The sequence below is a fragment of the Papaver somniferum genome, unplaced genomic scaffold (genome assembly GCF_003573695.1).
Source record: "Papaver somniferum cultivar HN1 unplaced genomic scaffold, ASM357369v1 unplaced-scaffold_7, whole genome shotgun sequence".
Taxonomy (NCBI): Eukaryota; Viridiplantae; Streptophyta; class Magnoliopsida; order Ranunculales; family Papaveraceae; genus Papaver; species Papaver somniferum.
The window spans coordinates 769,365-841,453 of NW_020649859.1; the positions used below are offsets into that span (position 1 = coordinate 769,365).

Here is a 72,089-nt window from a genome sequence, read left to right on the forward strand (position 1 = left end):
TTGATTGACTAACATTTGTTAACTCTTGATTGCACCTAGTTTGATTATTTTTGAGAGCCTTCTCTTCTGACATAAGGTCACTCAAACTAGATCAAGAGATTACGGGTAGCTCAGATCTATCTTTAGATATGACATTGACTTGTGATCATCCATTGTTAACAGACTCGGTTCTGTGCGTGATCGATCATAATTTCGAATCAAATTTGGTTGTTAAGGTACAAAACAAGATTGAAGATTTGAAGACAACAATATTTTCTTATTGGTTTCGTATTTTTTGTGATTTTCTTCGTGCACAAACTTGATCGGTTGGGATCCGACTAGATCTGGTTTATCTGTGACATACTTGTTATTGCTAGTCATATTAGATCGACAAACTATCATTTTGTGGTATTCTTAAGTATCCAAATTTGATAGTTTGTATACCTATATATGATTAACTTGTTAATCTATATTGGTAGATCTTACTTGACAAGGGAGTTTACTAGATTAAACACAAGAGCATTTGTGAACTCAACTAGAATATCTCTGATTTAATTCTTGAGACAAGAAGAGCAATTACCAAATAAATTAGTCCTTTACTGTTTGGAAGACAATCAATAGGAGTTGAGTGCTTAAAGTCTTCACAGTGGCTGAAGAAACTTAAGATACTGGACTCTATCTTAGGATTCACGTGTGTTGTCCAGATTGGTTGTAGGCGCAGGGATACTGAGGAAACTAGGTAACTAGGGGTAGTTTACTTGGTCTCAACTATACGAAGTTGGTAGTGTTTCTCTGTATAGCGGCTTAATTCCGAGAGTAAAATTGGACTAGGTCTCGGGGTTTTTCTGCATTTGCGGTTCTCTCGTTAAAAAAATATTGTTGAAAAACTCAGGGGTCTAACAACCACACCCAATATTTCGTTTAGGCAATCTGTATAGACTAACTCCAATATATTTCCAAAAGAATCAATTAGATAGTCAAACTCATATCTCAATTTATCAAATCAATCTGCAGTCGAACAGATAAAAATCTGTGAGCCGGATTAATATGAGAAATAACTTGGATGGTACCAAAGACCAATATCCAAGTGTCAATCAATTTATATCAACAACCAAAGGTTGGATTATCAAATTGATTGAACTACGCTCAACCTGTGATATTTCGATTATATAAAAATATAATGCAAAAAAGAAATAACACAGACACCAGAAACTTTGTTAACGAGGAAACCGCAAATGCAAAAAAACCCCGGGACCTAGTCCAGATTTGAAAACCACATTGTATTAAGCCGCTACAGACTCTAACCTACTACAAGATAAGTTCGGATTGGAATGTAGTTGAGCCCTAACCAATCTCACACTGATTAAGGTACGGTCGTGTTTCTTATGCCTCTTGAACCACGCCAAATTCTGCGCACTTGAATCCCTTAGATGATCTCACCAACAACTAAGAGTTTCTACGACCTAAAGTCGAAGACTTGATAAGCAAATCTGTCTCGCACAAAAAAGTCTATTGAATTGATAAATCTGTCTCCCACAGAAATACCTACGAGTTTTGTTCTATCTTTTGATAAATCAAGGTGAACATGAGCCAATTGATATACCAGACTTATATTCCCGAAGAAAAACTTAGTAATATCAATCACCTCACAATAATCTTAATCGTATGGAAGCGAAACAAGATATTGTGGAATCACAAACGATGAGATGAAGATGTTTATGACTACTTTTTATCTTACCTATCGGAGATTAAATCTCGAGAAAATCTTAGAGAAGTGTTGATGGTGGTTTTTAGCTTAGGTTTAAAATCGTAAAATCATACATCTGACGTGACGTCACTATGACTATTAGCGCATTTATTGAAACAATCAGCATGCCTACGTAAGAATTACCAGGATACCTTTTTTTTATACATGTGTCATGTTCCACGGCAGAACCCTTAGTATTGACCGACATCATCTTCGTACATACCAAACCCTAATTCTCACGCCACCGTGCCAATGACAAACCATGCCAGCCACATCTTCGCTCCAAGACATGCCGACCATGCCAGCCGTACCACCGTGCCAATGGAAAACCATGCCAGCCACATCTTCGCGCCAAGGCATGACGACCATGCCAGCCGCACCACCGTGTCAATGGTAAACCATGTCAGCCACATCTTCGCGCCAAGGCATGCCGACCATGCCAGCCGCACCACCGTGCCAATGACAAACCATGCCAGCCACATATTCGCGCCAAGGCATGCCGACCATGCCATCCACACCACCGTGCCAATGGCAAACCATCACTACAAGAAAACCTGGCTTAAGCGACCAAAATCCCAGCGAGAGCCCATAATTTTAGTCACTTTAAGGGTTTAAGCATCCAAAGTTGCAACTGCCGTAAAGTTTGGCGGCTACAAACCTGTGTCATCTAATATATAGCCACGATCGAATGTGTTTGCTCGCTACATCACTCTTTCAAGTCATCTATAGCAGCTTGAAAAGTGCTCAGGTAGCTATTCACTTTGAGGCACCGACTCCTAGCAACTAAAAAATGAATCGGTTGGTACAACCTCTCTGAGCAACCAAGTTTAAGGCGTTTGAAACCGATAATGATCTCATTTTAATTTCTTATTGGTTAGATTAGTGTCATACGGATCATGGTTGTTATCTTAGGTTACTATTAGGGGTGCACAATGGCCTGTCGGTCCGGTTTTTAGGCAAAACCATTGATCAAACCGTATACATCTCGGTTTTTGATTTAAAAACTGCCACTGAACTGTTGATGGATCGGTTGCGTCTGAAACCGATCCCAGTCCGCTCGGTCATTTTTCTGGCTACTACTGTTTTAACTGGTTCCAAATGAGAAAAAAAACAAACAAAAGAAACCAAAAAACTATCCTACAACATGAAATAGATCTCGGAGCTTTACTGAAACCTTGAAAATTTAAAACTATATCGATAATTCCTCCGGTCAAAAAATCTGTGGAACTTGGTCAATTATGCCGATTAACGCATCAGTTCTCATCTCGGTGAAAAATAGAAATCAGCTTGGCCAAGGTGAAAATTTTTGGTCTCGGATAAATTAAGTGAACTAAATGGATATCTGAGTTGACTTAATAGTCAACCATATAAACGCATGGAATCCAAGAAAAATCGAGTAACTATTGAATAAAATTGATTAATAACGGGTGAAATTCGTTTGAAATTAATAGGCAAATAATAAAATTATACCCATGGAATCCAAGGAAAATCGTGTGGAGCGAGCAATGTTGGATAAGGTTAATATATAACAGGTGAAATTGACTAAATAGTATGGACATTCGGCTAAAATTATCAATAACATGAGAAGCCGATATAATCCAAGAGAAAGTGGGTGAGGCCGACCTACATAAAGTAAAACTGACAGATAAAATAAATAAATTAAGTGTATTAAATGAAAATTCGATTTAATTTAATAGTTAACCATATAAACCCATTGACTCCAGGAGCAATCGAGTGATGTCGAGTGATATTGAATAAAATTGATTGATAACATGTGAAATTGACTATAGTCAATCGGCGCATACGGTTAAAATGATGAATAATTAGAAGAAAATCGATATATCTGATTGAAAATGAATGCGGCAACCAAATTTGGTAAGATTGCACGTACACACACAGGTATGTACACTTTTTGATATGATTTCACAACTGCCAAAGGTACCCATACTCGGTACGCATACCTGGTTGACCTGACATAGTTCGGAAGCGTAAGTGCAAAGGCAAAAGTACATGAAGTACCTAAGGTTAAGCATACTTGTTGTGAAAACCTTGACCATGGCTATAGTTCACTTTTGCTATATTTCTCACACACACTTCTAAGAAAAATTGCAAGTTCAAGCTTGTCTTGTTTAAACTCAGGAAATATTTTTCGAAGGAATCTTATCTGTAAATGGATGAATTCATCGTTCGTACGAAGTAGATGGACTTATAGTAGTCCACTCACGTCCAGGTTACGATCTCGGAGCCAAGGCATGTGTACAATATGCCAGAACATGGTTTGTTTAACGTTTCAGGGTATCTTCCGAAGGAATCCTATCTGTAAATGGATGAATTCATCGTTCGTACGAAGGAGATGCACTTACAGTAGTCCATTCATGGCAAGGTTACGATCTCGGATCCAAGGTATGCGTACAATATGCCAGAACATGGTTTATTTAACGTTTCAGGTATATTCCGAAGGAATCTTACCTGTAAATGGATGAATTCATCGTTCGTACGAAGTAGATGGACTTATAGTAGTCCACTCACGGCCAGGTTACGGTCGTATGCATACAATATGCTAGAACCTTGCCAAAGCTTCTTGGTTCACATTTTGTATTCCGTTATACCACATTTGAAGTTCGAATCAACACCGAGCTTCATATTTATCGATTTAGATGATGTATCATGATAAGTTTGAAGTCAGAACCCTCCCAGAGCTTCTTGACTCATAGTTTGTATGTTGTTATACTACATTTGAAGTTTGAATCAAAACTGAAATTCATATGTATCGATTTCGATGATGTATCATGCTAAGTTTGAAGTCAGAAACCCTACCGGAGGTTCTTGGCTCAGAGTTTGTATGTTTTTATACCACATTTGGAGTTCGAATCAACACTAAACTTCATATTTATCGATTTCGATGATGTATCATGCTAAGTTTGAAGTCAGAAACCCTCCCATAGGTTCTTGGATCATAGTTTGTATGTTGTTATACCACATTTGGAGTTCGAATCAACACTGAGCTTCATATTTATCGATTTTGATGATGTATCCAGCTAAGTTTGAAGTCTGAACCATCATGAATTTCGTGGTCCATCTCTAGTAATCTTATAACCTGAGTTTACCAGTGTGAATTAAAGCTACTTCATGACCTGTATGACTTGTAAAAATTATTTCATGACTAGTCGAAATTCAAACCTGAAGCACAAAGAGAAAGCACAAAAACACAAAGAGAAAGCACAAAGAAACACACCAATTATCGAATTCATTTTTCATTTTCCCGATTCATTCTTATACATTTTTTGGATTTTTTTATATCAAAATGTCGAAAACAATGTTCTAAATTTATTTATATTTTTTTTGGATTTTTTTTCATGTTAAAGGTTGATAATTAAACCGAAAACATGAGTTCGTATTAACACAAAAGAAACACAATGCTTTTCAATCCGCATGAGCATCAAAAATATAATCTCAACCGTCAGATTCTTTTCTCAATCCGTATGGCTGGATCCAACGAACTTCGTCCATCATTTTCATTCACCCATCAAACCCTCCCAACCACTCGAACTCTATCTGTTTTACTTGAGAAAATCTAATTCACTCAACCCATCTTTACTCATCATTGCCATCTCCTCTCCCTCTCTTCACCTGATTCACCAAATCTCTTCAAAAACCCTAATTCTTTTACATAAAATCAGACCATTTACTTTCTATGGTTCTCCTAGGTTAGGTTAGGTCTTGGTCGGGAAGAACACAGACTCAGAGTAGACATGAATTGTGCTGCTACCAGTTGCTGGTTCGATGTGGGGTTCTGATTTTAACTTTGATGTCGTGAATTAAATGGCTATACATTTAAATCAGAGAAGAAGTGAATCGGAAGGAATTAGTGAGGATTTTGTGGAGTTACTCAGCGGAGAAGTGAATCGGAAGGAATTGGTTTACTTATGGGTAGGGTTCCTTTTTTTTCTTTCAATTTTTCTTAAAATCCTTAGATTTATGATCGAGATATCCTTTTTACTACTTAGGTTTTTGTTTTTTTATTTCAATTACGCCCTGCAATTCATTTGCTTGTTTTTTCTTATTTTTTCCCAAGATCTGGATTCGATTTGGTTGGATTGTGTGGTTTTCAAACTTTGATTTTGTTAATCTTTGTCTGTATATGTTGGATTTTGGGGATTTTTGATTGAATGTATTGGATTCGATTTGGGGTATTTTGATTTTTCACTCTTTCTTTCTTAATCCTTGTACTTGTTTTTGATGTTTTGATTCAGAATTTGATGGGGGTTTGATGTTATGAATGGCTGAGCAGTTAGTGAATATGACTTTTTCTGTTTGCATAATATGCTAGAGGTGATGGTCAAGTCTGATTTCCAGCTTGTGGTGCTCTTATGTTATCAAATTTGAATAAATGAGTAATTCATTTGGTATTTTATTTGAGCAGGTAATTTGCTGTCTGGAGGGAGCTAGAATTGGCATCCAGTATGAGACATCTTTTGTCATTAAAACCCATCATTTCTAATGTTTATAATTTTGGCACAAGCTTTAAACCATACCAATGGTACACAGAGCTTTGCCAGAAAAGCGTATGAAAGGGTAAATCCTAAGTTCTTCATCCCGCACATTGATTGGCGTTTATCTAAGCTTATCTTATACATGTGACCTACATAGTACGTACACTATTGAGGGTGATAAAAAGGTTCTACTGGTTTACAAATGTCACGTCCTTAGAGTTTTTGTATGCTTTTTTTTTCTTCTAAACTTGATGTTGTTTGCTAGTGATTATAATGGTTGTCCCCTGAACTACGTGAAAGTAAGAAATAACTTATTGAAGGTCTAATCAATCTGGATTGAGTGTTCTGCCAATCTTAAATGATGTGATAACATGATATGTATCAATTTGATCTTAATTATTTTTAGTTGTGGTACACTTACAAGTTCTCTTTCGTTAGGCGCGCAAAAATCTCCCAGTTAATCCACTCAGTATGTTCATGGTAACTCACAAGGCTAGTAAGCTGGGTAAACTGTGTGAAGATTGGCAGGTACAAATTTTTCCTTGATTCACTACTAATATATTAGAATAATGATTGAGGCTTACTGTAAGTCTAAATGCAAACTAAGCATCCAAACCTACAAGGTACAGATTTGTAGCATGTGTCATTTGTTACTGTTAGTAGTAATTTACTTACAGGCCATAAACTATCTATGTCCTGTACTACATTTTTCCATTTTGATAAGTTAAGTTCTTTGCTTCTTTTTTTTTTCTTTTTTTCTTTTTTTTTTTACCGTAACACATATTTAGAATTTAATCCATTTTCAATAGATAGTTTCTAGTTGTCTGTTTTTCTTTTATTAGAATTGGGTCTATAGTTAACACGTGTGTTAGTATAATGTTGTTAGTCAATTGACAGTAGCACAAAGTTGTTGACAATGAGTAGCCTACCAAGCTACTTATTTGTAGTTCATAGTTTATATATGTAAAAAAATAATAATTATATGATGATTTCGAGTAACACAGGAATATATGATGATTTCGAATAGTTTTCGGGATCCATTAATTTTTTGTTGGTTGATATCTTAAATGTCCGCATGTTTTTGTGTTGACAAAATATGATTTGTTGTAAACTTTTTTTTTTGCAATGAGTTCTTTGATCATACATAGAACCTTAGTTGTTTAAATGTAGTCTTAACATAGTATTTGATCCATCCGTCTTTTGATTTTTTATGCTAGTTACTACACTTTGAATGAAAATTCTGCTTATAAGACAAGGATATTTTTGTAACTGTTGTGTTGTTTTGTCTTATTTCATGATAGCTGCATGTGTTTGAACTCTAAATTAGTTGCATGTTTCTACTATGTGTGTATGCAAGCAGAGATGAAACGGATTAGTGAGAAGGTTCATCTAGGGAAGTCAGCTACACGCCTGAGGAAATATATGCAATGATTGTTGATCCTCGTCGTACTGGTGTTAAGCGTGCTCGTAAGTCAAAAGTTTCTACTCGCTTCAGTCTATATGAGAAAAATGAAGCACACATGTCTGCTCTCCAAGAACAGCTGGACTCTGAAAAGAAGAAAGTTGCAAAGCAAGACAAAGATATCTCAAAGCTTCAACGGAGGGAGCGTAATCTCAGAGAGTATTTGAATGAGGCTTTGAAGATTCTTGGTTGTGAACTCGTGCCAGATGATCTAGAAGATGAGTCTGAAGATGAACGTCAACAGGAGAATGAAGTTGAAGATGGATTTACTTGGGATGACTTGCGCGAAGATGATTTGCAGGATGATGGATGTGCTGATGTTAATCAGGAGAATGAACTATCTGGAGAGGAAGATGGTGAGGAAATTAATGAATGATGTGTGTGCAGTTGTGTTTTGATGAATATACAGGTCTCATGCCGTTCACTGGACCCTTTTTGGCCTTTTGTTCAGACCTTTTGTTCTTTTCGGGGATGGGTTGTAAACCAGTTATGTTTCTTTTTTTTTTTGGTAACAAGTTAACGTCTTTTACTGGGTGGGGAAACTGAAGTATATATCACTTGTAATAAAGCAACGGTTAATTAATGATATATAAGATGTTTTAGTTACTTTTAATCTCAATTAAAACTGGATAATTATAGAATCTTATTAGTAATTACTTCCATTAATTTGGCACCTTAAAAACTGAAGCAACCAACTTAAATTTGGCACCATAAAAACCGAAGCAACCAACTTCAGGCCGGTTGTTTCATAGCTTTCTAATTGCTCCTAGGATGGTTGGTCTAGCCTTGAAGTGATGCATATTTCATTTGCTCTAAGATGGTTGGTCTAGCTTTAAAACGATGCATTTTTTACTTGCTCTAAGATGGTTGGTATATCTTTAGAACGATGCATTTTTTACTTGCTTTAAGATGGTTGGTCTAGCTTTAAAGAGATGCATTTTTTACTTGCTCTAAGATGGTTGGTCTATCTTTAAAGCGATGCATTTTTTACTTGCTCTAAGATGGTCGGTTGATGACTAAAGCGATTGCCTAGCTGCTTTAGACCTTTACAAATCCCACCTTTTGCAACCACAGAGCAAGTGCCACTTTTTATCGCTATAAGAGTTAGAGCGACTTAATATGGGCTTCTGCAACTTAAACTACCTGGTCGCTCAAGACCATTTTTCTTGTAGTGCATGCCAGCCATATCTCCGCGCCAAGGCATGCCAAACATGCCAGCCGCACCACTGTGCCAATGGCAAACCATGCCAGCCACATCTTCGCGCCAAGGCATGCCGACCATGCCAGCCGCACCACCGTGCCAATGGCAAACCATGACATCCACATCTCCACGCCAAGGCATGCCAAACATGCCAGTCGCACCACTGTGCTAGTAGCGAACCATGACAGCCACGTCTACCGCGCCAAGGCATGCCAACCATGCTATCCGCACCATGCGCCAATGCCATGCCAAATCCTTGGGCCCACCATGCCAAACCAACCGCACCTTGCCTTGGCCCCATCCATGCTAGCCGCACCATATGCGCAAATGGCATGCCAAACCCTTGGCCCCACCATGCCGAGCCAACCACACCTTGCCTTTGCCCCACCATGCCAAGCCAAGCGCACCTTGCCTTGGCCCCACCATGCCGAGCCGTCCGTTCCAAACCCTTGGCCCCACTATGCCAAGTCGTCCGCGTCATTTGCCTTGGCCCCACCGTGCCGGCCTTCCCTATGCGACTACCAAAACGAAGGCGTGCGACGATCAACGACCACCCTTCAATCCTAGATGCAAATCCTAGTCGTCCAAGGTCGCCAAACAACGCATGGTAGCCTTTGGCCCAAAACCCTAGTTTTTGCCACGCCAAACCGCGCCAAGGTATGCCATGCCACATGTGCCAATGAAATTCCAACCACCTTGCCGCGCCATACCATGCCGGCCTTCCCTATGCGGCTACCAAAACGAAGGCGTGCGACGATCAACGACCACCCTTCCATCTTAGATGCAAATCTTAGCCGTCCAAGGTCGCCAACCAACGCATGGTAACCTTTGGCCCAACGCCAAAACCCTAGTTTTGGCCACGCCCAAACCGCGCCAAGGCATGCCGGCCATGCCACATGTGCCAATGGCATGCCATCCACCTTGTCGCGCCATACCATGCCGGCCTTCCCTATGCGGCTACCAAAACGAAGGCGTGCGATGATCAACGGCCACCCTTCCATCTTAGATGCAAATCTTAGCCGTCCAAGGTCGCCAACCAACGCATGGTAACCTTTGTCCCAATGCCAAAACCCTAGTTTTGGCCACGCCCAAACCGCGCCAAGGCATGCCGTCCATGCCACATGTGCCAATGGCATGACAGTCACCTTGCCGCACCATACCATGCCGGCCTCCCCTATGCGGCTACCAAAACGAAGGCGTGCGACGATCAACGACCACCCTTCAATCCTAAATGCAAATCCTATCCTTCCAAGGTCGCCAAACAACGCATGGTAACCTTTGACCCAAAACCCTAGTTTTGGCCACGCCAAACCGCGTCAAGGCATGCCATGCCAATGTGCCAATGGCATGCTAACCACCTTGCCGCACCATACCATTCCGGTCTTCCCTATGCGGCTACCAAAACTAAGGCCTGCAACAATCAACGACCACTCTTTCATCTAAGGTGCAGATCTTAGCCGTCGAAGGTTACCAGCTAACACATGGAAACCTTTGGCCCTAGTTTTGTCGCCCCTAAACAAAGCCAAAACCCGGCCTAAATTGTGGCCGCGCCTAAACTAGGCCATATTAAAGCCATACTGATCATGCTTTGATGTCACTAGCTAACAAACGAAGGGTTGCAATAATCAACGACTACCTTTCCTCTTAAGATGCAAAATCTCGACCGTTGAAGGTCACCACCGAGCCGGAAACTCTCCCAAGCTCAACTTTCCAGACAACAACAACGTGCTACATGTTTTCCATGAAAATACTCGATACATCAACGCATGCCACAAACTGGGCGATGCTCACTGGGTATTGGTTTGGAGGTTTACAGCGTGCGGCGTACACTACGCCCGTTATAAGAAAGTGTCATAAGGATGAGGCGGTTAGTAAATACAGGGAGTAATGGTGAAACTCTTTCTTTTATGGAACATCAATTCCAGGCGTTACCGGTTACCACCTCCTCCCATTTACTCACCCGTTTTCCATTTCTTAATGAGACCAGAGTACGTTTCACTTCGACTTGTATAAATAGGCATTACATATTCCCACCGAACAACAAGTTCAGGTCAGGAGCATACAACACTCAGAAAATATTTGCTAGCTTTCCATCTGTTAGCTTCCCACTTTCTGATACAAGTCGTAAAACAATTACTCTTCCAGAATCAACTATTCTGGTCTCAACACTCTCTTCGCTTCCCTCCCCAAAACCAACCCTTCTCCTTCATTTTGTGACCGAAGCATGTCCGGAATGACCATTTTTTGGTTTAGGCCGGATTTGTACAGATTGATATCTCGAATATAAAGTACTCCCTTGCAGTATATTGTTTAGGGTTTAAACTCCTTTCTCACTCACACACCCGAAATTACCAAAATCAGCAGAAATCGTTTTCACCCTCAAACAATTGGCGACCACAGTGGGAGATTGATCTTTCGGTTACAATGTAAATTTTCAATCCTCGATCCCATACTTCGACCTAGACGTCAGGACGGTAGAGGCAAACGATCCGCTCAGGGATCGACGACTTAGCTACCAGACGGCCCGATACGATCCGCTCAGGGATCGACGACTCAGTTACCAAACGACCCGATTACCAGTCATGACACCGCAAGGGGCGACTGGGGACTTTCCAGAGGTTAGAAGAAAACGATCCGCCCAGGGATCGACGACTCGATTATCAAGTGACTCAGGGACGACTGGGGACTTTTCACAATCGCGGTGCTTCCCACAAAACTCGGACTTGCACCTGACTCATTTTTCGTTATCATATCCAAAAAACCGAGTAAGTCTTGCCTAGACAAAATACATGGTTTATTATTTCAAGTTTTCACGGGAATGATAAAACCGATAGCCATGTTATGTTTCATCCCATGTCATCTACCGACACGCAACGTTCACGGTTCCATATCTTACCTGGGATGTTTGTGTCAGTTACAATCATAACCAAAAACGACATCATCCTAAAACAGTTCATCCCGAATAATAATCCAAAACCCTCATAGGTAACACTTGTCTATCAACCCAAAAATCCAGAAAATCAAACCATAAACCAGGTGCTTTGTTTGACTTACAAAAAAAAAAGGAAAACCCTAACGCCCGGTTCTTCGTGGAATCAGTCACCTACCTGTACGTACCCACTTTGCATAATAATGATTACCCGTCACTATTCATGAGGTAGCCGACGTTACTACCGTGATATTCGAAGATGAATTGTTTATGATGAATTATTTCTACAAGTTTATGAAAGGCATACCTACGGCTAGGGTTTACACCAATTTAGAAGAACAATATTTCTACAGATTTACGGAAGGCGTACCTATGGCTAGGGTTTACACCAACACAAGAAAAACAAGAAAAAAAAATTAAAAGAGAAACGCTGGAGTACATACCTGGAATATGCTTTCCCACTTTATTTCTACCGCGCCACGCCAAGCATGCGCCATGCCAAGTTAGCGCCTTGCCAAGCCAACGTCCACGCCAAGCCAGCGGCCACGCCAAGCCAGCGCCCATTCCAAGCCGATCTAGCGCTAACAACTTGCATCTATCCAGCACTAACAACTTTCATCTTTCCAGCGCCAGCAACTTGCATCTCTTCCAGCGCTGACAGCTTGCATCCTTCCAGCGCTAATAGCTTGCATTTTCCCAGCCCCAGCAGCTTGCATCCTTCCAGCGTTGCTCTTAGACGCTCAATAGAAGGGATTCAACAATCCAATTTCATCACACGTAGAGATCAGGAACGACTACTCCAAAATCGATGCAAGGAGATCAGCAACCCCCCTGAGTTCACAGAGACTCTCTTCCCGTCAGGAGGTGTATGATTTCGGGGGACTTCGCCCACAAAATTTTGCAGTCTATGATGGAACATTTATGAGAGATTTTATATTTTACCAAGGCGCAACGTCAAGACATATTTGCATCCCTCAACCGCGTTGTGTCAGGAAAACAACTATTTCCAGCCAAGAAGTTGTTCCCAAACCCCTACCTCTCTTGGAAAGCACGATAGATGGAACTTGGGACTCCTAACCACTGTTCGCTTGAAGGGTGTCCAGTTTGATATCACACTGATTGACGCAGCCTGTAACACCCCGTGTTTTTAGCATGACACATACTAAAAGATGCGTCATTGCTCGAGATGAAGCTTCATCCAAAGCTTCCGTTGCATGTGAGATGCATTTGGCCCAGGGCCAATATCCAGTGCCAAGTAAGGCACATCGCGTATGCATATTGGCTAAGGCCAATATGGCATTAGTTGGAGGCTACATTGTCCAAGAGCCAATCTTGCATCAAATGATGCATTAGGCCAGTTGGGTATATGGCCTTGAATATGTACAGCCAACATGGATGGACATCGGGTTGGGAATGTACATCCAACACTGCTGGGCATAGGAGTGGCCTACGGGATAAAGATATAATACAACCATCTTGGCTGAACATCGAGTTGACATTTGAATGGCCTATGGGACAAAGTAGGAAATACATCCATCACGACCCTTCATCGGGTTTGGCCCAAGAAGTGTTCAGCCATCCTGGCCGGGCATAGGAACTGGCATGTGAGCCAGAACTGAATGTACAACCATCTTGGCCGGTTATTCAGGAAAATACATGGCAACGACCATGAATAGTAAAAGTGGGGAGTTGATGAATGATTTTTCCTCCCCCAATTTGAGTTCTAAAAATGTCAAATTAACATATATAGGGAGGGATAGTTGGTTAAAGGTGCATAAGCGGACCATGTACCAAGTAAGCTTCATAGCTTAGCCGGAAGAGTATAAATGATGCCTGAGGCTCATTTATAGTTGCGTAGCCTCGTGAAGAGGGCATTTGATGCTTAGGCATCCTTATGCCATATTGCGGACCAAACATGCATCACTTGGATGCATTTTGGCGGAACGGCCTATACGGACTAGGTCATTACCTTTATTGATTGGCCACGGCCTCGCAAACGAGTTGGGTTAAGTTTCTGTACCTTCGATGATGAACTACAGTCTGTGCATCATTCCTTTAGAGTAGGGAAGGGTACGTAGGCAGCCGCAATGAGTTGCAGCATTGCCGGTCCAGCACGTTGGCCCCTCATATCATCTAAGCTCGGTAACTCGATGCGAGAGATGGTTGCGTCCAGACTTGATGATGAATGTTGCATGCCAACAAGTGGATGCTCATAATTCCTATCAATCTACGAAGAGTCGGTAAAGTGGTGTAAGAGAATGGCAATAGGCTTAGAGAGGCCTATACCTAAATCCACTGCTTATGCCTTAAGTCTGGATATGACTCAGATGCTGACGATTGCTCATCTAGATAGGAAATTCAGTGATGATTCCCTACATTGTGGCAGATCCAATGATGCGTGCAATACGCATTGGCCATAGCCTCTATGGATTGAACTCTTAGAAACGGCCTTATGGCCATATACCCTTTTGAGGACAAGGGTGACTTTGGAACGGTGTGGAAGCTAAGTTAGCTGGGAAGATGAACTTGCATTTGCCCAGCCTTAAGGCCCGGATCGTAGATTCATCATAGCGCACCGGGGGAGTTACGGCCTGCGGGGCAACGCGCCAAAGGCGTAATTTTCCGGTCGTCACACATCCTCTCCGCTTCAACGTCCTCCAGCAGCGGCTCTGCTTCAACGTTCACTTCAGCAGCCGCTCCGCTTCAGCATTCTCTCCATAAGCTGCTCCAGGATCAAAGCCGAAGCTTCAGCGTTTGGTCTTAAGTTTCAACATCCTCTCCAAGAGCCGAAGCCGCCTCAATGCCGCTTCCTCCTGCCAAGGAACGTACCGGGGCCGCTACTCCTTCCTACAAAAGGTCGTACCACCACGCTCCCCATGTCAAGGATCATGATCGCAACCAGCCAATCTTCGTAGTCATGGCTTCTTAAGTTTCAACATCCTCTCCAAGAGCCGAAGCCGCCTCAACGCCGCTTCCTCATGCCAAGGATCGTACCGGGGCCGCTACTCCTTCCTATAAAAGGTCGTACCACCACGCTCCCCATGTCAAGGATCATGATCGCAGCCAGCCAATCTTCGTAGTCATGACCGCCTTTTGATCCATCCCGCCAAAACTCATGATCATTGATAGTTTATTTGCTTACACATCCAGCCAATCCTTTTACTTCCATGGATTCCCATACAATTCCAGCCAACCTACTTTTTTACCACGACAATGTAGTCTCTTCTGATTACATCTTCTACCAAGAACTGTTACCACTCATTTACTGATACCAGCCAGAGCTTCACCACAACAGCAATCGCTAAAAAGATGAAAACATGTAAACCATACTTAGGGACTGAGGATATACATGGAATCCCTTCACTGTCAAAGCTCATAAGACACAGTCAACCAAAAGGCCATAGCCACAACAAGGTCATATACTCTTCAAGGGTGCAGCGCAAGAATATCATTACCTTTCTGTCTAGAAGACGCCTTCAACACTTTACGAGGCCGCGGAGGACCCCAAGCCTGCTTAGAGGAAAACAACTTCAGAAACTAAAGAAAAATGCGACTGGGGACTACTCATCGCACTCGACGACCATCAGAAAATCATGAGATAGCTCCAGAAATGCGGCTGAAACATTTTCTTGAAGAAATAGAAGAAGCCACGATAAACAACATAACTATCTCATTTCTACCTCTTCGCTATCCAGAATATTTCGTCCATGTGATATTCTGAGCATCCCAGCGTCGCATCCAAAAGAATACAATAAGATTGTATCAAACCCCGTGGACGTGGAGTCAAGACGATGCAATGAAAGTAGGATACACATGGGGACTACCAGCATGGGACACTTTCACTCCCCTCAACCAGGTTTTTTCTGATTTCAACATCATCATTGTCGAAGTTTTACTATCCACAGGAATTTCTCAACACAAAGCCGTACATGTGCATCGAAGACTCCAAAAGCACGCCACAGAGATACATTCACATGTTCGGCCGTGCCATCGGATCTAAAAGAAATATAACTGGGGACTGCTCACCGCATCTCATTCCATACGATAGTCTAAGATTCAGAAGATGGTTCGAAGGATGTCTCTTGGAACAAAGTCCTTGAAGACTTGATAGCACCACGTCGGTAACGAAACGTCTCCAAACTCATCTATTTCATCCAGTGGCTCCGGAAGATTTCAACCATACAAGCATTCACATCATACTGTCCTCGCGATCAGAAGGTCCAGGCACTGAACAACCTAAAATCAAGGATGGATGGACAACGCAACCACATCCATCCATCCCAAGAATGCAATGGAGTTTGGTAAATTTTGGAATCCATTGGAGAGACACTGCAGACGAAAGCACGGATCAGGACGAGCGACAGAAAAAAGAAGAAGGTCAATACCTCTTTTCATACGGAAAAAGTTTCTATAGTTTGCACAGAATAAAGTTTCCTTCTTGCTCCATGAACGGGAATAGATGACTCGGCGCGACTATGTTATCAAGGGCCCGCAACACCCCTCATGAATTCTTCCTGAGTTTCACTGTCGGCCGTTTTCACCTCCTAAACGAGCTCAAAACCTAAATATTCCCGCGTAAGGGGAGGACCGTCAAAATCCGAGTTCGTACGAGAATTCTACAACGATTCTAGTAAGGGGCGCTAATTAGGGTTTCGGCATGCCAAACCCTTATTTAGACAAAGTTGCCAGGTGACATCACTACCATTTGATAACCGAAGTTCCAGCGTCATCACCATCGTTTGGTAACCGAAGTTCCGAAACCAGTTTACACCATTCTGCGGACTGAAGACAATTTCCACCATTCCGCGGACCGAAGCTTGTTTCCTCCCATTCCAAGCCGACCAACTCATGCGACTCCCATTCCAAGCCGACCGACGCGTTCGGCTTCCATTCCAAGCCGACCGACGCATGCAGCTCCCATTCCAAGCCGACCGACGCCTGCGGCTTCTATTACAAGCCGACCGACGCCTGCGGATCCCATTCCAAGCCGACCGACGCCTGCGGCTCCCATTCCAAGCCGACCAACGCCTGTGGCTCCCATTCCAAGCCGACAATCTACAACTCACCACTTGACGGTCTAGCCAGCAACACCACATGTAAAATTTATGCAAGGCCTCCTACACGAGAATTACGAACTCTCCTTACCTCTCGAAAAAGGTTAGCCGGGTCTTCTTGACCATCTTTTCACGACTTGTCATTTCGATTTTGTCCTTGCCTGTCACCATCTTATGCTTACCTCGCAACAATGCTCTTGTTCCGAGCTAAGCAGGGGACTTAATATTGATGGTGGTTTTTAGCTTAGGGTTAAAATTGTAAACCCATACATCTGACGTGACGTCACTATGACCACTAGCGCATTTATTGAATCAATCAGCATGCCTACGTAAGAATTACCAGGGTACCTTTTTTTTTATACATGTGTCATGTTCCACGGCAGAACCTTTAGTATTGAACGACATCATTTTCGTACATACCAAACCCTAATTCTCATGCCACCATGCCAATGGAAAACCATGCCATCCACATCTTTGCGCCAAGGCATGCCGACCATGCCAGCCGCACCACCGTGCCAATGGCAAACCATGCCAGCCACATCTTCGCGCCAAGGCATGCCGACCATGCTAGGCGCACTACCGTGCCAATGGAAAACCATGTCAGCCACATATTCGCGCCAAGGCATTCCGACCATGCCAGCGGCACCACCGTGCCAATGGCAAACCATGCCAGCCACATCTCCGCTCCAAGGCTTGCCAAACATGCCAGACGCAACACTGTGCCAATGACAAACCATGTCAGCCACATCTTCGCGCCAAGGCCTGCCAACCATGCCAGCCGCACCACCGTGCCAATGGAAAACCATGCCAGCCACATCTCCGCGCTAAGGCATGCCAAACATGCCAGCCGCACCACTGTGCCAATAGCGAACCATGCCAGCCACGTCTACCGCGCCAAGTCATGCCAACCATGCTAGCCGCACCATGCGCCAATGACATGCCAAAACCTTGGCCCCACCATGCCAAGCCAACCGCACCTTTCCTTGTCCCCAACCATGCTAGACACACCATGCGCCAATGGCATGCCAAACCCTTGGCCCCACCATGCCAAGCCAATCGCACCTTTCCTTGGCCCAACCATGCCAAGCCAACCGCACCTTGTCTTGGCCCCACCAGGCCAAGCCGTCCATGCCAAACACTTGGCCCCACTATGCCAAGCCGTCCGCGCTATTTTCATTGGCCCCACCATGCCCGCCTTCCCTATGCGGCTACCAAAACGAAGGTGTGCGACGATTAATGGCCACCTTTCAATACTAGATGCGAATCCTAACCGTCCAAGGTCGCCAAACAACGGATGGTAACCTTTGGCCCAAAACCTAGTTTTGGCCACGCCAAACCGCGCCAAGGCATGCCATGCCACATGTGCCAATGGCATGCCAACCACCTTGCCGCGCCATACCATGCCGGCCTTCCCTATGCGGCTACCAAAACGAAGGCGTGCGACGATCAACGGCCACCCTTCCATCTTAGATGCAAATCTTAGCCGTCCAAGGTTGCCAACCAACGCATGGTAACCTTTGGCCCAATGCCAAAACCCTAGTTTTGGCCACGCCCAAAACGCGCCAAGGCATGCCGGCCATGCCACATGTGCCAATGGCATGACAGCCACCTTGCCGCGCCATACCATGCCGGCCTTCCCTATGCGGCTACCAAAACGAAGGCGTACGACGATCAACGACCACCCTTCCATCTTAAATGCAAACATTAGCCGTCCAAGGTCGTCAACCAACGCATGGTAACCTTTGGCCCAACGCCAAAACCCTAGTTTTAGCCACGCCCAAACCGCGCCAAGGCATGCCGGCCATGCCAGATGTGCCAATGGCATGCCAGCCACCTTGCCTCGCCATACCATGCCGGCCTCCCCTATGCGGCTACCAAAACGAAGGCGTGTGCCGATCAACGGCCACCCTTCAATCCTAGATGCAAATCCTAGCCGTCCAAGGTCGCCAAACAACACCTTGTAACCTTTGGCCCAAAACCCTAGTTTTGGCCACGCCAAACTGCGTCAAGGCATGCCATGCCACATATGCCAATGGCATGCCAACCACCTTGCCGCACCATACCATTCCTACCTTCCATATGCGGCTACCAAAAAGAAGGCCTGCAACAATCAACGACCACTCTTTCATCTAAGGTGCAGATCTTAGCCGTCCAAGGTTACCAGCTAGTTTGGTCGCGCTTAAACAAAGCCAAATCCCTAACTTTTGGCCGCGCTTAAACTAGGCCTTATTAAAGCCATACTGATCATGCTTTCATGTCACTGGCTACCAAACGAAGGGTTGCAATAATCAACGACTACCTTTCCTCTTAAGATGCAAAATCTCGACCGTCGAAGGTCACCACCGAGCCGGCAAGTCTCCCAAGCTCAACTTTCCAGAAAACAACAACGTGCTACATGTTTTCCATGAAAACACTCGAGACATCAACGCATGTCACAAACTGGGGGATGCTCATTGGGTATTGGTTTGGCGGTTTACAGCGTGCGGCGTACACTACGCCCGTTATAAGAAAGTGTCATAAGGATGAGGCGGTTAGTAAATACAGGGAGTAATGGTGAAACACTTTCTTTTATGGAACATCAATTCCATGCGTTACCGGTTACCACCTCCTCCCATTTACTCACCCGTTTTCCATTTCTTAATGAGACCAGAGTACGTTTCACTTTGACTTGTATAAATAGGCATTACCTATTCCCACCGAACAAAAAGTTCAGGTCAGGAGCATACAACACTCAGAAAATATTTGCTAGCTTTCCATCTGTTAGCTTCCCACTTTCTGATACAAGTCGTAAAACAACTACTCTTTCGGAATCAACTATTCTGGTCTCAACACTCTCTTCGCTTCCCTCCCCAAAACCAAACCTTCTCCTTCACTTTGTGACCGAAGCAAGTCTGGAATGGCCATTTTTTGGTTTAGGCCGGATTTGTACAGATTGATATCTCGAATATAAAGTACTCCCTTGCAGTACATTGTTTAGGGTTTAAACTCGTTTCTCACCCACACACCCGAAATTACCAAAATCAGCAGAAATCGGTTTCACCCTCAAACAAGAAGATAATACTCAACACGATAGATCAAAGTAAGATAAGAACACGCAACTACAGAGAAAATAGTTGGATCTGGCTTCAGAATCCCATTGAAGTATTCAAGTCGTCAACCTATAATGGTTTTAGGAAAAACCTAGGTTAAAGGAGAATCGACTCTAGTCGCAACTAGTATCACAAAGGACGTATGGGGATTAGGTTTCCCAGTTGCTAGATTTCTCCCTTATATAGTCTTCAAATCAGGTTTTGCAATCAATGTTACCTTGGTAACAAAGCATTCAATATTCACTGTTAGATGAAAACCTGATTAGAGTCAAGCTAATATCTTTCAACCGTTAGATCGAACTTAGCTTGTTATACACAAATTAAATGTGACTTCATTTAGGTATAAGTAACCGTACCCAAACATGTGCACATAGTTGGCTCAACAACAGTTAACCGAAGTTAGCCATTTGAACACTTTCATATCAACCTTGTTCATCTTAATCACAACTAGCTGAAATGACTCAAATAAAATTAGTTATGGAGTTGTTCAATTGTTTATATTCTCATAGAAGTATACAAGTTGAAGCAAAATCGATTTTGATTCACTTGAATCAATTCATGAACATTATAGCCACGGTTTGCAAAAGATTGCATTCTTTAATATATAAATATATTAGTTCATGAACAAACCGATTTTAGAACTTAACCCACTCAAGTATGCAAACGCGTATGCATACTTAGAATTCCGAACTTGCTCTGGTTTCGCTAGTATGCGAACGCGTACGCATACTATCGTGCATGACCAAACTCAGTTGAATTCCCGGACTTGAACTTCTCAACCGGTACGCATACGGGTATGCATACTAAGTTCCCGGACTTCAACTATCAAACCAGTACACATACGGGTATGCATACTATGGTTCCTAGACTTTGAATAACTTGCAACAGTTAGCATACAAGCACACATATTGTGCTATATCCAATCAATAGTTAATCGTCCTAAACTCTATCTTAATCATTGAAACATTTTTGGAAGACGAGAATAGCTGAGTCACACAAACTATTAGCTTCAAAGCAATTTTCAAGTAGATCAATAGATCAATACGAAACATTCCGAGACTTTATCAAATGACTGTCTCACACAAATCATGTAAGATGTTACCAGTCGATTTTCACATGATCATCTTTTGACTTTCGTCAAGAATAAAGATGAACTTGGTTAAAGCGAAAACTTACCAACACATATTTCGAGAAATATGTTAGCGAGTTAAACTCAACTCGAAATATCAAATATGTATAATGTAAAGTCTATATAGCTATACGACTTTTGTCTCAATAGGAGATAGAATAAAAATAGACTTCTGAGTGATAGATGAGTTCAAGTCTCCACATACCTTTTGTTGATGAAGTTTCACAAGCTCCACTTAGTAGTTTTTCGTCTTCAATCGATGAATGCTGTGAAGTCTAATGCTCAACGACACATTCTATCCTAATCCGAGACATAGATATAGGTAGACTAGAAATCAAGACTTATAGTTTTGGTAACTAAACTTGACAACAAGCTTGAGATAGCAACGCTTGCGAGTTCGACCGAGCAGTGCTCTAACAATTGTTGTGTGATTTTACTTAACTATCAATATTATAATTTGTTTAAGTTATGATTAAAGTAATTGCACTTGTACATTAATCGCAAACACTTGGGTTGATCCATAATTGTGTTCGCTTTAAAATTAATACTATATACAAGGTGTATACCTTGGGGGTTTGCTATCTTCTGGTCAGTCTCTGTTTATATTAGATCTTGCAAGGTATCAGACTTATAGGTTGATATCAAAAATATTATGGTGTACTTGGTACCCTCATCATTTCAACTGTCGCAGAAAGGTTCATGAGAAAAGACAACAGTCTTTCAAAACTGTGAACCGTGTAAAAGCTTGAAGGAAAAGGAAACATATAAGAATATAATTGCTGGGGAGTTCAAGTGAAATAAATTTTTGCAAAGAAAACCGTGGCCAAAAGTTTCAAACAAAAAAAAATAAAAAAAGTCGGCAGCCATGTCCAAGAGAAAAAAAAAATCCCGGTAGCAAAATCCGGCGGCTTGGTCCAGCATCCATGTTCAGCTGCTCAGTCAAGCCAAGACGCCCCTCCAAGTTGAGCCGTCAGAGCCGAGCCACCATCTTCGAGCCACATATACTAAGCCAAAAGGCTCAGACCGAGCTGAGTAGTTAGATGTTTCCACCCTACTCAGAAGCTCCTCTGAATTTTTCAGCACAAGCCGAGCTATGAGCCAAGCTGAACAAAGTTTCGATATTCCCACCCCACTCATTGTCACCTACGGATGTTTCTGCCCAATCTGGGTCGTGAGCCAAGCCAAACAAGCTTGGATGTTTCAGCCCTAATTGCACACGCCTTAGGATATTTATGCCCCAGGGCCACATCACCGCCACATCATCGCTATACAAGTTGACGCCATGTCAGCTAAATTAAATGCCACATCAGCAATCTGGTCACCCAAGATAGATCTAATTCGCCGATTCAACTCGCTCTCTTGTTTACTTGATATCTCTTTGTGTTTATATTGGAATTGAGTGTTTTTTTGGCTCATCACGATAGTCTTTCAATTCTCTACAACACGGAGATGAAATTTTTTGTATTTGAATTTTTTTATTTTTGAGGTTTGGAGCGGCATTGAAAACGTTCATCGACCATTATCAAGTAAAAGCTCCATATCATCTTCAAAGTTCATGAAATTTGTTGCATGGATATATGGTCCCCAAGATTATCAAGTTCAATATTCGTAAAAGTTTTTGTATTGATGTCTATCCATAACAAGTTCATGTTCAATATTCGCAAAAGATGTTGTGTTAATTTTTTCCACAAGATGCTCAAGTTTAATGTGTATGAAAACTTTTGTGTCGATTTTCTATCCAAAACATGCTCAAATATAAAGTTCGTAAACACTGTTGTGACGATTTTCTGTTTACAACATGTTCCTGTTCAAAGTTCGTAAATAATTTTGTGTCTATTTTTTATCCACAACATGTTCGTGTTCAATGTTCGTGAAAGCTGTTGTGTTGTACGTTCAAGATCATATTTCGTTTAAGCTTTTATAAATATGTTCGTGGAAATTGTTGTGTTAATTTTTTAGTCCACAACATGATCAGTCTCAAAGTTCGTCGAAACTTTTGGCCGACTTTCCCAATTTGATCGCATCCAAAGTTCGTGGAAACTGTTGTGTTGAATTTTTGTCCACAACATGTTTGAGATTACAATTCATCGAGATTGTTTCCTAGAGAGTTCGACGGTAGAAATATCAAGCTTGAGGTTTGTAATAACCGTTGTGTAGATTTTCTGTCCACAACATTATCAACTACAAAATCCGTGAAAGTTATTGCGTAAATTTTTTGTCCGCAGCGTGTTCAAGTTTAAAGTTCGTTAGCTTGTTTTCTGAGATACTCTCCAAAAACTTGACTGATTTTACAGTTCGGGGGAGCTATTAAATGAAAATTAAAGGCAACATTCTAGGAAAAAATGTTCAACAATCATCATTGTTGAGAAACATCAACGTGACTAGTGGACATCCTAATCACCATATTAGCAATATTGTAATAGCACTTCCCATAAGGTGCATAAATTATTTTTTTATTTTCGCATAACATCATGCATATTTTTATCATCTGAAAATATCTACAATGTGGCGAGGGTTTTCGCACGCTAAGGCATGTGAAGATGCACACATCTCAATTCTACGCGCATCTGGAATAGTGAGACTGGCCCCTGCACGAATTCCAGATAGCAAAAAACCTTCAACTTCATTCCATACGCGAACGAGATGCAACAAGAAAGTTCACCCGTTTGCGAGCATTAAGAAACATGACAATCACTGACTTCTGGGGTGAGTTGCATATCACTTCAATCGTGATAACGATTGCTTGTGGTAGAGATTTGTAACACTTATTTAACACATAAAGTAATTCTTTTGGGGCGAGCTGCATAACACTCTACATGCGTTGGGGAGAGTTACGCAACACCTAAATGTGATGCCGAACTCAGCTACCAGAAATCATAACAAAGGGGAACTCAAACTTCTTAATCCTACAACGATTTAGATGATTAAGAGCGGACGAGTATACACCCTAATATTTCAATGTAAATATTGCCAAACTGCAACGTTAAAAGAAACACGCATGTAACTGCTACAGTCTAGTTCAACATAAGCAGCTGCAGTCCAGCTGATCGTAGTTGCTGTTGTAGTCCAGCTTTGCTTGTAGCTGCTGCAATCCAGCTCATCGCAGCTACTATAGTTCAACTTTGCTTGTAGCTGCTACAATCCAGTTTTTCTTTTAACTGATGAACTCAGTTGGACGCAACTGATGCATTATATTTTTTCTCATAAATGCTGCAGTCAGTTTGATGCAACTGCTGCAGTCCAGTTTTGCTCATAACTTCTGCAATGCAGTTTCTGCTGCAGTCTATTTAGTCGCCACTGTTGCAGTCCAGTTAATCTCAATTGTTTCATTCAAATTCCGCCGCAATAGCTGCGGTCCAATTTTACATGACTGATACCGTCCATTTTTACATGATCATTGACGACACACTTCAAAACTGCTGGCAGGCCCAACGACACAAGATGAAGCTGGAAGGTCCAGCAACACACAAAGTCTATTGTCATCCCAATAGAAAAGTCTCCCCATGTAACTGTCGCAACTCACTTTCACAACTATTACTTTCCATCAATCACTGTTGTCCAGTTTCACCAGTAATTCCATGATCCCGTTTCACCAGCAACCATTGCACTCCAGTTTTACATAATTACTCCGGTCTAGTTTCACGCTTCTGTTGTTGACCAGTTCAGTCTTCAATCCATTTTTTGTGTGCAACAATGGCTTGTTCTCACATGTTGTCATTCAGTTTTCCAAGCACAACAACTTCAATTTGGGGGCGTCTTGGTTTTGATTTCTACAAACAACAAGGGAAACTTGCTTTTCACTTCAACAACAATAGTTCATGAAACTTTTCATTCTGTATGAACTAAACTCCAATATAATTCCAAGAGCACCAACTTAAAAGAGAGCTCAATCAAGAGATATATCAAAGAGATTTATCTCTATTTCTCAATACAATCTGCAATCGAACAAATAGGACTCTGTGAGCCTGATTGATATGAGAAATAACTTGGACAGTACCAAAGACCAATGCCCAAGTGTCAATCAAGTTATATCCAACAAACAAGGTCGAATTTATCAACTGGTTGATCTAAGCACAACCTGTGATATTTCAATTATATAAAAATATAACGCGGAAAAGAAATAACACAGACACCAGAAATTTTATTAACGAGAATACCGCAAATGCATAAAAACCCCAGGACGTAGTCTAGATTGACCATCACATTGTATTAAGCCGCTACAGACACTAGCCTACTACAAGATAACTTCAGACTGGAATGCATTTGATCCCTAACCAAGTCTCACACCGGTTAAGGTATAAGCGCATTCCTTACGCCTCTAGAACCACGCCGGATTATGCGCACTTGATTCCCTTAGCTGATCTCACCCACAACTAAGAGTTGCTACGACCCAAAGTCGAAGACTTATAAACAAATCTGTCTCCCACAATTATGTTTATTCTTTATTCGACTTTTGTTCCGTCTTTTGATAAATCAAGGTGAATAGGAACCAATTGATAATCCAGTCTTATACTCCCGAAGAACAACCTAGAAATATCAATCACCTCACAATAACCCAACTTATTAACAGAAAAAGTTATTGCGGAATCACAAGAGCTTGATACAAAGACCTGTTGTGATTACTTTTTATATCTTACCTATCGGAGATAAATCTCGAGCAAATGTTAGAGAAGATAGTACTCAACACCATTAAAAAAGTAAGATCTAAATACGCAACTACAGAGAAAATAGTTGGATATGGCTTCACGAATCCAAAATGAAGTCTTCAAGTCGTTAACCTAATATGGTTTTGGAAAAACCTAGGTTAAAAGAGAGTCGACTCTAGTTTGCAATTAGGACACAGGAAAGCGTCGGGATTAGGTTTTCCAGTTGTTAGAGTTCTCCCTTATATAGTCTTTCAAATCAGGGTTTTCTTACAATCAAACCTAAGATAGCTTAGTAACAAAGCATTCAATATTCACCGTTAGATGAACTCCTGATAAAGATTCAAGCTAAGTCTGCTTAAAAATAAAGCAATCAATCTCTACCGTTAGATGGTTTTATCTTGTTACCCACAAATGAAATATAGATTCATTTAGATATGGATAACCATACCTAAACGTGTATATTGAGTTGGCTCAATAGCAGTTAGCCGAACACTACAAGAAAATCTGCCTATTTCTACACCATATATTGCCACACCTTCAATATAGTTGTTGCAAAAGCAAATTTCTAGTCGCAGTACTTTTCAGGTGCAGCTAAAAGCTATAATTTACTGTTGCAAAATAAAACTTTTGCCACACAACTGTAGCAAAAATATGAAAAAGAGTGTGGCAAAAAAGTATAATCTCTTGCTGCAGCAATAAAGATTGGGTGCAGCAATAGACTTCTTGCTACATAGGTTATCGCGACACTAATATGGGTTTATGCCATAACCATTGGGTGCTACAATAGGTTAAGTTTCTTGTGGTGGAAGTTAGCCATATGAAAATTTTGTCTTAACCACATTCATCTAACACTTCTAGATCAAATATGATGATCAATCAATCATGAAAGATAATCAAATGAATCTAATTGTGTTTCTAATAGAGTTGTTCAATTGTTCACTATCTCATAGAAATATATATATATGAACAAATTGAAACAAAATCGAATATATTCGTAATTGTACAAGGCTTCTCTTAAATATAGCCCATGGCTTTATTAACTATAACCCACATAAAATAAGTCATTAATTTAACCAAACGGATTCTTATGATTTATAACATAACCCATAAAATTATACACAATTTTTATATATAACCCACAATAAATTATTAAATCCCTAAATCAAAATAATAAATAAAGTTAACCATATTTAATAATTAAATTTATGTAAGATCTATGGCATAATTGATGATTTTTAAGAATATAGTTTAATACAATCGTGATGGAGAAAAAAGAACATCTTAGAATTTTTCTACAAAATAATAATGCTTATGGAATTTCAGAAAATTGATTATAAGAAAAAAGAGTAATTGATTTGATTTCGATTTTAGATTAATATTGTTGTAGAGAATTCTTAAGGGAATATTTAAAATATATAACCTCTATTGGTATTACTGTAATCATGATTTAGGTAAACAACTTCATTGTAGAGAAAAGGTAAAAATTTGGGTTTAGTTTGTTTTGAGAAAAATAAATATTGGCGTTTATAATAGGGAAAATTTATAAGAATAATGAGAGACCAATTAGAATTAGATTGAACTATAATTTAATTTGGATCTAAAAAAAGGTTAGGGTTTATATTTTGATTTTGGGGAAGAAGTGGGATTATTGTTTAAAAAATTAAGACTTGTTTGGTAATTTTGATTTTTCGTTTTAACTTAAACTTTTTGGGATATAGTTAATAAAAGCATGGGTTATGTTTAAGAGAATCCTTGTACAAAGTACTTATACAAGAATCAATTCATGAACATTAAGCCACGGTTTCCAAGGATTGCATTCCTTATCATAAATGTTTTAGTTCATGAGCATGAGAATCATACTTAAGTGATTTTAGGGCTTAACCACTGTGTTCGTAAACCAAGTATGAAAAAAAAAAAAACTCTGGACCTTGGTCTTGTCCAGCCGTTTGCAAACCAGGTATGCAAACAACTGTCCCGGACCTAACTCAGGTGAAACTGTTCGCATAATAGGTACGCAAACAAGGTTCCCAGACCTGAATTATAACAGTACAGTTCACATACTAGGTATGCATACCGTGTTGTATCCAGACATGGTTAATTGTTCTAAACTCCCATTTAAAATATTTAAACATCCTTAGAAGACGACAATGGCTGTCTCACACAAACCATTAGCTTCAAGTAATTTTCAAGTGATCGAATGATCAATACGAAACTTTCCAACTCGACATCAAATGATTGTCTTACACAAATCATGTAAGATGTTTCAAGGAAATTTTCACATGATCATATTTTGACTTAATATTTAGTTTCCAACAAATAATTTGTATCCAACTAAACTCGTCAAGAATAATGATGAACATAATTAAAGCAAAAAGCTTCCAACACATATTTCGAGAAATAGATAAGTGAGATAAACTCATCTCGAAATGTCAAATGTGTATAATGTAAAAGTCTATATAAGTATACGACTTAGTCTATATGAACGCCGTGAAGTTTAAATCTCAACTACACATTCCATCCTAATCCGAGACATAACTATAAATAGACCATAAATCAAGTACATATTTTTGATCAACTAAACTTGACAAACAAGCTTGAGATAGAAACGCTTGCGAGTTCGACCGAGCAGTGCTCTAACAGTTTACCCTTGGGGATTTTTTTTTATCATTGATCGTCAATATAAGAGGGAAAATGAACTTCTTAACCCTATAACAAATTGGAGGTTAAGAGGGGGCGATGTTTGTACCATGATAAAATTGCCACATATTGGACCAGAATGATGTTTGCACAACAATTCAGATGTCATTCAAGTATGTTATCCATCTAACCAACACATTCCACCAGTCTGCCCAGCCTGCCATGAAGTCAAATGTCGGTCAATGGTCAAAGTCAACTGTCGGTCAACAATTAAAGTCAAGTCAAGACCCATTTCTCCCGACTGGTCTGCCGGTACACTTTGTCTAGCCTACTTCACCGGTCCAGTTCATCTGACTTGACTCGCCTAACTCGGTTTGTAGACTCGAATCTCCTGCTTCGGTCTAATTATGCTCCCAGTCAATATTTCGTCAATGCTGTTAGCTAGTCTACTATCCAGTTTTCCAAGCATGATGCCAGCCATATTCGCAGCTCTTTAGCCATGTTGCCAACTAGTACACTATGCCTGCCGACCAGTCAAGCCAGTCTACCAGAAAATCCTACCAGTCAAAGCTCGAAGGCCACAGTCTACATGCGGTCAACAACAAAAAGTTAAGGCCCACCCAATGTAGTTAATATCAGATTTCGGTTCATCTCGGTCGGGACCGATACACTGATACAATTTTGTATCGGGGAGATTTCGGTTCTAAATATCGCTATAATCACGGTTTCAATTTTTATACCAAAAATATTTTTCATACCAAAAATATATTTCAAACATTTTAAAAGAGGTCAGTTTGCTTTAATTTGTATTCTGTTTGTGGGAGATGCTAATCCGCGCGAAGTCTCCCCCCTCTTCTCCTCTCGCTCTGACATGGCTTGAAGATATAATTACGTGAATGACTCTTCCTCTCTCTACGATTTCTCTCCTTTTCTACTAATCTTCCCCTTCTCCATCTCTTATTCAACCGAATCTGTGCTTCTTGATTGTTCCTTTCATGATAGTTCCGAGCTTGTGATTTCTATAACTCAGGCAAGACCAGACCAAAATTGATTATAAAATCAACACTTCTTCTCTTTATTATTTGTTGTAACATGTATACTAAAAAAAACCCTACGTCATAAAATTTTACGGTGCAAATGTTTGGTCTGATTTTTTTCACTCCATGCTTCATGAAAGAAATGGTGTCAGCATACGCGAGGATTTATTTTGGGTTTCATGATATCTGTATCTTCTGTAAATTACATCTAAAGATTAGATCAGTTTAGTTTTCAGGTATCTTCAAATAACATGAAATTTAATAACACGCGTAAAGTGGAAGATGGGGAAGCTCAAAACAGATGAGAAGCTCAAAACCAAGTTAATTTACGCTTAATGACTGAAATCTTAACCGGAATTATCATTGATATTTTGGCCGAATTAACCGAGTCAACCGAGATGAAATCTCGTCTCGCGATATTGTGTGTTTCGTCTGGCTGCAGTTCCGAGACCGAGATTTTCGGCGATATCTCAGCCGAGACAACCGAAATTGACTACACTGGGCCCACCAGCCAAATCCGTTGGTCCATGACAGTTTGGTCCGTTTCCGCCGATTCCATGTCAGTATTCGCCAAGAAGGTTTTAGGAATTTCTGGATTGCTTGTTGACCAAGTCGCTGCAGAGAAAGATATGGAACATTACAAATGTCTTGCTGGCCAAAATACTTGCATAGAAAATTATCTCGAATTTAGGGTTTATCTCATAAATAGAAGGGGAATCTCAACCCTAAAAAAAGGAGGAGATACACGAAAATACACCAACAAATCCTAAAAGGGATCATAAAATTATCGTAACCGATAGATCAATAAAATATCTCTCCTTACAGGAATTCGTCCACATGTAGGCAAAACTTGCCGAAATACATTAGATTTGTGTCTCTCTTATTAATTCATACTTGTTTTGTGTTTTTAATCCTAACTTGCATTATCATCATCAAATCAATCCTCTTATGTGTTTGAAAGTATTTTCTGGTACAAACAATACCGACGAGTTTCAAACTCTCGGGTAACTTTATCACCGTGATATAACGGCAACGTCATTGGTGTAAGGATTGTTGTTGAGCAAAGGTTTGACGACCTAAATTCAGAGTCCTACAGAAGTAAAACAAGTAAAATATAGAAGTAAAACAAGTAAAAAATTGAAAAAACGTCACCAGGCGGATAGCTCCATAGTTTGTCGGTGTGCATAGCCCCGGGCGCCGTTTAGGTGTCACAAGAAGTGTCAGTCGGGTGTTGGGAAGGGAAGCTCCAAATATTGGTGGCTGACAAGGTGGGTGGCGCCGGTAAAACCATAATTATTGGAGTGTATGCACGTGCGAAGAGTGTGAGTGTCATAATGGTTTTCTGACTCGCACGTTATATGATGAGGTAAGATTTGTATCTTTCCACCCCCGCACCACCCAACTGGACAAAATCATTTCTGAATATGGGCAAACCACATTTTATAAAGGAAAAAGAAAAATTCCCTTATTTCTCCTTCTCCTTTCACTTTTGACCAAACTTTTTTTTTCTCTCTCTTTTCTTTTGTAACCTGTTATACAGGGGCTGAAGAAACTATTAGAGGGGCTGAACCATGATAGTAATGTCTAGTTGGTTGGTTAGGGGGTGACCTTTCATCAATTAAACCTAAGAAAGAAAAAAAGAAAACTCTTTACTTCTTATCATCAATAACAACTAAAAATCAATCATTTCAACAACAATTCAATAATCAATCATCATCAATAACAATTCAACAATAACCCAGAATCAATCATCATCATCAATAACCCCATCAATCAAACCTAAAAAAAAAAGAAGAAAAACAAACCTTATTCTCTAATTCTAATCAACGACCCTAAATCAATCTATTGAAAATGAGATTGAAGTATGTTATTTTTTCTCAATCAAACTTGAAAAAAAAAAAACGATTTCAGAACAAGTTACGGTTGGCTTTAGTGAGTTACGGTTGATTCCGAAAAACCAAATATATGAGTTACGGTTGGATTTAATGAGTTTCGGTTGGTTTAGAAAAATCAAAAACATGAGTTACGGTTGAATATAATGAGTTACAGTTGGCTTTAGTGTTTCACGGTTGGCTTGGGAGCAAAAAAAAAACAAAAGAAAAAACAACCGTAACTTTTTACGGTTTTGATAAGGGGGTTTTAAAATTATTTACTAGTGACCCTATTTTGTCTTATTATAGCAGCCCCTTAATAGAATCATCAGCCCCTATAACAGATTACTTTCTTTTACATCCACAATAATAATACAATACTCATAACATGGGAGAAATTCCAATATCAAACTGTGGCATTAGTATTTTTGTAACTATGACTAAATTCTTCTTTAAGAAAAATATAATACATTTTTACTTAGAGACATAACCAGGAGATTATGCAAGTGAAAAAGAATTCCATTCACGAAAAAAATACATTTTCAAGATGCGAAACACAATGTGTTGGTATTTTTTCGTGTTTGATGTATCTCTGAGTATTATGAATGTACCGGCTTAGTCCAATTCCTGTTCACTTCATTTTTGGTGGTTCAATCTTTTGTTCCACATTTCTATTGACGAAATCTCTTTATCGTTAAAAAAGAAACGTGGATTTTTCTTTCTCTTTTGTTGGTTTTTCTTCTTTTCTTCCCTTCGATCGGCGAAGGTTAAAATAGATTAAAAGCGTGTATGAAATTTTTTTTAGAGATAAATTCATTTAAATTAGCATCATGTTTGGTGGAATAGAATTCTTGGTAATCCAGTTCCAGGGGAATGTGACCAATTCCTTGAATCAAACAACACAAATCAATTCTATACAATCAAGAATATTAATTCTTAGGAATCCGATTCCCTCCAAAATGGATTCCAAGGCTTAAAATAAAAGTAATTGAGTAACTCAAACAAACTCTAATTTACTGGATTTGAATTTGATTCACGGAAATTCAATTCCAAAAGTTGGATAACCTCATAATTGAATTCCTAGGATTTTAATTTTTTCGATCAAACAAAGTGTATAATCCATTGTTGGGTTATAACTGGTACTTGAATATGATAAAGAATTTTTTGGATAAATTATATCCGTGTCTTCAAGTTCTGATTGGGTAGTTCTTTTTTTCCTTTAACTGTTGTTGTTCTTTTTTATCGGGGTTAAAATAGATTAAAAGAGCGTACAAAAGATAAGCAAATACATGTTCAAGAGCTACTTAAGCGCTTTATGCAAAAGAGTGAAAGCAAAACCCGAAGGACCAAAAAGAATGAAATACGTCTCAATCTTATCACGAATACTAGGTTTATGTTGTTTCAATTTGACTACTTTTTATACGTTGAATGAAGCAAAAATGTACTAATAACTCGATATTCCATATAACGTACATGTACAAAAAGTAATACAGTTATGTAAAAAATTGTCCTTTTGATCTCTATAGCCTATCCCTAGAAACATATCTTTCCAACTTGGGATAAACAAAGATACCCTTGATTTGATCTCGAAATGACTAGGCTATGATTTTGTTTACCATCATCTTTATAGGACAAATTTACATGGGATTTTCTCTTTTCACACCTAAAGATGTAAAGCAAAACTAATAGAGAACGGTCCTGTCAGTGGTTAGTAATTTGTAACTGGAAATGTGTACACTAAAATGAAATAATACACGATGCTGCACTCAAGGAAATCACCCATCATCTGTTATTTTTTACACTGATTAATAACATTCACCCAATCGAATAAGCCATCTCGAAGATACAGTACATTGGCAGTAAATTTACATCATGTCATGAGAGCAAGAAAAGCACGCACAACCGATAATTTATACTGCACCATTTTTTTATTTGTGCATGTCATCCCTGCACAGACGGCATGCTAATCTTCTAACTGCATTGTTAGTACTCTATCGAAACTGGTTATCAGTACAAGGTCACTGGCATCACCCATTGACTTTATCATTGATATCACCAACCAGCTACTTAACTTTCATCACAAGGAAGAACCATTCCACGAAACCTTAACAAGTACAAGTATAGGGAAAGGTACCTAATTACCGCATGCATTAACGGAATATCGGTTTTTAAAAATGATTTTTATCGATTAGTAGGTTTCTTCGATCGCTTAAAAGGTTTCCGAACATTATCAAATCATTACAAATCTACGGATCTACATATTTTGAGGAGCGGGTGATCGAAAAGATAGTACTTAAATATTGAATTAAACTCTTAAAAAAGGTTAATCAAGCATGACTAAAAAAATACAAAGCTCTCGAGTGTGTATTATGCATGGTTTGCATCATCTTCTAACAACACGAATCCCAAATTCCAGGATCTTGATATAATGAACATGGGGTAAGACACAAGGAAACCTAATACTAGCATTGAAAGTCTTTCCATTTCATAATTCATACAAAAATATGATCATAATTCATATAACAAGTGATGTTTATTTAATCGAGTAAATATAACTAAGAGCACCTTTTTGAGTATTAACTTAAGAAAATTATTTGAGTTGTGTGCATTATTATCGCAATAATTAAAAAGAAAGTTTAGTTTAGGTGGTATCACCTCTTTTAAGGGCAGACAGATCGACTTGTATGCTTTCACTGTGATACGAATTATGCTGCACCTGCATAATATGAATTATGCAATGCATGCATAGGGACATTTGTCTTGCGAGAATTCTTACCGGATGGTCTTAAATCTATGCCGCACCTGCATAATATGATTTTAGTTATAATTTTCCATGATTTGTTTAAAATTATTCATTCCCATGATTTTGTAATAACATAATTCACCAAAACGTATTTTTCACTTTTACTGGAAACCACCAATGAGAAAATGAGTAATGGGAACTTTAGTTCTAACCAGTGCACAAAATTGCCTATAATAAATGGATTCAGCATAATAAAAATAAAATAAAGAGAACCAAGTAAAACACCAAACTTTTACTTTTAAGTATTTTGAAATTTTAAATTCAATTCCCTCAAAAACCTATCTCTTTCTTTCTATGTCACTCTCTCTCATTGTGTATTGGTTTCAAAGAAAAGCAATCCACCCTGCCAAAGCCAAAGCAAAAGAAATGTCTGTAATAAAGAAATCCAATCCATATATACAAACAGAGAAAATAAAAAAGAAAAGCAAAGTAGAATAGGAATGACACCTTAATGTTCATCACTAGTACTACTACTCAATAATACCTTGAAAAATCTTCTCTTTCTCTCTTTAACTAGATCGATCAATCTCACTTTAGCAACTAGTAGCTTTGCTTTCTTCATAATTCAGATGATACCTTCATCAGTAGATTTCAGTACTACCCATATTCTCATTGATCTTCAACTGAATTGCCATACTTCATCAGTTTTTCTGCTTGTTCATGCAAGACCCACACAGAAAATCCATCAATAAAAGGTATGTTAATTATCTATCTTCATTTATCTGTCATTCATCACTCTAACCAGCTTCAAAATCTTGTCAATGGTGATGTCAATGTCTATTATGGTTCGTCTTCATTTCCTCTAATTTTCTTTTTGATAGACTATAATTTCCTCTAATTACTTTTTGATTTCTGTATAGTAATAGAATCACAATTCAAATCTCTGAAAACAGTAAAAGAAAGACATTATTTAGTTTGGATCTATGAAAATTTGCTTCTAATCATAAGAAAGATTCGTGAGCAATGGAAAATTTAAAACTTTGAATTCCATGGCTTACCTAACAGCTAACAGTCTTAAATGTCATATTCAAATCAGTAGTCAGTACTAGAGAATAAGTCATTTTAACCGTACTTCACTAAAATACTGCTGAGCCTTAACAAAATCTAGCACATTATATGTACACTATGAAAAACATACAAGTACAACCATATGAGCCAATTTCAGTGTATTATAATGATAAAATTATTGCGTGATGATACTGGTGAGCTGACTTTGAAATTGATCGGAACCAAATTTGTGTGTATATATATCATGACTGAACTCAATTTCAATTTTTTTGGATGATAATTTTATAGGAGACCCTGGTACCAAAGAGCAATGGAAGTGGCAAATATATGGAAACCCATACCAACACCATCAAAGCCAATGACAGAGGTTGCAGCAACAATATCAAACAACAACTTATGGAAACCCATATCTTCTTTATCATCAACAACAACAACATCAAAATCAGAATTTCACGACAATAATTCAGCAAACAGACCAAAATTAAGAAAATCTTCATCTCTACGTGTGGCTGCTTCATTTACCAGGGTATGTCTTTGTGCGCCAATTTCTTCATACAATGAGGTTTCATTATTTAGGCAAGTAGATATTATTCCACCAAGGAGGAGTAATAGTTATCCAAGGGCAGCCAAGAGTAATTTGGAAGTGGTGCCCCAAGTAAAATTTCCTAATCATCATATGAGCAGAAGCAGTAGTGTCAATAGTAATAGGCTACCCCCTAGTAATAATAGTGTTCATGAAGTCAGAAAGGTGTTCAGGGGGAAATCATTAACTGATGATGTTTTGATGCGAAGATTTGTTGTTGAAGAATCAATGATGCATTCGAAGAAAAGAAATCAAATGGAAGTTATTAGGAGAAGAAGTTGTTTGAGAAGAAAGAAACTTGGGCCTAGTCCCCTTAGTAAAATGGTGATTGCTGAAGATCACCATGACGATGAGGAGGAAGCATTTTGATATTCATAAAAACAAAATATGTTATTTATTTTTTTGGAGTTTTGTGATTGGTGTTAGTACATTCTTTTGGGTATTTTCATGTCCAGTTCTCAATGTGAAGCTAGTTAATTACTTTTGTAATTGCTTCAATTTATTTCTTACCACAATACCGTTTAATTAGATTTTGGATTATAAACAGATATATGTCTGATTTTCAACCAGATAGATAATTATAGGTCTGTTTTTTTTTCAAATTTGCAAATCTAGGCCTCCATCTATGTTTCCATCCAAATCCGTTATTTTTGTCAATTTTTCGATCAACATGGTCAATTTCTCATCAGATGAGATGAGTTAATGACGCGCAATTACCCGTTTGACCTCTATACACGTGTAAGTTATTAGGTGTATAAAGTAGCCACGTGTAAGGATACTGTCCCTATATGAGGATCTAGCAGAACTCTATGAGATCCAACGTCTGAAACGTTTCAGTCCAACTTCATTATAATCGAAGACACGTGGTGATCATCTGAGAGTGAAGGAAAAAATGGAAGGCTATGATTATTTCACTTCGTAATTAACGACACCGTCATGAGATCTGAGTCGTTCATCTCAATTTTATTGGATCTCGATGTATTCGGTCGGCTGAGAAGAGATATACATGCGGGAAAAGGAGAGAGTAGAGAAAATATCTTTCAGTTTCTCCATTTTCCCTTCTTCTCTCCATTTTCCCTTCTTCTCTCCATTTTTTCCCTCTGCAATTTTCTTCTTTTCTTTCTTCTGTGCTATATATTTTCACTTTAGTCGTCTGAAACATCACTGATTTCTGTTACTGAGTAAAAAATAAGATGAGTATACCTAATAGATCAAAGAAACTACTAAGTAAGATAGATTCAGAGGCTAAAGCGAAGATGGATAAAAGAAAGAAAACAAAGAAACGACGAAGTAGAACACGAACTGAAAGGTAACAACGAGGCCCTTATTGTATTTGATTCAATTTATGGTTAGAATAGATTTCAATTTCTAGGGTTTATGGGTATTTTCGATTTCTAGAGTTCATGGGTATTTTCGATTTCTTGGGTTTATGGATATTTTCGATTTCTTTGGTTTATGGGTTTTTGTTTTGATTCAATTAGGTTTGAAGCTATTGAGATTTTCACTTTATTTTCTGTTTTTTCTTTTCTCTTTTTCTGTTGATTAGTATTTATTGATGTTAATTATATTGAGCCTGAGTCGACTGGTATTGACGATTGATGAGATTGTTTCCTATGTTGATTTGATTTCTTCAAGTTTTTTGTAACTAAGTTATTTTGAGGATTCATTCTAGATGCCTTGGTCAGGGTTATTAATCTTTGTCAGCTGCTTACTCTATAGTCTAAAAATTTGAACTGTTAACCACCCTCTCAGACATGCTATATGTTCAGAACCCACGACCTCCAATGGTTTCCAGCACTGATGTTAAAAATTCCTGTGACTGATAAACTAGATAGTAGCTTGTACTTTTTTGAGGATTTAAGCATGTTGAAGTAAATGTCAAATTGATTAGGTTATGGAAGTTGGTATAATGTGATTTTGGTAAAGTTAATTCATGGATTGGATTGATTTATATGCTAGATCTAGGATTTTTGTTCAGAACTTTGGGAACTTTAGTATGAAGGTTATCAAATTTAAATCAGTAGAATCATGCATAGCTTTTAAGTATTCACTGCTTAGGTCAGATCTGCTTCAACATTGAATTCATTATAGTGAGATTTTAGTAGGATTTTTTCATGCTGTTCTCAGGAATCGGAGATTGAATTTCACTTTTGCATATGTTATTTTCTGTCATACGTTTTTTTTTTGGCCAAATAAATATTCATTGATGTGATCTTTGTGATCTTAATTCGGTTTATACTCCATTGTCATATTGATCCGTCCCTATAACTTTGTTCCCTCATAATAGTTTTGTGGACTCAGACTTCTATGACAGAAGTCACAGAACCTAATGTTAGACTTCCTCAAGAATGCGCTGAACTGCTAGTATTTCTCAAGAATGCGTTGAACTGCATTAAGGGTCTTATGGACTAGTTTTGGGCCTTAGTGGTATTTGTACTGAATTTCTGCTTCTGGAATGTAGTATCTAATGTTTATGTCTTGTGACTATAATTGAATTTAGAACTGATAGTTACTTGTCTTGGTGATAATCACTGGTGAAAGCCTGAAAGGTGCTTAAATATCTGGGAACCCTTTGTAACTCGAGGCATGTATCCACTTTTAATCATTAGATATACTCTCACTTACTTTTCTTGTTGGTAACCTCTACAATTTGGTATGTAGATATACCCACTTTTAATCATTAGTTCTGTGTGGTATTGTGGAAAGGCTTTTCTGGTGGAAGAGCTAAAAATTTTACTAGGAAATATCCACGTGGTTATTGATAAGAAAGATTAGTATCCAGATTTCCCTGTTCTTCTCTTTGATTTGATATTTGATTAGGTTTGAGCTTTATTAGGGTTGATATTTGATTTGATTAGTTTTATTTGAATGCATTAATCGTAATCTAGTAACATATGATGATCAATTTGTGGTGAGATTAGGTTTCAACGTGTGGAAATTGTATTCATAGACTCAGAGAAATATGAGGTAATTTAAATTGATAAGATGAATTGGAAGAATGAGTTTAGGCACAGTACATAACTGTGTTTGTTTAACTGTGTTTAGAAATAGTACATAACTGTGTTTGTTTATCTGGAATCAGTTGGATTTTTTTGGCTTGTTTTGCATGAATTTTAGTCAGTCAACAACATCTTAGTTTGAGGTACCTGAGTTATCCCTAGCTATTTACTGCTGATTATTTGTAGTATATTCAAACATGGAGGTCACTAATATTAATATTTTGTTGTTGATTTTTAGGGTAGTTTGAGTTTGACCTCAATCTATTGATTTTTGTTTATTTGTGAATCAATTTTCACTTTGTTTATCACTCTGTTTTTAGTTATGCTGAGGATAGTTAATATGCTTATGTCTCTGTTTGGACAACTCAAATGTGATGCTGATGGAATTGATAACAAAGTACTATGCTCATGTATTGTTTTTAGTGTCTATTTGCTTTTCTAATTTGATTTATGTCTCTTGTAGAAATGATGTTGAAGATGACAGGATTCCCTTCAGAAGTTTTAAGGTAAATGTGATGGGAACTTGTCAGAGTTTTGAGTTCAGGGACTGTGCTAGAGAAGATATGGGTCTTGATAGGTTAACTGACATGATCAGGACAAACTTGAGACTGAAGGGTGATGAAATCATAGACATATTATGGTCAGAGGATGCTTGTACTCCAATGTCTTTGTCTGAGGAAAAAAAATTCAAGTGTATTTGGGATAGATTAGAATTTGATGAGAATGGTTGGAGTCAGGTTTATATGCAAGTGCTGGAGAGTAGTAAGGATGGTGATGAACCCTGTGAGACAGTTCCTCCACACAAGTACATGACACCAATTAAGAAGACACACCCAAAGAAGCCAATATCCAAAAAAAAATACACCAAAGAAAGCAGCAATATATGAACAAATTAACTCAAGAAGAAACTCAAGCAGTATCAAATGGAAATACACCTAGTAGTTCAAGAAGAAGTCCTAGGTTAGCAGTATTGTTTAAGAAACAAATTGCAGGAAAAAGTAAGGGCAGTAAGAAGAAGTTGTTTGTTGACATATCAGATAATGAAGAAGAAGTGTTTGAACAAACTCAACAAACACAATCAACTGTAAATAATGAAATACCTATTCCATATGTATATATTCCTCAGTTCTGTGAAGAAGCTCAACCAACTCAGGCTAGTGTGGCTGAAAACATGCTTGAACAAGAAGCATATTTTCAAGGTGCAACACAAGCAAGTGTGGATAATGAAGAAAAAAAGTTTAATCATGATTTCTGGGTTGAAGCTACAACCCAAGCAAGTGTTGTTGAAGATATTTACAAGTTGAGTCTAGAATATCAGAAGAGTGATGAGTTTGTAGTTCAACTTCCAAATATTGAAGAAGGTGAGTGCCATCCTGATGAGGATATTAACAATGTCCCTGGATATGAACAAAAGTTTAAAGATGACATGGAGTACAAGAAGTTTTTGAAGAAGGTTGAGAATGGGTGTTTATCGGACAAGGGAAGTGACAGTGAGAGTGAAAGTGATAATGATGTTGATAGTGTTGATGGGGATCCAGAATTTGGTGAAGTTGAGGTGGAGAATGACAAACAAGGTAATGTTTTGTGTTTATATTTGTTGTTTGTTATGTTTGTTGTTTATTAAAATTGGATTTGATGCTTAGTACTTACAAAGAATGTAATTACATTTGTTGTTTGTTACTAAATTTGTCTTTATGTTTTTGTTTTCTTTGTTTAATTGCAGAGGACCATTATGGGGACTTACTGGATTCTGAATCTGAAAAGGAACCTACTGGTAATGTTTTTTGTTTACATATGTAGTGTGTATGTTTACATAATTTTCATTGTTTACATTTGTTGTACATTTGTTGTGTATTTATGTGTTTTGTTTTTCTTAATCAGATGAAGATGAACATGTTGGGGTGGGGCAGACTTCAGTTGAGCCCGAGTGCAGTGGGGTTACTCATGATAATTCAGAGTTTGAGAAGGAATATGCAGATCACTTCAAGGAAGAAGATGTTTAGGAAATGTTCCCAGTTGAAGATGAAGAGTCATTGGATCCAAATGACCTCATAGTTGGAAGTAAGTTCATGAGTAAATATTCTTTCTACAAGCATGTGAATAATTACTGTTGTTAGAGCATAGCTCGGTTGAACCCACCAAGCGTTGTTATGATCCTAGTACCTAGTCAACCGAATTTTGGAAAGTTAGTGTAACTATGCACAGTACTCACATGGAAGGTACAACCGAAACTTGTATTGGTAGAACCGATAAACCCATGATTGTGATTGAATGTTATTTGATCAATCACATAGTTCTTGAAAGTCAGATGAACCAATTCTAAACTTGTTTGGAAGTGTGCAAAATCGGTTTCAAGGTTGTAAGTGTGAAAGAGAACTTACAAAGTAAGGATGTCGACGTACTTTGAACACGTGCTATGAATGTTTATTATTTAATTGTTCAAAGTTATTCTTTAATAGATAAGGGAAGAGAATCCCAGTAAGTTAAGAATCTTTTAATTAAGGTATTTAACTTCATATTGTAGGGAAATAAGAATTAGTAATGTGCATTTACTAATTAGAGATTTTCCAAGAGATTTCAATCATTATTTTTGGACAGAGCATTTCTAGGAATTATGAAAACCGAATTTGTGCTTTAATGAATATCTTGAGAATATTTTCGGTTTTGGAAATTTCTTAGTGTCCAAACTTCCTTGTCTATAAATACTTGAAGTTTTCCTTCCTAGCAAACTAATCCTTCGTAACAACAAGCTTCCTCTTTGTTGTGTTGTTACTGGTGTAGCCGCCTATTCAGAGAGGAGAGTAACCTAATTAGGCGAAATCTCTTACGGCCGCTCAGTTTAAAGTCTTCTTTGGGATTGAGAATCTCTATCGTGTAGCGTTGGTGGGAAACTAGATAATTGCGGTTTATCTTTTGTTTTCATTGATTTGATTGACTAATCACTACACCATTTTTTCCGATTCGAAACGGTTATTGAGCGTTACAAATCGGGGTTGTAACAGCTCTGGACCGTTACGAAAAGGGGTGCTACAATTTTTTTGTAACGGCCCAGCAGCCGTTACGATTTTTTTCTAACAGCTCTTGTAACAGCGAAGAGCCGTTACTACGTGGCACTGTCGTAACATGCGAGAGCCGTTACGAATTTATTTAGTAACAGAACGTTGTAACAAGCTGAGGCCGTTACGAATTTTTTGCAGCAATAAAAAAATTACTGCCGGTCAACCTTGACCTGGTCAAAATCAGTCAGCAATGACCAATTTTGACCAGGTCAAGGTTGACCGGCAGCTCATTCTCGGCCGGAATACGCCGGAATTCAAAATAACCACCTGCATACACCTTTATTTTATCCTTTACAATTAACAATATTTTTCAATCAATTCATATTATACCTAATCAATTCATATCTACACATTCATATAAAAAAAACACAAATTTTTCTAAGTATCAATTTTTTTTTGTGAAGTATCAAATTCGGAGGGAATACATAGACAGAAATTTACTAAGTTTCAAAGTTCAGTTCATAGAAACTTAAAAAACTTTCTAAGTTCCTAACTTATATTTAAGTTTTCCCATGTCACAGGCTAACAGAAACACAAACACGACTCATATAAAATCCTTCTCATGCCGCAGACTGCTGTATCTGAAGCAGGATAGACAAAGATGATGGAATCCAACGGGACAACAACTATGTATCTTCAATCCAATGACCATTGCTCTTATAGGATTTCTCTACCAAGAAAGAAGCAACTACGCAGTACTTCACCTGCAGACACAAAACACTGTTAACAACGGTTTAACAGCGGCAATACCCTGCATACACCTTTCAATACATTCATAACCACACTCAACAACAATTTCTTCAATCTAAGCAAAAGAACATTCATTCAATTCATCTCAGGTTTATATAACAAAAGAACTGAAATTTCTCTAAGTACCAAACTTTTTTTTTTTTGTTAAGTACCGAATTTCTAAAGGAATACATGGAAGGTTCCAAATTTCTAAGGGAACACATACAAACTTACTAACTTCCTACAAAACTTGAGTACATGGAACTTACAAATCTTGAAGCTCCTTTGTTCTCCACCCTTTCTGATGAAATAGAGCATCATTCATAACCGCAACTAGTTCATTATATCCTTTGCAGGCTTGCTTTATTGAAAGCTTGGGCATCAGAAAACTCGATGTAGGCAATCCTGCAAAATACAACAGGCAACATTATTACGACAAGTAAACTGGAAGAAATAATACTCAAAATACGCAGCAAGTAAATGCAAACAAGCAATAAAAAACAACTCAAAATACGCAGCAAGTAAATCCTCCTCAGACAACCAATCAGAAGTGATTACACTGGTAAGATAATGTTGATTAACTTCTTTTGCTATCAAGCAGATGTTGAATGAGAGGTCAGACAAATCCATGGAGAAAAGTAACTGTGAAACCATATTAGCATTTGTGAATACCTCTAAGAAGATTGGAGTTAGAAATCTTGATAAGAATCGGCAAACGTTGATTTTCCTTTCCCCTCGTCCAACTTCTCTTCTACCTGTATAATGATAAAAGGAAACTCATACAGATGAGGATCAAAAGTGGAAGTGACAGTATATGTGTGGAGTAAGTATAAATTAAGCATTAACAGACTTTGCCTAATTAATACGCATCTAAACAAAAGTTGCAGAGTTTCTTTGTAAGCAAACTTAAGCAATTTGTACAACTTCCACAAATACAAGAATGCAATCAGAAGTTTAAGAAACAGAAACATACTTTTTTTATTTCCTTTTTCTGATTTTCCTTTTCTGATCTCCAAGCAATGTAAAGCAGACGTAACCCGAAAAAAGCATAAATACTGGATATATAACAGCATAAAACAACCATTAGACCAAGAGTTATGACTTCCATTTTGCATAGAAGAATAAAAGCAGTGCAGTTATTGGACAAACACTAAACTGGGCAAGCATCCAAACATAAATGACCAACAACCAACCATCCTCAAACAGTTAAAGGTAAATACCTGTAGCTGCACTATTCGTGTGCTTCCTTGATATCAAATTTGGCACTATCCGACCAAGTCCAGTAGAAAGCACCTACAAATACAGGAATTTGACATTCAGAATACAGAACATTGACATGAAATGAAATCCTATTAACAAGCAACTAGGAGAAGGTACCAGATGTTAGTTCTCTAATCTTTCTCACCTGCACATATCCAAAATCCAACCAACCAACAAACCAAATCCTTAATTTCAGATTTATACCAAAATATACAAACAAAAGTTGATAAGAGTTTCCAGAGTATTGACTTCATACCAAGAACATTTTGATTTCTAGTAGCTCTGATGATGATTTCAGTTCTCATAGGAGTAACCCTAACTTCAACACCAGAGTAACCATTTTCAGCAAGCTCTCTATCAAAGAATACTCCTCAGCAACAAACTGTAAATCAGAATCGAAACGATTGATTTCAGCCTCAAAAAATCATCAAAAGATCAGAATAAATGAAACAGGAAGATGGATTGAAGGAGGATTTACCTTTCTTTTCTAACGAAAAAACCAAAAACATCATTCAACAACAACTACAAATCGAAACCAAAATAGGAATAAAACCCTAATTTAAACATTTTTCCACGAAAATATCAAAACCCTAGTTTTAAAACATGAAATGAAGAAAACATATTAGGGGTTTTGATGTAAAATTAATGGTAAAGATGATACTAATATAGATCTAATGAGAAATTAGGGATTTTTTCTTCTTCTATTTCTTCTGAAAAAATCATATCGGTGTAGTGATTTGGAGATAACAGCGACGGAGTGATTTGGTTGTTTCTGATGGTGTTGCTGATGGTGGTGGTAGTACAAAGGCGACGAACTTGCAGAGAGGTGGTTTTTCTTCCATGAACTGAAGAAGAATGAAGAATGAAAAAGATGGAGGTCGAGTGATAGAAATTTGGGAAGAAAATGAAAAATATTACGAAGGCATGGGAGGAAAAGACATAGCAGGCATGTGAATCGCACACAGATGGGAGGAAATATCCTCTGGTATAACTCATCGTGGGTGGAAACATAATGCCACGCATGTGAATGGCACACGCACATTTTGAAGGTGTTACCACCCTGGTGTGACCAAGCGTGTGACTGGCACGCCTAAAAATATTTCGTAACGGCTTAACACTGTTACGGATTTTTAAAAAAATTAGTAACGGCTCTCGCCTGTTACGACTGTTTTGTAACGGGCGTTTGTAACAGGGAATTCGTAACGGCCCATAAACCGTTACGAATTGCTGTTGCGATTCCGGGAATTTGGTGTAGTGAATGGTGGTTGAACTTTGATTGCACCTATTTTTTTATGCTTGAGAATCTTCTCTTCTGATATAAGATTCACTCAAACTAGTTCAGAGTTTCGACATGGATCTTAAGACTGTTGTTAGTTCTAAAGACGATCTTATGATAATCCATTGTTAACAGACTCCATTTTGTGCGTGATTGATCACAAGAGATTCAAGTGATTGTGTGCAGGTTATTATTGAAGATTTAAGAAGATTTGAAGACGAAGAAGATATTGAAGATTTCTGATTTGTGGGTTCATAATATTTGGTGTGCACAATACTTGTTTCGGTAAAAGAGTATCCAATTAATAATCAGTTTATGCTTGTGATATCGACATCAACACAATTCTTTGGATTAATGGTGTTGTTGGCTTAATCTTAAACGATTACTTCGGTAATTGAATATAAGTTAGATCTAAGAACCTGACGAAGGAGTTTATGTTAAGATAAACAGAAGAGCCTTTGTCTGACTCATATCACTTGGTTGAATAGAGTTGATACCAAACAGATTTTTTGTTCCTTTACCATTTGGAATACGAACCAAAGGAATTGTTCCAAGTATGTGACTAAGCTCGGAGGCGTGGAATACATACAGAACTAGGTGAACTATAGTTTTAGTTGATTGGTCTCAACTATACAAAGTTAGGTGTAATTTTGTGTAGCGGCTTAATCCTGAGATTATTCAATCCTGGAAAAGGTCCCGGGGTTTTTCTGCATTTGCGGTTTCCTCGTTAACAAAATCTTGCTGTGTCATTTACTTTATATTTACGCATTATAATTGTTTTATTATAATTAAAGTAAATTACACAAACGTTAATTCCCATTTACTTGATAAGTGAATCTGGTTGTGTTTGGTTAAGTCCGAACCTTTTTTATCAAGTAACATACTTCGTTGTTGTATCGTCTCGATCTCGTGTCCATAGACGATCACACGAAGTGTGAAACGATTAGTTGTATTGTCTCGACTCAGTCCATAGACAATCACTTTCGGAGAAATGACTTATGGTCAGGTAATTCATTACTCCTTCACAATGTTGAATTTCATCTACAAGTATTTGGAAAACTTGTTACTGCAAATTTGTGTCCTAGAAACATGCATAAAACCAAGTGGACTAGAGATGTTCCTGAACTTGTATATCATCTTGTCAATGAAGTAAAAAACTTTGACTTCTGAGGTCTAATGATTAGACAAATGATTACTATCCGAAAATTTAGAAGAAGAACTCCTGGGTTTGCCTGTTTGATCACAAGAATATGCAGCTCCTTTGGAATTTTTTGGCCAAACGCCAGGGTGAAAATCCCAAAGAAACTAGGAGAAGGAATACTCAATCAAATGAGTGGACAAGTCTTCCATTCTCCTCCTATCAGAATGGAAGGAGATCCTCAATCTCTCAGGATAAAACTAGAGAGAAAGAAAAACTGTATTATCGACCTGATTGATCGAGCAACAGAAATACATCCAGATCTTACTTATGATCTGAATGTTATCTCTGATAGTTACAAAGACACATCATCTGAAGAAGTAGAAGATACTGATTTGGAAATCTCTGACTAATGTCCAAAACTGAATATGTAATATTATATACATTATTGAATAATGTGTGTAAGAGTTGTTTCTTTTCCTCGTATGTTTAAGTATTGTAGAACTTATGGATATTTATGGGATGTCTGATTTCGGTTTTACTACCTTAATATTCGATCTCATGTATTGTGAACCCTTGTGGTTTGGGTGACTTTTTGATTTAGCAAGATTAAGTTCTAGCCCATGTTGGTAGGCTTTATCAAAGAATCATGAGGGGTTCTGGTAGAAACAGTATGTGCAAAAGTCACAATATGTTGAATCGATTTTGGTTTAGCATAAAAGCATATGTGTTTCGACGGTTTTCAACTTTTGCTTGCAATTGTTAAAACCGATTTTCAACCTTTCTCTGGTAAAGGTTGGTTGTTGTTATTCTTTTTTTTTTTTTTTGCATAAGGATGACAACATGATGATATTTCGATATCAATTCTCCCTAGAAGAAGATGCAATCATATTGGAGAAGTGGATGCAAAATTTGAGGTAACAATCTTGTTAGTTAATTGTTTTTCTGTTTAAGAAAAGCATGAGTTTATATCATATATATTTATTGCTTTTGCTTAACAAAATTTCGGTTCAATTGATGTTTATTCCATGATGTATGTGATTCAATTGGTTCCGGTTCAGAAAAACTATTATTATCTTGCTTTATTATGTGGTATCAATTGTTTAGGCTTACAAAATTTCGGTGCAATTACGATGTTTTAATACTTATGTTGTTTCAGTTGCTTCCGGTTGAGGTGAATAATTATGCAAGTTGATTTATTTGGTTTGTATGAATTATTTATGGCTTAACGAAATAAAATGTGTACGGGATGAGTTGTTTAGTCCAATTCGATTCCGGATAAGAGAAACTAAGTTAATTCTGATCTTAGTTAGACTTATCGAAGTGAGGTTTCGGTTATTTAAGTCTAATCGAATTCCTTAACAATAAATGCTAGTTAACTAACCTAGTATTTGTCTTGTTTAAAATTGAAAGGTCTAAGTTTATGGATAATTAGATCCTGATGAGAAAAATAGAGTTATCTTTATTTCGGTCTTATCGAATTAAGCGGTAGTTTTTGAACAATCGGTTTAGCAAGGGACTAAGGTGCTTAGTTGTTTTTGGTTTGCTAAACTAAAATGGAAATTTTTTTCGGAAAATTGTTTCCTTGGTAGCATATCAAAATAAAACTAATTGTAGTTTCGGTTTTGATATTGGTTATCAGAACATGATGTGTGGAACCCTCGTGCCTAACTCTACAGGTTGCAAGTCTTTTGAGATTTGTAAGATTTTTTTCATGTTGTCCTTTATTTTTTCGTTTCTTTGTCATTTTGTGACAAAAAGGGGGAGAAATATATGGAGTAAACAAGTGATACTGACATTGATTTTATAATGATTGGTATCGCTAAGGAAAAGAACATTGGTGCTTAAACGTTTTATCTAAATGAATGAGTGAAAGCACAGACTAAGGGGGAGTAACATATCATATGAAGTGGTATAACAAAGACGTGCGGATTGAATATCTACCTATCTTCCTTAGGGGGAGTATTTGCTTTGTTATTATAATGTCAACAACGACACTTTCAAGGATTAAATGTAAGCAATTTACCGTGTTGTTGAATTCGAGAATCAAGGATTGAATGTATTTGCTGAGTTTCCATATGATGTAACAGTTTTGTCAATATAATTGACAAAGGGGGATATTGTTAGAGCATAGCTCGGTTGAACCCACCAAGCGTTGGTATCTCAAGTTTGGTTGTCATATTTTAGTGAATCAAAACTGATGTTAAGAGTCGCTTGATTATGTACTAGAGTCAACTTCGTATAGGTTAGCTTGAAAGTATTAGGATATGAGACATTACAAGTATTGCGAATCTTGAAGATGTGAAGAAGAAAGGAGCTACAACGACAACAATCATCCTTACACTTGAGGTTAGTGATATTTGACTTGAATTGTTTCATTCCCTAACGTATCTTTCAAGTTGTGCATATTGAAAACAAAACTGCGAAGCATATTTGAACTCTAGATAGACATAGTATTAAGGAATACAATACGAGGTTTATTGCTTAACCATTAAAATTTGTAGATAAGACATCGCCATAATCATTTGAATGATATTGTGATTATGTATGCATAGGTATGAGGTGAGGATTTCATCCTAGGGAACAATGTTTTACATGTGTTCTAAGGAAGTAAGTTCATAAACTTGTTTGTGAACCGAAAAGGAAATTTCCAGGTGTTATTGGTTTTGTTATTCATTACATATCTTATGAACAACCAATATGTGTGATTGAGTATAACCGTTCACGACTTGTTGTGTTCTTGGTAGAACTATTCACAAAGGACTGACTTATGTATTGGTATGACTTTTATTAGTGAAACTGATCTTAAGTAATCACCTGAGATGGTATGATCGGGTTTTTAATTTTATGTCTGACCAAATATGGGAAAGGGGAACCGATCCTAGTAATAGGTGCAGTACATCACAAAGAGGAACCGATCCTTGTTTGAGGTGCAACAAGATTTATAGAAAAAAGTGGAACCGGTCCTATGAACATGTGCAACACGTTTTCAGCGAAAGGGGAACCGATCCTATGGACATGTGCAACACATATAAGTTAGATACCATATATATGTGGGGAACCAATCCTAGTACCTAGTCAACCGAAATTTGGAAAGCTAGTGTGACTATGTACAATACTCGCATGGAAGGTAGAACCGAAACTTGTTTTGGTAGAACCGATATGCCCATGATTGTGATTGAATGTTATTTGATCAATCGCATAGTTCTTGAAAGTCAGATGAACTAATTATAAACTTGTTTGGAAGTGTGGCAAATCGGTTTCAAGGTTGTAAGTGTGAAAGAGAACTTACAAAGTAAGGATGTCGACATACTTTGAACACGTGCTATGAATGTTTATTATTTAATTGTTCATAGTTATTCCTTAATAGCTAAGGGAAGAGAATACCAGGATCGAAACATAAATAAGTTAAGAATCTTTTAATTAAGGTATTTAACTTCATTTTGTAAGGAAATAAGAATTAGTAATGTGAATTTACTAATTAGAGATTTTCCGAGAGATTTCGATTATTATTTTTGGACAAAGCATTTCCAGGAATTATGAAAACCGAATTTGTGCTTTAATGAATATCTTGAGAATATTTTGGGTTTTGGAAATTCCTTGGTGTCCAAACTCCCTTGTCTATAAATACTTGAAGCTTGCCTTCCTAGCAAACTAATCCTTCGTAACAACAAGCTTCCTCTTTGCTGTGTTGTTACTGGTGTAGCCGCTTATTCGGAGAGGAGAGTAACCTAATTAGGCGAAATCTCTTACGGTCGCTCAGTTTAAAGTATTTTTTGGGATTGAGAATCTCTAGCGTGTACCGTTGGTGGGAAACTAGATAATTGCAGGTTATATTTTGTTTTCATTGATTTGATTGACTAACGGTGGTTGAACTTTGATTGCACCTAGTTTGTTTATTCTTGAGAATCTTCTCTTCTGATATAACATTCACTCAAACTAGTTCAGAGTTTCGACAAGGATCTTTAGACTGTTGTTAGTTCTAAAGAAGATTTTTTGATAATCCATTATTAACAGACCCCTTTCCGTGCGTGATTTATCACAAGAGATTCAAGTGATTGTGTGCAGGTTATTATTGAAGATCTAAGAAGATTTGAAGACGAAGAAGATATTGAAGATTTCTGATTTGTGGGTTCATAATCTTTGGTATGCACAATACTTGTTTCGGTAAAAGAGGATCCAATTAATAATCGGTTTATGCTTGTGATAGATTGGATTGATTAATTGAGTAGATCGACATCAACACAATTATTTGGATTAATAGTGTTGTTGGCTTAATCTTAAACGATTACTTCGGTAATTGAATATAAGATAGATCTAAGAACCTGACGAAGGAGTTTATGTTAAGATAAACAGAAGAGCCTTTGTGCGACTCATATCACTTGGTTGAATATAGTTGATACCAAACAGATTTGTTGTTCCTTTACTGTTTGGAATACGAACCAAAGAAATTGTTCCAAGTAGGTGACTAAGGTCGGAGGCGTGGGAATACATACGGAACTAGGTGAACTATAGGTTTAGTTGCTTGGTCTCAACTATACGAAATTATGTGTAGCGGCTTAATCCTGAGAGTATTCAATTCTGGACAAGGTCTCGGGGTTTTTCTACATTTGCGGTTTCCTCGTTAAAAAAAATCTTGCTGTGTCATTTACTTTATATTTCCGCATTATAATTGTTTTATTATAATTAAAGTAAATTACACAAACGTTAATTACTATTTACTTGATAAGTGAATCCTATTGTGTTTGGTTAAGTCCGAACCTTTTTATCAAGTAACATACTTCGTTGTTGTATCGTCTCGATCTCGTGTCCATAGACGATCACACGAAGTGTGAAACGATTAGTTGTATTGTCTCGACCTAGTCCATAGACAATCACTTTCGGAGAAATGACTTATAGGTAGGAAAAGTTTTATCTTGAGGTATATTTGGGTACCCTCGCCTTTTCAACTGTGTCATGAACAAACACTAGACATATGCTACTAAGAGTTCTACAACCAAGTTGAGGCTCAAGTGCATTCATTGGAGGACTCAAGAATGTCCAATGTTCATTTATGGCATGATGAAGAAGTGTAGGTAAAACTTTCACACTTAGAGGCTTCAATGTAACTCACACCTGCAACGGTGACAAAGATGACTTGAACAAGCTTGCAAACCCAAAATATGTAGCTGAATGGTACTATGAGAAGATGAAGACTGAACTTGGCATCAATGAACCAGTACCATGTCCAGATGACTTAGCAACTCAGTTCAACAAAGCCAGAAGGGTTAATATCAAGTATCATACTGCATGGAGAGCAAGGGTGAAGGTGTTGGAGAAACTACATGGCAGTTATGAGAAGAGCTACCAACTAGTGCCTGCATTCTATGAAATGGTCCAGTGTTGTAGTGTTAAGTGGTAGTAAAAGTTCGTTGCTCGGACTTGTAAAGATTTAAAAATAAAAATATATGCACAATATTTTTCACAATGGGCGAGAGGTACTGGGACTAATGATTCGGCCAATTTTCATAACATAGGGCTCAATGATTTATTCTCAACAATAATCGCTCAAAACATAAATTATATGGACTCTTATTTTGCCAAAGTAGATTTTCAAAACATTGATTGTAAGTCCTAAGCATGATGTATCAAAACACCTAAGCCAAGCATACATCATCAAATTAAATAACAACCAATTAATTCAAATCATATTTCAATTTTAAATTAATGCAAAAGTCTTAAAAAGAATTAATGAAATTACCCCAAGTATGAAGTTTGGCCTCCTCCGTCGTCCCAGTGTTGGGTTTTAGCTCATCATAGTAAAAATGCTCTCAAAATAATTATTTATTGCTCAAAAAGTGGTTTACAAATGATGAAAAGGTGTAAAACAATTGAACAGAAAAATCGCAACAGAAATAACTGTTGCAAAGGCGCTGTTCAGCTGTTACAAGAAGAACGATAAATGATAACTGCTGTTGTACGACGAACTACGACCCACGGGTGTGCGTCTTAGACACTGTTGATAAACGACTGCTGCTGCGAGTCCGTTCTTCGTGTTCTTCATCTTCATCAATGGCAGCAGCAACAGCAGAGAGAAATCATGGTTCTCGATTCTACAGCGTTCCTTCTCTCCTCCCAACTCTCGACCGCCTCTCAGTGATGCCCCAAGACCTTATATATACTCGCAATCATCCAAAATCTCATCAATCAATCAAATATATTCGGTTTTACTCTCCATGCAGATACAGGGAATAATCACACCACAAGAGTATTTTCTCGAATTTAAACCTCTTACCATATCTGTTTCGGTTAAACAGGATGGTATAAACTAATTGGAGCGAGAAAAATGTCCCAAATCTTCTCGAGTTTAATGGAGAATATTCTCCCATACAATACGCCCCTGTTTTCAACTCGTGGGATCAAACAGGTTTTCCAGACAAATTCGATCAGATTCGATACCCACAATATCTTCCTTAGGCTAAATCACAACATCCTATCAAATTTCAGCCGTTGAATCTCCCTAGAACACCATCAAAAATCAATCAAAATTCTGCCAGAGAGTAAAAACATTTCCCGCCAAAACAAATTTTGCATTTTGAAAGAAGGTCGCCCCTTATCCAGTGGTCGCCCCTTATCCAAAGTGTTGGGGTGCGAATAGTAATTTTGGGTGGAAATAGTAATTTTTCTAGATTCCTGCGGCACATTTCTGGGACGCTTCCGGTGCATTTCTGAGGTGCCTACGGTGCATTTCTCCGGGGTGTAAAACACTACTTTTTGAGCCTATTTCGCCGCAAGGGCTTATTTCTCTAAAATTTCCTACAAAGACATAAAATAATGAAATTAGTACAAAATCGAGTGCCAACAATATAGTATTGAGATCAAATTAGATACAAAAATGTGTCTATCATCCAGGTACAATACTTTCTTTAAGTTTTTTTTTTCCTTGTTTTTTCTAAGTAGAACAAATCCTGAAACTGTTCAGGAATGAGACAATGGAGAATTGGAAGATTTGCAGAAGCTGCTTGGTTATGATTTTGAGTTTACCTTCATCTCTGACAAGTAGAAGGGGATTTTAGAAGATGTTGACTATTACTTTCCCTTGTTTGAGCACATACAATGTGTCAGGTGAAGTGATTTATTTTCATTTTTTGTTTTGTATTGTTCTGTTTTAGTTATTCATTTTTGTTTTGTTCTGTTCTGTTTTATGTTTCAGTTGTTAATCATTGATTGGTTTTGCAGGCAATTGATGGCCAGCTTTAAGAAGTATTACAAGGGGTACAATATTCAGACTCATCTTTGGAATGCTTCCAAGTGTTATAAGATCAACCACTTTAATGTAATTCTTCATTACTTTAAGGCCTTAGTTTAATGTTATTATACTTTAATGTAATGCTTATTCAGCCTTTATTATAGTATCTATACTTACAACTTATAGTTTTATGTAATAATAATTTTTTCAGAAACATATGGATGCTATGAAAGTTGAGAGTGAAGAGGCTGCAAGATTTCTTATAGGTGAAAGGCCTGAAACCTCGTCTAGGGCTCATTTTCCACCTACTAGCAAATGTGAGCACATCAACAACAACTTCTTAGAATCCTTCAACAATATGGCTAAGAAGTTGAGAGACAAGCCAATCTGCAAGCTGGGTTTGATGTGTGGACAACTGGTGATGGGGTTTTCAACAAGAGGAGGAATGAGTCTGCAATGTGGAAGGATGGTGATCTAGTTCCAAAGGTAATGAAGCTGATTGAGAAGATGTGTGACTTGACCACCAATTTTCAAATGGAGAGTGCTGTTAGGGGGGAAAATATATGAGGTTACAAGTTGTCATGGAGCCACTTTGTTGTGGATTTGCCAAAGAAGACCTATAACTGTATGCAATGGCAGTTAAGGGGTTTTGTCTGCCAGCATCTTGTATGTGCCTTAAAGGCACTGAAACCTGTTTGGGCTGAGTAAGTTTATTTGTATTTGTTTTCATTTTTTTTGTCCTTTTGTCCTTACAATATTACTTTGTGTCTGTCATTTTGTCCTTATAATATTTGTTTTCGTTTCTTTGTCCTAACTCATTTCTTCGTTTACATGTTGGGTATTGTTGTAGGTATTGTGACCATTATTATTGGGTGGATAGCTACAAGAGAACATATGCTCCATAGTTCAACCCATTGTTGGGCCCATAATACTATGAAAAGGTACACTTATATATGATTTTATAATCCTTATTTGTTCTGCAATAAATATAGTATCCATATTTGATTCTTTTAGGGTTTCAGTCTTTCATTTATATATAATATTCTTTTTTGTTTCCTTCTTCTTATCCACACAACCCAGAAGGAAATGATGAAGCCTCCAGTGAACATCAGGAAAACAGGGAGACCAAGGGGAAAGAAAATTGGAGCATATGATGAACCTCTACCCACAGGAAAGAAGAGTAGAATATGCAAGAGATGTGGAGAACCAGGTCACTATGAAAAGACCTGTGCTGGAGGAGAAGTTGGTTCTAATCCAAAAGTACCAAAGGCTAGAACCTGTGTTGATGGTGATACTTACACAGCTTATGTATCAGCTCCATCAAAGAGGAACAAGAAAGCTGCAAAAGTTGTTCATGGTTCATCTGCAGGTCAAAGTACCAGTGTAAGGGTTGGATCTAAGAAAAAATCCAATAGCCAGAGCTGTGTTTGTGAATCATCTAAGCAAGCTGCTGCAAGATATGAAAAAGATGGTAAGGGAAAGGCAACAACAAAAGTTAGATCTTCTCAAACCTCATGTTTGAATCAGAATTTCAAGAAGGTTGGTTCATTTAGCAACAAAGTCACCTTTACAGTGTCAGATCCAAAGAGAAAGAAGAAAACAAAGAAGTACATGAAGATATGAGTTGGTTTTCTTGATTGTGTTTCATTTTGTTTAGAAGATATGTATGCAGTTACTCCTTATCTTTTGTGTAGTTTAAGTTTGAAAGAATCGGTGCAGTTTAAGTTTGGAACTTTGAAAACTTTGAATGGATGCAGTTTCTTTTGCAGAAAAAGTTATGAAATGTTCAATTACAATTTCTGAGTTCATTGCATTTTCAGATTTTTCTTAAATTCATTGCATTTTTAGATTTTTCCTTGCATTTTCAGATGAACACCACCAACCATTTTTAGATGTTAATGAAAAAGAGACAGAGAAGAAGATATGCTTTTATTGAAGATAATCCTGCCCTTGGGTACTGTAGGGGCCACATTTTTATCTGACACGTGGCAGAAATTATGACGTGTACAATGTACACGTGGTTACACAGTCAGCACCGAGTAGCTGTGCAGAATCGACGATTCAAACTTCGACACGGCGATTTTGATGATTCTAAGGGCTTAAAAGTATTTTTACCTAGCACTAACGGTGCCAAAAAGGTGGATAACCACCCTTAGCCGTTTTTTCAATAAAATGGTCAAAACCGACCTATATTTGCAAAGTTAAAAAAAAAAACGGGCCTACGGATGTAACCCTAACAAAAGAGAGGCCTATATCTGTTTTTCACCCTTAGAATTTTAGACTTGGGAGTGGCCGGAATTTTTGCTACGAGGATGCAGAAGCCTGGCTAGGATGAAAAATGCAATTAAGCATAAAAATATTTAGGCTTGGGAGCCAGTTGGGACGGGTATGCAGCTTCAAGTTCGCTCCAGCCCTACTTCCGGTACATTTTTCTTCTGATAACAGGATGTGAAAACTACAATGAGACCCATTCTCACAGATTTTTCCACTGAGAAACCCAGGGACAGAAAACTTCAGGCGCGTCCCCATTTTTGGGGAAAAAATTATTCCCAAACCCAAAATTTATAAAATTTGTTTTCTTCGTATTTTTACTTCTTCTTCACACGAATTTCTTCTTCAATTCTTTTTCTTTTCTTTTGTCGATCAGAGATGGATGATTGTTGCTATCACTGAATGGAGAGATCTGAGAGACTAACAAGAAGTTGGATAATGGGTTCTGTAAATGGTTATCGATCTTTGAAGGGGTATGACGAATTAAAGAATTAGGTCACATATTTGAAGAATAAGATGAATTAAAAGCATGTGTTGCCCTCAGATTCGAATGGTGAAGATGCAGCTGCAGTCTCAGCTGGTGTTAGTATCCAGTAATGGTGAGATAATGATGCTGTTGATGTGTACAGAGAGAAGATTCAGGTGAAGAAGGAATTGGTTACTCAGAGCTATTGCAAATTACAGGGTCTGTGTGGTTGAATCTGGTGATGTATGAATGAGCTGTTCTTACAGTCAAGAGTTGTTGCAGTTCTAGGAGCTGATATTGCGAGTGAACATGATGATATGGAGGTACTGATGGGTATATGAGGCTGATGCTGTGGGTTTGGTTTATCATGAAGTTGTAGGTAACTGAAGTTTTCATGGGAAGAAAAGTTGGTGCTGTGGTTGAATTCAGAGTTGGTGCTATTGGTTTTGGATGCAGTAATTTAGCTAGAGAACATAAAGTTCAATTGGAATTTCAGGTGGTGTTGAAATTGCAGTTCTGGTGGAGTTGTGTGCGAGTATGAAGGTTGCATAGGGAAGTTTGTTGTTGTTATGCTGAGGAGCGTCTTCTTCAGTGCACCATCATCCGTTTTCAATTTAATGCTGGAAGATGTTGGGAAGGAAGTTGAGTTGCTGTTAACAGTGGTTGGAGATCCACAAAAAGTTGTGCTGCAGGTGTTATGCATCTAAAAAAATTTGTTGCATAATTTGTTATCCAGTCCCGAAAATGGTTGCATAACACGTAATGCAACTAGTATTGTAGGTGGATGACAAGTTATGCAACCTTTTTTTTTTCTTGCATAACTTGTTATGCAGTACAAAGAATGGTTGCATAACACGTTATGCAACTACTTTTTGTTAGTATTGCAACCAACAAAAAAAAAAGGCTTCATAACACGTTATGCACCTATAATAATATCTGCATAACATGTTATGCAGTCGAGAAAATGGATGCATAACCTGTTATGCATCCGAAAATATGACTGTATAATGCGTTATGCATCGAGAAAATTTTTGCACAATCTTTAATGCATCGAGAAAATAGATGCATAACCTGATATGCATCCGTAAATATGGATGCATACTGCATTATGCATCAAATTTTTTTATGTACGCACTAAAATCAACCAAAACAATGGTTACATAGCTTTGTTATCCAAATGCATAATTTATTATGCAGTGGAGAAAATGGTTGCATAATTCGTTATGCGTCTGCAGAATGTGTTATGCATCTTTTTTGATGGTTGCATAATGGTTATGTATCAAGTTTTCAAAAATTTTGCCTAAAATGATGATCACCTCCGATTTTTTCGTGAAAAACAAAAATTTGATATTCTTGTTTGTACTCTTTACGTAGCTCTCTTAAAAAAATTTCCAACAATATAAAATTTGTAAAATTCCAAGGCGCGGATTTTTAGATATGTTATATCCAAGTTGCGTTGCCAATTATACCCCTGATGCATAACCTGTCATGCTGATGCATAATCCGTAATGCATACATTTTTAATAATTTCATATAATTATGAGTGTCACTGAAATAATTATGGGTGTCACGATACCCAAAATTAATTGTGGGATTGACAATGAAAATATTATTTTTTTTGAGTATCCCCCTAATTTTCCCTAACAGGATTTACATAGACAAAAAAACAAAGCAAACCATTATTTAAGGAGAAATTTTCTATTTAGTCCACTAAATCCGATCCAGGTTATTATGTAGTCCAGCTGCAAAAAAAAATATCCGGAGGTCCAAAAAACATTTAAAAAGTTAAAAGTACTTGACTTCCCTCACCACTCACGTGTGTACATTTATTCCTCGTTCTTCTTCTTTATTTTTCAGACGAAATGCATCTTCTTCTTCATTGTTTTCATCTACAGACGAGAACTTTTTCCTTCTTCTCAATCAACAACACCAAAAACAAAAATCAACCTAAACCCATGCTTAATCATCACTAAAAATCGATCATTATAGGCAACAAAAACCAAAAATCTCTAATCAATCTTCTTCAGCAAACCCTAACTCCATTTTCAGCAACCCTAACCGTTCCAATAATTTTCAATCTAAGAAAATGGTTACCAAAAGGGAGATTAAACGAACAATTAGAGAAGTAATTGTAGAAGAAACTCCTTCACCAGCAAAAACCAGAAGGAAAAACTGTCGTTAATTAATCAACAACAAAAACCAAGGAAAAACCCGCTGCAAATTTACCAACAACGAGAAGTATGACAACAGCTTCTGAATATGATATTCCTTCATCAACAAAAATGAATGAAAACGATGGTACTCCTTCACCAGAAGCTAAAGGAAAGAAATCAAATTTAACAATGAAAAAAGGTAAACATCTATTCAAACTTTTAGACTACATACCAATATGTAGTGTTGGTAGATTTGCAAAATGTAGAAATTCTTTTGCATGTGGAAAATCTGTTATGTTTTGTTGTGTTTGATATGATATGTAGTGATACATATTAATACGTAGTGATTTTTTGCATTGGTGTGTTTGTTATCAATATAATGTAGTGAATTACATATCAATATGTAGTGATTTTTTGCTTTGATTTGTTTGTTATCAATATTTAGTGATTTATTGAATATGAATATGTAGTAATTCCTTAATTATTATGGAAGTAGCATTGTTGTGTTTGTTATGAATGTGTAGTGATTTATTGAATATTAATATGTAGTAATTCTTAATAACGAGGGGACGCTGCCCCCTCGACCCCCATAAATAGTGGTACTATTCATATCAATATGATATGTAGTGATATTTGCATTCTGTTACTTTGTTATGGGAGTAGCATTGTTGTGTTTGTTATGAATATGTAATGATGCATTGTGTTACTTTGTCAAGTAGCAATATGATTTATATTACATATCAGTGGACAATATACATATTGTTATGTAGTGTATATTCCTATCTAGATATGTAGGTTATTTGTACGATATGAACCAATACTTATTGACATGTAATATTATGAAACAGTACATATTGAAATGTACTATGTGAAAAACATCTTTTATGCTTGAATAAGAATCAATACATATTGATAGGTACAGTTGGTACTTTATCTTACATAGTTATTAGGTACATATCACTGCATTGTTGAAGCCCAGCGAGAGAATTATTGAACTTGACCTTCCACATGGTGGGCATCTTTCTTACGGGTATCAGGTGCGTCTAGTTATTCTCACTCAATAGTTCCAGTTTAACTTGGTGTCAAAATATTGATATGTACTATTGGATATCTAGTAGGACATATTGACATGTGTTGTAGGATTTGAGAGATTACGTACTGATATGTATTTTGGATATCTAGTAGAACATGTTGATATGTGGTGTAGGAACTTGAGAGATTTAGGTACATATTGGTATGTATTTGGATATCAAGTAGGTACAAAGTTATATGTACTACCCTGCAAAGTGTAAAAATGTACATACTAATATGTACTGATGAACCCAGTACTTAGATCCAACAATATATGGTAGTATTTACTAGGTAAAATACCTAGTTATTCACCTAGTACATATTGATATAAAAATGCAGGAGACTTATTCTTAGTTGACAGTAAAAGAGAACCTAGTTAATTTTGTGGACGCCATTTTATTTTTGATTTTGGTTTACTTTCAATTATGGTATATACTGTCTGAAAAAAACACTATTATCTGTGGATATTGATATGTAATAGGTGAATAACTTGTTTTTATGTTTTCAGTATCATTTCGACCACCCGTAAGACTTCATTGGAGGACAAGAGACTTACATTCTTAAACCTATCAGGGATATGGAGAAAAGGAAGTAAACATCGAAGAATTCAACATTCACCTAGTGTGGAACACCTCAACAAGGGACATCTCCAATCACATGTGGTACGTATATCTCATTCTTCTTCTTTATTTTTTCTAAGTTGTTCTTTTTCGTACGAAAACTTCATCTACTTTCTCAGACGAAAACTTCTATTCTTGTCAATCAACAAAATCAACAACTAATTCAACCTAGAAACCTTCTTTAGGTAGAAAGGTAGTTTATCCATGTGGGATATGTTACTGTACATATCAATTTTTAGACGTACTGTGGGTCTTTATGTAGCTTTAGGTACATATTTAGATGTACTGCGAGTTTTGTCCACTAATAGCTTTAGGTAGATATTTAAAATATAATTAATAGAATCCAGTAAATATTTAAATGTACTGAGAGTCTTTGCGGAAATCAGTGTATAAACACATACTGTACCTGACGGTACATATTGATAAGTACTGATTGGAAAACTGACTATTGATATTTATTAATTGATAGGTACATATTGATATCTACTAATCGATACTTAGATTATATATGTATTAGGTACATATATCAATATGTATTACCTTGCAAAAGTAAAAGTAAAAATGTTCTTGTGCTTTGTCACTTTGGTCCATCAATATCTTGGGGTCTTGTCATGTATTTTCATCGTTTTTCAATACATATGTATTAAGTACACAATATATATTATTTTGCAAATTTATGTAAGAATATATTGATGTGCAACTGATGAAAAAACTGTCTTACAGTACATATCCATCAGTACATACTGATATGTACCTAGAAATTCATATTACACATATACTTGTAATTTGTTACTTAGGTCGAATGATATATTGGGTTTTTCTCGGTAAATATATTCTCATAATTTGTAGTATGTTTTGCAGTCATTTCCCATAACAAGATTCGTGAAGAAGAGTTAGGATCCACATTGCTCGCAAGAGGAAAGATGATGAAGATGCAAAGGGAGAGCTCTACTCACTTATAATTGTAGCATAAATTTTTGCAGAAGGTCTCAAGGGTTTGGGCACTAACGTCGTTGAAGAAGCTGATGATTAGAGTTGATGTTAAAGATTGGTGTTTATTTTTTTTAGCTAGAACCGAAAGAAAGTTAGATTAATATTAATATTTTAGTTCTTTTTCAGATCGTTTTTTTTTCTGATTGAATTCTTAGTTTTGAAAACAACATCCTTTAGGATAAATATACACTTCTTTTTTGTCGACAATAATGTTCGCAGTCATAATGTCCAACAGAGAAACTGTACTTGTCAAGTAAGATCAAGCTTGTTTTGTATAACACGCACTTCATTAGTGTCTACCAGGGATGGAATCAGTAATATAAATATATATAACTCTTAAGAATTCCGAGAAAATCAATACAATGAAAATATTGTATGGTTTAGCTATTAATTGGGTTTGTTTACAAAGATATCATCCCTTTTGAGATGCGAGAATCATCTCCATCCAACTGATGTTTCTTGTCGTTCTTCTTTGCACCTGTATATTTTCTATAATCTTCAATGACTTCACTCACATTCCTGAACCTAAAAGAAATGATTCCGTAAAATCCCTAATATTGATTGCCGAACATGAAAAGAAATTTCTTGACCAATTGTCTGCCAAATCTGCCTGAACACATGGGAATAAAACATACATATTAGATTACTTAACCTAAAAGAGATCAATAACAGAATATCAAGAGGCTAGTCATCCACATCAATGTTCCTAAAAATTAGATTAACCGAACTGCGAAAAGTTGAGGACAACATTAAGTGAAATCCCAGTACATATTGATATGTACTGAGTGAAACCCAATGCAAGGAAACGCCGCTTTTCAGCTCACGATAAACATAAGTCATTATATTCCATATACATGTTCTTATGAAAGTACATTAAAAATAATTGTACATATACATACGTTTCTCTTTCTTTCACAACCTATAGTATACACACTGATCCAAGGATTGTGGTGCTGCTTTTGAGGCAACCCCATATAAAAACATCTTCAGAATTTGTGTATGCTTTAATGAGTGGCTACACTAGTCACTCGGTTAAAAATTTCTTGTTTACACCATACACCAATTGTTTTTTTTATATTCATTATAAAAATTAGAGTACATATACAAAAGTACTGAAAAAAGTTAGTAGGTATTGATATGTACTGTGAAAACCTTGTACATATTGATATGTACCGAGTAAAAACTAATAGATATCGATATGTACTCCAAAAAAAATTGTGGTTAGTTCTAAAATACATGTTAATACTGTCAAAATAGAGTTAAACAGTTGACCTCCATTACATAAGTATGTTGAATTAATATTAGAAGCCATGAAAAATCAGATGCATTTAGATTTTAAAAAAAAAGATATATCAGCATGTCTCCTAAAGGTTTGCACCTATTTGTTATTATTAATAAAGAGGAATACAGTTTTACATGATCAAAAAGGAATATAATCTATCATGCTCATTGAGTCTACAAGTCCAACTCCATCAGAAACCCAAGCTCCACAAGTGCAGACCCTTGAATCAGCAGCACCGCGAAACGATGAATGGAAGCAAAACCTTTAAAAATCTCGATTCACATATAACATCTAAACCCAAGCTCCACAAGTTATGGAAATAATATTTACCCGAATAGAATGAATGAAGAAGCATGCCTCTTTAGCTTATTTCTACTACACTAGTTTCACCCTTTATCTTATTTTTCTTTTGTTGGTTCTCTTTTGTTTTCTGCAATTTGCGAAGTTTTTTAAGGGAATGAATCTCATACAATATAGCAGATTATAAAAATTGGAAATCAATAAATTTCTAAAGAGATTCAAAATGAAAAAAAAAACAGTGCATCTATATATATGTATTGAAAAAAACAAGAACTGAAAACCCAGTACATATTGATGTGTACCAAGTGAAAACCCAATACATCTTGGTACATTCTGAGTGAAAACACAGTACATATTCATAAGTAGTGAGTAAAAACCTAACTACTGGACTCCATCAACATCAAACTTGACTACTAGAGTACTGGGAAACGAATCAAAAGAAAACCCAAGAACCATCATATGGATTCCAATTAACTGTTGCATCAAAAAACTGGTTTCACTTTCTGGAAAATACAGCTAGTAAAATAAATATAATACCACTAACTTTGTCAAGCTAAGACCAATCAGTATTGATCAACGAAGAAGAATGCCAACTAAATTAGACATACCCGTAGGAAGAGAAATAGCTTCTTTTGCACTTATTCCTTTGCTGATATCATCCATTCTTTTTTTTTCTCATCAATTCATTTATGATGCAAATATGATCATCTCGGATCTAAACAAAAATTTATTCCCTGAATCATGAAATTGATTAATGCTTTTACTAACATAATAAACAACACTCAATTTTCTCACTTTACGTGTAAATGAATTGTTTAGAAAACTGAAAACTAATTAATCTTCATGAGCAGAAGAAACAACAGATCTTTAAATCCAATGAAATTAATTCTGCATAAAATATTTTATCATCAAAAAAGCTCCAGAAAATCAAATTGATCAACATAAACTAACCGCTCCATCAAATAAAAGGTTAAAATTAACCACATTTAAATCAAAATTAAACATGGATTGAAGATAACCTAACGTCAAATCAGAAAAAATAAAGTTCATTCACCTACCATAGAACAACCAAAAGATAAACTTTGAAAACCCTAAAAATGATTTTTCCTTTTTAAACAACACTAAAAGATGTTTAAGATCAAGATTAGAAGAATTATAAGAAGACTTAGCTTTTGGAAAACCAACAATTGTCCATCATCATCGCGATTTTGAAAAAACCTAGTCTTCATGAATATCCAGAGCTGCTTTGATGTACGAAATTGAAACGAAGAAATGAAATTTTCTGTATTCAAGGCTGCCTCAAATAATGTTTCTATACGTAGGGATGTTTTGGGAATTTACCAAAAAGGAAATAATAAGTCCGCACGTGTGCCGGATTAGAGAGTAAAAAATCTGGTCCAAAAACATGTTTTTGGACCAGCGATTAAATTTTTTCTGGTGCTGGACTACACATTAACGGGTTCTCTTATAACTGGATTAACCAGTAATTCCTAGTTATTTAAGAGATTGGTAAACCCGGGTTTACCAATTTTTCTTCGTGCTTCGTGATATTGGGTTGAAACAACGTAATAAATTTCTTGCTTTTTTCTGGATGTTGGTTTCAGATGTTTAGGGACCCGAATAATGTGAATAGTGTTTGAAGATAGAAAGCAGAAAATGATCCAAAACGCTAGGCAGAAAATCGTCGAGCTTGATTCTCAAATCACATAATGTTCACTGATATTTTGTCGAGTGGTTTGTGCTCGGGTCGAATATAGAAGATTAGGTAGAAAATCATTATGCAACTTTATTATCTTGAAATAGATGTCAAAACTTAGATCACAAAGTATACATTGTCACATTTCTGTAGAACACCCATTTTTTTGGTGGTTCCTCTTAGCTGCATGATAGTTCAATATTTGTCTGAAGTTAATGGACTACTCACTATTTCCAACAGGTGATGGCCCAGGAGGCACTACTATGCCTTATCCTCTGGATTGCCAAATGAATGCTAAAAATGCTCAGTCAAATTAAAAGTTTCAGGGCTCATGTCAGTCCACAATTTGTCTATCAATAGCATGCAAGTGTTAAGCTGGTTGACATATTTTTCCAGCTATATTGACAAGATGCTTTGCCATAGTCTCCCTTGCAACAATAAAGTCGAAAATGCTGAAATTTCAGATTTATTACCCATCTAAGTATGCAAAGTACAAAACAACACTAAATGCAAGAACTAAAGTTCAATCTGTCAGTCAGTCAGTCAGTCAGGGCACTCCACTCAACAAAAAGATAAAGAGTTCTGTGTCAGAGTAATTTGTCAGACAATGTTTATTTGGGCCTAACTGATCACACAATACATGGATCAATCAACTTCTTCATTCAATCTTGAATGCTGAACTGGAAAATAAAATGCCAGAAAATAGGCTCTCTGCGAAGGAATTGTAAAGACAAATAGCTCTATTGAAAATAAATTTTGCAGTGTCTTGCAAAACTGAAATAAAACTAACTTGAAAACAAACTACAGTAGATCTTTGGTTTTATCTTTTATCACATTCTCCATTTCAGATATAATAACATTTCATTAAGATGACATATCACATCTGGTTATCAAATTTTACCTTGAATGTAAAGAAATACAACATTGGGGTTTTTCGCGCTTGAAAAGCTCAAGACCAGAGCTGCCGTAACGACGATACCTGGCGTCTATTGATAATTGGATAGCTTGTTGCAGCCGCTACACAAAGCTGTTGGAAATTTTGGGTTAAACAAGTGGATGAAAACAGAAACAGAAAATGGTGTACCCCTGACTTCAAGGTTCTTTCGATTCTTTTAGACAATAATTCGACCTTTCCCAGTAAATTTGGCGAGTACAAACGGTCTCTCGAATTATGCCTTCAGGATACAATGAAGCCCTAACACCGTAATCGAATTCAAGGATTGTACTTCCTTGACCCGACCAAGAATTACACTGTATAAGGTTCTGAAGATGCTTTTTAGAGAAGAAGAAAATAGATTGTTTTTGATGTATTGGAATGGGAGAACATCTTCGCTACTTATAGCGATATTCATGCCTGTTGGTAGTGTCGTTTCATCACCAACAGACGCTTCCAAAAGCCATTAATGGTGGCTTATGGGAAGAGACGCGTCGGTTCAATTTTGAATGGAAACTTTTAGGTTTTACAAAGTAAAACCAAAAAAAAACTCCACGAGACGCTGTCTCGGACTCTGCTAGGGGGCGTCGCCCCCTAAACCCCACAACCGGTCAGGTCGATCACCGTATAATTCTGCGTAGCGGCAAACCTCGAAAATATCCAACAAAACCTTGAAACCCTAGACCACTTAACGTGCATTTACGCACGCTAAGGGATTCCAAATTCTTGCAATTCCGACCGACAGCTTCCCATCCTTCTAGCTTCACATCCTGACAGTCTATTAAGACGAGCTCCTTTAATAAAGGGCAACCTTTTGAAATCGTAACAACAGCTCTAGTATTAATAGATCTTTCAAATCGGTCCATGCATCTCCGCACGTCAAGGGATTCCAAATTCTTGCAATTCCGAGCAATAGCTTCACATTCTCACAGTTTTCCAGGATGAGCTCTTTTAATAAAGGGCAACCTTTTGAAATCGTAACAAGTGCTTCGGTATTAATAGATGCTTCATATGGTGCCAAGAGACACAGATGTTCAATCCCACCACCACTAACAATTGCTTTAACCCCCTGTGATTTAAATCTGCACTGGCTTGCTTCAAGACGGGTTAAGGTCTTTGGGTAGTTAAGAAAGCCAATACCAGTTATTTTGGTGCAGCATCCAATACAAAGCGAATGCAGTTCTCGACAATTTTGTAAGAGAAATCTTATTCCTGAATCAGTAATAAATTGACAACCCCAGAGTTGGACCTGCTTTAAGGATGAACAACATCTTGCTAGGGCCTCTAAACCCTTATCAGTTATATAAGAACGTGATAAACTTATATATCTCAAACGAGGGAACCATGAAAACATAATAGACAACTCGATATCTGAATACTTAATGCAGTAACATAAGCGCAGATCTTGAACTTTGGATTCAAAGCAGAACGGTGGCTTTGATGTAACAGAATCCGTTATCTTAGGGCTCCTACTTAGAGACAAATATTTGAGATGTTGGAATCGGCTCAACAACTTATAAAGAACTATCGGAAAGCTATCATCAACACTAGTTCTTCCATCCTTTTTACGACCACGAAATGCTAAGAATTCTTGATTGTTGTTTTGAATATTAAGCCATTGACGACAAGTTAAACCAAAGGAATTACGATCTCTAGTTTTTAAGCACTTAATGATAAGATTTAGACAGTCGTCGGGGAGGTATGAGGTTCTAAGGGTTTCGCAGGGACGGCCATCATCTTCAATACCATCGTTGTTGTTGTTCGTCCCTTGTTGTACTGCTTTTGCAGTAGGGATCTTACCAAACCCTTGGTTGTACTTGCCACTGGATAACAAACTCATCATAAATAATCTTGTCGACTTACCTGTATAACGTATATTCGATTCAAAATACAACAAAAAAACAACAAATAAATATAGTAAATATAATTCGAAGTACTAAAACAAACAAAAAGTAATACCTTTGGCTTCTTCTTCTTCCGCAGTAGGGTTGCAGATTAATATTGCAGAGGCAAGAGGAGTCCAATGGGTTCTTTACTTCTTATTAGGAGCTTATTTGAAACGGTTTCTGTTTTAGGTATTATACTTGCTGAATTGTTATTTCATTACCTAGTTACGTGAAGGGATGTCTAACTTATAATGAACTGACCCAATCCATAGAGAGATTTGAAAGTTCTTGAATGTGAATCGCACTTATTACAATTTTTTTTTTGCATTGAAATCTTATCACCATTTTGTTGGATACTCTCTCAAAAAATACGATGCTTACATGAAACAAGTAATATGTCCAAATGGAAGTTATTAGGAGAAGAAGTTGTTTGAAAAGAAAGAAACTTGGGACTAGTCCCCTCAGTAAAATCGTGATTTCTGAAAAGTATGATGAATATTTGTCTGAAGTTAATCGACTACTCATTAATGAAAATGCCAATATGAGATGGACCACTAGTACTATGTCTTATCCACTGGTTCTGCCAAATGAATGCTAAAAATCCCACACTATGCTAGCTCAAACAAATTGAAAGTTTGAGGGCTCATGTCAGTCCACAAGTTTGCTACCTGATATATATTTCCATAATGGAAAATGAGTCATTTGTCCAAATATTCTTAAAACATGATTTTAATGGACGAGTAAAAATTAGTATGGGCGAAATGGATACAAAAAAATAGTAAGGATGAAACTGGATTCATCCTGGCTTAAACTTAAAAAATAGCGAGGATGAAACTAGATGCATCCTGATGTAAATTAAAAATAAAAAAAAATATATTTGAAAATGGGTAGGATGAAACTGTTTACATCCTGACTATTTTTATATTTTTGTCCATTTAAACAGTATCAAACTTTAGATGTCTTTTTCACCCAGGAATTATTGATTTTGGTCTTTTTAACCAATTTTGTGTTTCCCATAAGATGCTTTGCCATCGAAAATGTCTTCCCTGGCGAAAATAAAGTAGAACATGTACTTGGGTGCAATAATCAAAAACAAAGAAAAATCAAATAAGCAAAAGTTATTAATATTTAACTCCTTTATAATGGAAGTGATTGATTTGATGAAACGAACGAGCTCTCCAGATCTCCGCAACAGCAACAAGGCAAAACTTTGGAAAAACAGAGTGAGTCACGTGTTCAATACGTTGCCCTTAAGACATTAGTTCCCGGCTACACTCAAGAGTGATGTTATAGCCCTCACAGAACGGATATCTCCTGGATAAAACACCCTACTACACCTACTATTAGCATATGTAGTAGATGCTCAACTTGAGCTTGGCAACTCCGAAAAAACCCTTAATGAAAATCGCGAACGCATAAGAAAACAATATAAAATATTTTTTCTTGGGGTCCCTCTAAAATATAGAGCAACCCCTTTCCCATAGATTTTACAAAAGTAGTGAATTTCTTTATATAATGGAATAATACAACTTAAAAAGATGAACTCCCCGATGTGAGACTAAAAAGCTTATATAGTCTCTTAAAACAACTAAAAAGTGGAAACTCCACGGTGTGGGACTAATAAGTTTTTCATTCACAAAAGAAAACAATAAATTATAATTTTTATTAAAACTTTAAAAATCATATTTTATTAATCGTTTTCGAACAGAACACTCTAAGAATTTCAGATTTACTACTCATCTAGGTGTGCAAAGTACAAAAACACACTAAATGATACTCTCTCCGTTCCTTTTATTATGCTGGTTTTGTTTTTAGAGAAATTTGAGGAAATTAAGAGAACTAATCATTGAAAGTCGTCCTCATGACACTTGTCAATAAAAGAAGTGAAATGAAATGGTCCCATGACACATGTGAGCAAAAGAAGTAAAGTGAAATGGTCCACATGACACTTGTCATCAAAAGAAATTAAGAGAAAAGTGGTCCCAAAAAATTAAAGTAACATTTGACTTTTCCAATTAAGAAACCAGTCTATTTTTTGAAACATTTATTTATAGAAACCAACATATCAAAAAAACGGAGGGAGTATAATATTAAAGTTCATTCAGTCCGTCAGTCGGGGACACTCGACTCAACAAAAAGATAGAGCACTGTGTCAGAACAAAGGGCAGACAATGTGTACAGGGACCTAACTGATCACAAAGTACATGCATCATTTACTCTCATCCTCACCAAGAGAATTCAATGATATAAGACAACCAGGATCATTGTATGCGGGGTCGGTCCTGAGATATTTTTGCCCCGAAGCAAATCGAAAGAGTGTTGTCCCCAAAGAGCATTAGCCGCATAACAACATAATTTTGATTGTAAGTTGTTTCAATAAAAAAATAAATTCCCTACTGAAAAACCAAACATGCTGATTCACATTTGACCATCAATGATCCATTCTCTATGAATACCATATTGAAATAGGACCATCAATGATCCATTCTCTATGAATACTGTATTGAAATAGGGAAACACAAGTATATTGTCCAAATATTCGCATAGGAAGGCGAAGAAAGAAACCCAAGAAAACAAAACGTATAAGAATAGTTTGTAATTCCATAATCGTTTTCTTATCTTAAAGTACTTGTCACATGTTGTGTGTTTTTGGAGTAGGAATTCAGGTAAGGTTTGAACGATAACCCTATCATGAAAGGATTATCGAACCAAAATCAACATGCAGACGGAGTGAAAATTGATATCGATTGAACTGAATTGAACCAAAATCGCAGGAATGGAGTGCATAAAAAAAAAAGAATTCTAACTGAATCTATCGCATTCTGAAACTTTAAACAAATCCCACACACAACGGTATATACCTTGTATTACCCTAAAACCCTAAAACTCACCTTGAGAGATCGAGAGATCGAAAAACTTTTTTAAAACATCCTGAAATCCTAGTAACACCAACTAATCATTGATTTTCAATCGGTCGTTGTATAATTACTTCTTCAATCTTCGTAGTCATCCCAATTCTTTTCACGGTTGGTTTCTACATATAACAGAGCACTCCTATTTTGTTGCCCCCTAAGCCATGTTGCCCCAAAATGGAGCTTTCCCTACTTCCCCTTCAGGACCGGCCCTGTTGTATGTGTAAAGGATTATAAATAAGATAGATATCCAGAGTTGAGTTAGGCTTGAATAAAACTAGAAAATGGTTGTTTTTTTCTTACTGAAAAGGGTGTCTTCTTATCTGGGAGTTCAAGTCATGAAGGAGTACTCCACGGAGATTTGAAGTTCACGAATGTGAATCTCACTTATTACAGTGGCAGATGTTAAAGGCCCTGAACCAGATGGGTGCCAAGGTTTTTCTGAGCCAAAATAGAGCTGCTGCCAGGATGATAATGGAACATTTTTGACGGTTTACTGATTGAGAATTTGAACATGATATGGATTAATACTAATAGTCATTCGAAAAGCTGGTGGATTAACCCTAGCGCCTTGGAGTTTCGTCCTCAACAGTGAATAATAAATGTATCTTTGCTCAGCTTTACTTCTAGTTCGACAAATAGCTTTCTTGAAAATTAATTTTTGCAGTGTGTTGCCTTGCAAGATTGTATTAAACTTAACTCGAAAACGCACTACAGAATTTCCTTTAGTTTTATCTTTCTCCACATTCTCCATATTATCTGACATAAAAACATATCATTAGGATAATATATAGAAATGAATATAACATTGGGGTTTTTCGCGCTTGAAAAGTTCAATGGCAAAGCTGCTATAACTCTGCTCAGTGTCTAGCCATAATTCGTAGAGCTTGTTACAGCCATTACCCAAAGCTTGCAAGCCTTCATCGCATAACTTTCTGCACCGCCGCACGCCGAGGATTTCCAAATTCTTGCAATTCCGACCAATAGCTTCCCATCCTTCTAGCTCTACATCCTTACAGTTTCTTAGGCAGAGTTTCTTTAATAAAGGACAACCTTTTGAAATCGTAACAACTGCTTGAGTATTAATAGATCCTTCTCCAGCCTTGGAAAATTCATAGAAACTTAGATGTTCGAGCCCGCCACCACTAACAACTGCTTTAATCCCCTCTGGTTTAAGTTTGCACATACTTGCTTCAAAACGGGTTAAAGTCTTTGGACACTCAAGAAAGCCAATACCAGTTATTTTGCCGCAAGATCTAATACAAAGTGAATGCAGTTTTCTACAATTTTGTAAGAGAAATCTTATTCCTGAATCAGTTATCGATTCACAACCTGAGAGTCTAACCTCCTCTAAGAATGAACAACATTTTGCCAAGGCCTCTAAACCTTTATCAGTAATATAAAAAGATCCCAAACTTAGGCTGTGAATCGATCCTAAACTTATAGATGTCAAATGAGGAAAGCAAGAAAACATTGAAGAGAATTCGGAATCTGAATTCTTGTAGCAGTGATCTAAGTTCAGATGTTGTACTTTGGATTCAAAACATGGTGGCTTTGATATAAGAAAAGCAGTTATCTCTGGGATATCACTTTTTAGAAACAAATGTTTGAGATACTGGAATCGACCCAACAACTTAAAAAGAACCACCGCAAAGCTTTCATTTTTAGGATCAGCCAACTTTAAGACTTTACAATTGCCGTTTTGAATGTGAAGCCATTGACGACAAGTTAATCCAGAGGAATTACTATCATCTCTAGTTGACTTATGATCTAAAGTTGTTAAACAATTGAATATAATGTTTAGACAGTCATCAGGGAGTTTTGTAATATTGCATGAGGTTCTACGGGTTTCGAGCGGACTGTCAGCATCAGTATCATCGTCGTACACCCTCTCTTGTACTGTTTTTGAAATAGGGATGTTACCTAAGCTTTGGTTGCAATTGCCATTGGATAACAAACTCATCGTAAAAAAATCTTGTTGACGCCACCAAACCGAACAAAATCCCGATTCCTGACTCACTGATGCTTCCTGTATAATGCATACAACAAATAAATACAGTAAATACAATTTGAAGTACTAAAACAAGCAAAAATAATATATACCTCTGGTTTCTTCTCCCGTAGTAGGGTATGTGGATACAAATTGCA

The 72,089-nt window shown here is 37.3% G+C and overlaps 4 protein-coding genes and 1 long non-coding RNA gene across 6 annotated transcripts; 3 read left to right on the top strand and 2 right to left on the bottom strand.

Annotated features, from left to right (window-relative positions):
• The first annotated feature begins 5,276 nt into the window (after window positions 1–5,276).
• LOC113343862 lies at window positions 5,277–8,269 on the top strand. 2 transcript variants are annotated; one of them, XR_003357451.1, is made up of 5 exons: window positions 5,277–5,656; window positions 5,980–6,058; window positions 6,150–6,301; window positions 6,658–6,747; window positions 7,580–8,269. It is a non-coding gene; the product is annotated as an uncharacterized LOC113343862 (long non-coding RNA). The 2 variants fall into 2 exon arrangements; XR_003357452.1 differs by lacking the exon at window positions 5,980–6,058 and having other exon boundaries at window positions 5,279–5,656.
• Window positions 8,270–34,433: 26,164 nt separating this feature from the next.
• LOC113343925 lies at window positions 34,434–36,216 on the top strand. The gene is made up of 2 exons (XM_026588016.1): window positions 34,434–34,772; window positions 35,374–36,216. The coding sequence occupies exons 1-2, from the start codon at window positions 34,738–34,740 to the stop codon at window positions 36,035–36,037; spliced, it is 699 nt and encodes a 232-aa protein (XP_026443801.1). The 5' UTR covers window positions 34,434–34,737; the 3' UTR covers window positions 36,038–36,216.
• A 568-nt stretch (window positions 36,217–36,784) lies between these two features.
• LOC113343846 lies at window positions 36,785–40,827 on the top strand. The gene is made up of 4 exons (XM_026587954.1): window positions 36,785–36,977; window positions 39,131–40,241; window positions 40,391–40,441; window positions 40,549–40,827. The coding sequence occupies exons 2-4, from the start codon at window positions 39,551–39,553 to the stop codon at window positions 40,668–40,670; spliced, it is 864 nt and encodes a 287-aa protein (XP_026443739.1). The 5' UTR covers window positions 36,785–36,977; window positions 39,131–39,550; the 3' UTR covers window positions 40,671–40,827.
• A 25,112-nt stretch (window positions 40,828–65,939) lies between these two features.
• LOC113343889 (F-box/LRR-repeat protein 12-like) lies at window positions 65,940–66,983 on the bottom strand. The gene has a single exon (XM_026587985.1). It carries the CDS (start codon window positions 66,981–66,983, stop codon window positions 65,940–65,942), a length of 1,044 nt encoding a protein of 347 aa, XP_026443770.1.
• Window positions 66,984–70,719: 3,736 nt separating this feature from the next.
• On the bottom strand, window positions 70,720–71,904 carry LOC113343890 (F-box/LRR-repeat protein 12-like). Its single transcript, XM_026587986.1, has one exon. It carries the CDS (start codon window positions 71,902–71,904, stop codon window positions 70,720–70,722), a length of 1,185 nt encoding a protein of 394 aa, XP_026443771.1.
• Window positions 71,905–72,089: the final 185 nt, after the last annotated feature.

What these genes read in the sequence shown, in the direction of transcription:
- LOC113343925 (XM_026588016.1), top strand. Translation starts at nt 34,738, where the DNA reads ATGCAAGACCCACACAGAAAATCCATCAATAAAAG. An exon ending in AGAAAATCCATCAATAAAAG is followed by an intron (nt 34,773 to 35,373) that starts GTATGTTAATTA and finishes ATAATTTTATAG; the next exon opens with GAGACCCTGGTACCAAAGAG.
- LOC113343846 (XM_026587954.1), top strand. Translation starts at nt 39,551, where the DNA reads ATGAACAAATTAACTCAAGAAGAAACTCAAGCAGTATCAAATGGAAAT. An exon ending in GGTGGAGAATGACAAACAAG is followed by an intron (nt 40,242 to 40,390) that starts GTAATGTTTTGT and finishes GTTTAATTGCAG; the next exon opens with AGGACCATTATGGGGACTTA. An exon ending in ATCTGAAAAGGAACCTACTG is followed by an intron (nt 40,442 to 40,548) that starts GTAATGTTTTTT and finishes TTTCTTAATCAG; the next exon opens with ATGAAGATGAACATGTTGGG.
- LOC113343889 (XM_026587985.1), bottom strand. Translation starts at nt 66,983, where the DNA reads ATGAGTTTGTTATCCAGTGGCAAGTACAACCAAGGGTTTGGTAAGATC.
- LOC113343890 (XM_026587986.1), bottom strand. Translation starts at nt 71,904, where the DNA reads ATGAGTTTGTTATCCAATGGCAATTGCAACCAAAGCTTAGGTAACATC.